Consider the following 72,089-nt stretch of genomic DNA (forward strand, 5'->3'; position numbering starts at 1 on the left):
TTTCTACTCCTTTATCCCACGTATTTGCTACTTTATATCCTTTCATCTACTTCCCTTATTTTCTCTCTTCACCCTGATAACAATTGCTGTACTCTCTCTGTATATATTTGACCTTTATTTTTAGGTTGCATGCAACCTGAAGTGCCAGCATGTAATATTTTATTTCTGTGTCTGGCATGTGATTTATTTTACTTGGCATAATGTCCTCTAGGTTCATCTATACTTTAATAAATGGCAGTGTCTCTTCCTTTTTTAAGGCTGAATAATATTCCATTGCATTTTTACTACTATTTCTTTATCTATTAGTCCATTGATGGACACCTAGGTTGTTTCTATAGCTCGGCTATTGTGAATAATGCTACAGTGCACATGAGAGTGCAGGTATGTTTATGAGGTGTTGATTTTATTTCCCTTGGGTATATACACAGGGGAGGGATTGTTGTATTACATAGCAGTTCTTTTAGTAGGTTCTTTAGGAAGTGCCATACTGTTTTCCATAATGACTGCATCAATCTACATTCCCACCAACAGCATACTCGGGTTCCCTTTCCTCTACACTCTCTCCAACACCCCTTATTTCTGTTTTCTTTTCTTTTATTTATTTATTTATTTATTTTGAGATGGAGTCTCACTCTGTTGCCAGGATGGAGTGCAGTGGTGCGATCTCGGCTCACTGTAAGCTCCGCCTCCCAGGTTCAAGTAATTCTCCTGCCTCAGCCTCCCAAGTAGCTGGGGCTATGGCACACACCACCACATCCAGCTAATTTTTGTATTTTTAGTAGAGACGGGGTTTCACAATGTTGGCCAGGATGGTCTCAATCTCTTGACCTTGTGATCCGCCTGCCTCGGCTTACCAATTCTTTTTAATAACAGCTAATTTAACAGGTGTAAAGTCATATCTCATAGTGGTTTTAATTTGAATTTCCCTGATGATTAGTGATATTGAGCATCTTTTCATATTACCTCTTGGCCATTTTTGTGACATCTTTGGAGAAATTTTTATACAAGTCTTTTGCCTATTTTTAAATCAGGCTATATGTTTTCTTGCTATTGAGTTGCATGAATTCTTTTATAACTCTTGGATATTAACCCCTTATCTAATATTTTTCCAAATTATAGGTTGCCTTTTTATTTTCTTGACTGTTTATTTTGCTGTGCAGGAGCTTTTTAGTTTGATGTAGTCCAGTTTATTTATTTTTGCTTTGGATGCCTGAGCTTTTGATGTGATATCCAATAAATTATTGCAAGGCAAATGTCAAAGAACTCTTCATCTATGTTTTCTTCTAGGATTTTTATGGTTTCAGGTCTTACATTTATATTTTTTATACATTTTTTTTTTTTTTTGAGACAGTCTGGCTCTGTTGCCCAAACTGGAGTGCAATGGCTCAAGCTCTGCTCACTGCAAGCTCTGCCTCCCGGGTTCACACCATTCTCCTGCCTCAGCCTCCCGAGTAGCTGGGACTACAGGCGCCTGCCACCACGCCCGGCTAATTTTTTGTATTTTTAGTGGAGATGGGGTTTCACCGTGTTAGTCAGGATGGTCTCGATTTCCTGACCTCGTGATCCGCACACCTCGGCCTCCCGAAGTGCTGGGATTTCAGGTGTGAGCCACCGTGCCCGGCCACCTTTTATATATTTTTTAGTTGATTTATGTGTATGGTGTAAGATAAAGGTCTAATTCCATGCTTTTGCAAATGAAGACACGGTTTTCTTAAAATAATTTATGGAAGGATTAACCTTTCACCATTATGTCTTTTTGGTGCCCTAGTCACAAATTAATTGACCATGTATGTTTCAATTTATTTTTGGGCTCTATATTTTGTTCCCCTCATCTATGTGTCTGCTTTTATGTTGGAACCATGCTATTTTGATTACTATAGCATTGTAATATGATTTTAAATCAAGAAATGTGATGCTTCCAACTTTGTTTCCCCACTCCTCTGCCTCAGGATTACTTTGGCAATTTAGGGGTTTTTGGGGGGTCCAATTTTAGCATTAGTTTTTCTATTTCTGTGAAGAATGCCATTGGGATATTAATAGGAACTGCATTAAATCTATATATTGCTTTAGGTAGTATGGACTTTTTAACAACATTAATTCTTTTAATCCATGACCATGGAATATATTTTATTTATTGGCTTTTTCTTTAATTTCTGATATTGTTTGGCTGTGTCCCCACCCAAATCTCATCTTAAATTGTAGATCCCATAATCCCCACGTGTTGTGGGAGGGACCCAGTGGGCAGCGGCAGGTAGTTTAATTATGGGGACAGTTACCCACATGCTGTTCTCATGATAGTGAGTGAGTTCTCACAAGATCTGATGGTTTTATAAGGGGCATTTCCCCCTTTTTGCTCAGCACTTCTCCTTGCTGCCACCATGTGAAGAAGGATGTGCTTGCTTTACCTTCTGCCATGATTATAAGTTTCCTGAGGCCCCCCTCAGCCATGCTTAACTGTGAGTCAATTAAACCTCTTTCCTTTATAAATTACCATGTCTCAGGTATGTCTTTATTAGCAGCATGAGAATGGACTAATACAATTTCTTTCATCAATGTTCTATAGTTTTCAGTGGACAATCTTTCACCTCTTGGTTAAATTGATTCCTAAGTATTTTATTTTATTATTTAATATTATCATAAATGGGATTCTTTTCTTGATTTTTTTTTTTTGGGTAGGCAATTCTCTGTGTATAAAAATGCCATGGGTTTTTTATATTGATTTTATATTCTGCAATTTTACTGAACTCATTAATTAAAGCTAACAGTTTTTCAATGGAATCTTTGGCATTTTCTACATATAGGATTATGTATTCTGCAAATAGAGACAATTTTACGTCTTCTTTTCTGGTTTGGATACTTTTTATTTATTTTTATTTGTCTAATTGTTCTTGACAGCACTACCAGTACTATGTTGAAAAGAAGGAGCTAGAGTGTGCATATTTGCCTTGTGCCAGATCTTAAAGAAAAAGTCTCAGTTTCTCCTCATTAGCTATGATGTTAGCTATGGGTTTTTCATAAATGGCCTTTATTATGTTAAGGAACTTTCCTTGTATACCTAAATTCTTAGAAGTTTTTTATCAAGAAATGATGTTGAAATTTGTTGAATGCTTTTGCTGAATCAATTGTTATGATCAGGTAGTTTTTGCCTTTTATTCTATTAATATGATGTAACACATTTGTTGATTTGCATTTGGTAAACCAGTTTTGCATACCAGGAATAAATTCCACTTTATCATGATGCATAATTTATTTTATGTGCTGTTGAATTTGATTTGCTAATATTTTTTGAGGAATTTTGCATTAATATGCATAAGAGATATTGGTCTGTAGTTTTATTTTCTTGTGGTATCTTTGGCTCACATATGATAGTCATGCTGGCCTTGTAAAATGTGCTAAGAAGTATTCTACTGTTTGGAAGAGTTTTAAAACTATTGGTATTAATTCTTCTTTGAAAGCTTTGTAGAATTCAAATGTAAAGCCATCTGGTCCTGGGCATTTTGTGGGGGAAAGGTGGGGAGGCTTTTAATTACAGCTTTAATTTATTCTTTTGTTATTGGTCTCTTCAGGCTTTATATTTCTTTTTGATTCAATCCTGTTAGGTTGTAATTTTCTAGGAATTTATCTATTTTTTGAGGCTATCAAACTTATTGGCATATAATTTTTCTAATAGTCCAACATCCTTTTTGTTTCTGAGGAGTCTGTTGTAATACATCCAATTTTACTTCTGATTTTACATACTTGAATCTTCTCTCATTGTTTCTTAGGTAATTTAGCTAAGATTTTGTTAAATTTTGTGTGTTTTTAAAAAATAACCATTAGTTTTATAGCTATTTTTGTATAGGTTTTCTATTATTTATTTATTTATTTTCTATTCTTTACTATTTTATTCCTTTTGCTAACTTTTGATTTAGTTTGTTCTTTTTTTCCTAGATCCTTGAGGCATAATGTTAGGCCATTCATTTGAGAAACATTTTTTTTCACTTTTTTCTTCATTTCTGAAGGACAGATACAATGGGTATAGTATTCTTGGTTGACAGTTTTTGTTCTGTTTTGTTTTCTCACACTTTGAATAAAACATCTCATTGTCTCCTGGCCTGTAAGGTTTCTGCTGAGAAATATGCTGATAGTCTACATGATTTTCTGCTATGTCACTTGACACTTTTCTCTTGCCACTTGTAAAATTCTCTTTGTCTTTGACTTTTGATAGTTTAATAATAATGTGCCTCAGAGAGGACCTTTTTGGGTTGAATCTGTTTGAGAATATTTGAGCTCCATGGATCTGGATGTTTATATTTCTTCCAAGACTTGGGTTTTTTTCAGCAATTATTTCACTAAATAAGCTTATTGACCTTATCTTCATCTCTCTTCTTTCTAGAACTCCGATGCTGTGAATATTTAATTTACTTAATTGTGTCCCAGGAGTCTCATATGCTATTTTTATTATTTTTTATTATTCTTTCTTTTTATCCTGTCACTTGGTAATTTCAAAAGACCTATCTTTAAGTTCACAGGTACTTTCTTCTGCTAGATCTAGTCTATTGATGAGGCTCTTGATTATATTTTACATTACATTCATTGAATTCTTCAGCTTCAAGATTTGTGTTTGGTTCTCTTTTATGATATTTATCTCTTTGTTAAATTTCTCATTTAAAGCATGAACTGTTTTTTTCTGATTTTTTTAAATTACCTTTATGTATTCTCTTTTATCTTGTTGAGTTTTCTTAGGATTATTATTTTGAGTTTTTTGGGGGGAATTTGTAAATTTTCTTTACTTTAAGAAAGCTACTGGAGAATTATTGTGTTCCTTTGAGGGTGTATACTTCTTTGCTTTTTCATGTGGTTTGTGCCCCTGTGTTGATGTCTGCACATCCAGTAGAAAAATCACCTCTCCAAATTTTAGATTGGCTTTCATAGAAAAAGATTTTTACCTTCAGATGGACCTTAGAGTACCAGAGGGAAAGGGTATGTTGACTGTTTCTGAGTGGATGCGATAGTATAGCATCTATGCCATACCATCATCTCCTTCATTTACACTCAAAATCAGAGATGACTCTGGATGCCTCAGAGGCCTAGGCTGTAGGAGTCTATGGAAATGGCTATGGAAGTGTAGGTTGTTAAGACCCTTGGTGGCAAGGGCTTTTGGGATTCTTCTCTCCTCATTTTTCCTTACAATAGACAGTCTTGGTTCCTTCTTGGGGTCCAAGGGGGATATCTCTTCAATATACAAAGGGGATCCCTCTTCATGTTGAATATGATACAGCCCACAATCAGCTTCAGAAGTTATGGGTTCTAGACTGCAAGTGCTCAGAGTGGTTGTGGTGCTGAGGTCCTGGTCTCAGGGTCCAGAGAACCTATTGTGCCACCTGGGTCTCAGGGCATATGTTCAGTTTCTGAGTCAGTGTGGGATGTGGATTGCCTACAAAGCTAGGGTCTGTGACTCTGAGAACCCCCAGCAGCTCAGGCCCTGGGGGACAAGTTTTAGCTGTAATTCTGTCCCTGAAGGGCAGGGTATAGAAATGCCCTGGCTCCAGGGAAAAGAGGATTCTCTGAAGATTTGAGCACACGCAGCAGAGTACAACTGGAATTTGAGAATGAGATCCAAGAGGGCACTATGTCTACTCAGTCACCAGAAGATGCAGCATCACATAGTGGTGACTCTGGATCTAAGATGGTGGTATACAGCAGTGTTTTCAGGTTCAGTGGCAGCAATAAACCCAGAATGGCAGAGCAAGCTATCACTTGAGCCCTGGGGGACAGGGGACAGCTCAGTGATGATTCCATTCCCTGGGTAGGAGGTTGTGTCAACAGCTCAGACTCTAGGGTGTTATTCTAGTTCCAGAGCAGCAGGGTACTACAGTTGTTTGGCCTATATGGGAGTGTGTCTCAGCTCGGTCAATCCTCTGTTTCCCTGGGATGTGGGGTACCATGTCAGTTCAGTTCTGGGATGCACAGATGCTTGACTTGGCCAAAGCACCAATTCCCCATGAGTCAGGGCTCCATTTCAGCTCAAGCACAGGAAAGGTGTGACTGCTCTGGGCAGCTAAAGTACTATTTCTCTGTGAGGTAGCACACTGCTTCAGCTTAGCCCCTGAGGGGCATGGCACAGGAGTAGCTGAGAAAAGCTGATGGAATGGCTTCATGGCAACTTGTCCCCATATGTTAGCATGTAGTATAAGCTTGGCCCAACGGTGATGAGCCATGAGGTGAGAGTGGTTCAGAGGTGACAAAGCCTAACTGATGGAAGGGTATCTTGATTATTTGTCCCCAAGCAATATTTATGGTTCCAAGATGGTGTAGTATGATAGTGGTTTGGGCCATGTTGGGAGGTATGAGTGGGATGGACACAGTGTCGATGCCTTCTCTGGGTCAGGGGGTGGGGTGCAGCTGTGTGCATCCCAGGCAGCTCCCTCAGCTGGGCTTAGTGCTTGTGAGGATTGCAGTAGTCCCTACTGTGAGGACTGTAGGTATTCAAGGTGGTGATGGGGGATGATGGGGAATTTGCTTACCTTTTCCCTATAGGAATAATTTCCCCTTGGTTCTAAGTGGATTCCAACTAGGTGATGGAGTGACAGAGGCAAGATGTTTCCTTCTGTTCTCTATGTGGCTATCCTGGGCTTCTTTGATCTACAAGGTTTCTGTTACTTCTTTTGTGTACTCCAGTGCTCTCCTTCCATTATTTTCATTAGAAAATATTATTGTTTCTGCTGTCTTTGTAGGGGAGATGAGTGCTGGGGGCTTCTAGTTGGCCATCTTGCTCTCAATCATTTTTTTGGAAGTGTTTTACTGGGCTTACTTTTAAAAATTTGTGTTTTATGAATTCCTTTGTTTTCTTTTGAGATAGATAATCATGTTTTCTGCAAGAGTGATATTTTCCTATCATTCTCACATATCCTATATGTATTAGTTTGTATAATCAAATTAACTAGAAGCAGTAGCCACAGTGGCATCCTTGCCTTATTTCTCATTTTAATGGAATCTCCATTAATGTTTTATCAGCACATATATTGTGTTTTGGTTCTTATTAGATATGCTTAGCTAAATTTTCTTTCTATTCTCAGGATATTAAGTACTTTTTATAAAGAAACTTTAATCTGAAGACAAGTGTTTCAGCTTTGAGGAAAACACTTTTGCAATGATTATTGCTTAATTTGTTTAGGATAAGATAAAAAGTGGGAGATACTTAATTGACCAAGTTGTTACAGTGACAGTTTAAAAAGTGCTTACAGTAAGAGTTGCACAAATGCTCCTTCTCTTTGTACTCATACATTTTTAATTATGTTTTCCTCAAACTTGAAGTGACTCTAATGTTGCTATTACTTCAATAGTACCACAAATAGTTAACTAACACCTATAAAGTGTATACTATGTGCTGGGCAGTATTCCATGTGATATATATATATATATATATATATATATATATATATATATATACCAATTTTTCCTCAAGGTGTATCATTTGGTAGAGATATTATTGTCTTTATTGTAGAAACATTGAACCAGTTATAGTAAAGAAAAAGTGATATTTTCAAAGCCATCCAGCTGATTATTGGCCATAATGCAAAGTATCGGGTGATGATGGCACATTACCCAAATGCCTCTCACAACCCCTCCCCATTTAAATCTCAAATAATGATTTCCTCTGTTATATTTCTGTATATCACCAAGAGATGAACTTCTGTTTCTCTCCTGTTTGTTTTGCATTCTTTCTCATGCATAATAATGATCTGTGTTTGGATTTGTGTCTTTTGGATCCACCATTTATTATTTTCTGCTGTATGTAGCAGTGGTAGTATCCAGCAACAGATCTTGTTGATGGCACTGGTAGTACCTCTGGGGAATCCAAACAAGAGTATTTCTTCATCATACTCTTGGCCGTGGTTCCCTCTACAAAGCTTCTGTTGTTTTCTGCCCATTTTCTTAGCAGGTACCCCATCATGCCAGCTAATTCTGTGAGCTACCCAACATTCTTTCAACAAATTTATATTATCCTTTTATTAGCTAGAACTGCTTTTTCTGCTCACATCCAAAATTTCTAACTGAGAGAGAAATTGGTACCTGGGAATGGGGTGCATCAGATACTTTCAAGGAAATGTGGAAACTAGTAATTGTTCATCTGGCATAGCTGGGGCAGAAACCAGTCAAAATCTTGCTTAAATGCCAAGACAGGTATTCAGTAATAGTGAAAAAGCTAATCAAATTGTTGTCTGTAGTCACCTGGCATCAAGTGCTCATTGCAGTGATGGCTTTGGGAATTGAGTTGCCCCCACCACAGAATAGTGGGGTGTACGTGAGGAATTTATGGACTTAGAGAAGGGGCAGCTGTTTTGAACATCAATGGACAGCTTAAAGAAACAGAATGACAAGTTAAAATCCTTGAATTCTAGGCTCATAGCACAGACTGAAATCCATGGAGTTTCTAGGATCAAGATAAAAGAATCTCTTATCTTTTGTTGCTGCAGGGACTGAGCTGGCAAAAAACAAAATGTGGTATTAGAGATAGTAAAATTAGACTATCAGTTGAATTCAGAGCTTTTCCTCGTCTCTTATGTAAAAATTAGAGAATTGGTAGGGAAAGATATTTTGGCACCTCGAACACTAACTCCCATTGATAGTCCATTGACACTGAAGAATACACTATGAAAATTCCTTGTACCTCTTCTTAAAGACACCCATCGTGACTTACCAAGGTAAGGATGCCCTGGGAAAATGGAACTGCTAAGATCTTTTGGAGATGCTTAGACACAAGCATTAAACACATTAATCTATTTTGCCAATTGGGAGGATTTTCTCTCTAAAACCTACTGGATGACTTGTGGAGCTCATGGGCAAACTAATGCCACAAGAAGTCCAGTTTTCTCTTGTGCTTTTATAATAGTTTCAAATTGCCTTAAATATCAACTTACCAGAATTTACGGCAAATGGCTGCCAGTTTGCCTAGAAACTAGATAAGGGATCTCAAAGGAACTGACCTGGGGGACTAATGACAGATTTTTTTTTTTTTTTTTTTGGTGGGAGTGGGGCATTGGGGAAGAGAATCATGGAAGAATTTTTTAAAATGGGCTCAGAACATAAAGAATATTCATGCTACATATTAATGCAAAGGACATTTCTAGCCAAACAGCTCATACATTTAGATGGACAAGATAACCTAATCTCCCAATGTAGGTCATCCTCCTTCTATAGCAACTTTAGAATTTAATGAACAAAGTGGCCATGATTGAAAAGATAGTGGCTACTCACAAACACAACAACACAGGTTTCCCCTTAGCAGTGTACCAAGATATTTTACCAAAAGTAGTAAATACAAACCTACAATACTATAAGATAACTGTTTGGACAAGTGTTTGTTTGAAGTCAGTTGATGATTGTTTTACTGCTTTTGTCGTGAAGGATTCATGTAGTGCCTCAAGTCAGCATCGTTATACCTTACACAACTGAATGCTTAATTCAATGTCATTATATTTCTCATAATTTCTTCCAAGCAAGGAACTCAATTTCCTATGAACAAAGCAGGAAAATGGGGTAATGCCCTTAGGTTACTTTAGTCTTATATACTTTATTGAAGAATAAGTTAGGTATCATGTCATAGGATACTACCTATGATTTGAAACATTTGAAACATATATATTGCTATTTATTTCACAGTCAGTACACAATAGAATTGAAATTAGTACATCTTCCAATTAAACCTAATTAGTTATTCACAATATCTTTATTCCTATCTCTGAAATAATGGGAATACTGGTTTAGAAACTAGTAATATTCAAGGGAGAAATGTTACACCAGGGTATTCAGTAATGGTTGCATGGGAGTAAACATTGCCAGCTGGCCAATTCAGAATCTCATGACCTGAGTCAGCAAACAATCAGGTGGGTTAGTGTGTTGTATAGGGTAATTGATATTGAAAGTCAAGAGGAAAGATAATTGATGATACATAATACATCAGGAAGGGTGGGTCCCCAGTTGGTCCCATGGGGAATTTTTATGTGACCATATTTATTTGTAAAAGACTGAGCTGTACATATAAAACTGGCAAGAGTTCAGAACCCCTAAGAATGAAAGATTTACATAAATCTACTTTTCCTTTCTTTCAGTCACTACTATGGCAAGATCAAGACTGGATCTAGGAGATCTCGGTTCAATATGGAGATTATCCAGAGATTCTACTGTTGAAGCCAGATGCTATAACTGAAGAGGGTTAAAACTGTCTCCTTTTGGGACACCGGTAAACTGGATTTTTGCTATGAGAGGAAGTTTCATAGTACAAGACAGGAAGTTTTTTTGATTAGAATGGGCAAAAGATTTTATATGAATTCTAGGTTGCCAAAGAGATAATTGCTAGTGGGAATGTTGTGAACCTATCATGCACATGTTTACCTTATTTGGGATTAAAATCCATACTATGGGCTGGGCGTGGTGGCTCACGCCTGTAATTCCAGTACTTTGGGAGGCCGAGGCGGATGGATCATGAGGTCAGGAGTTTGAGAAGATCCTGACTAACATGGTGAAACCCTGTCTCTACTAAAAATACAAAAATTAGCCGGGCATGGTAGCATGCATCTGTAGTCCCAGCTACTCCATTCCACTCCAGTCTGGGTGACAGAGCAAGACTCTGTCAAAAAAAAAAAAAAAAAAAAATCCTTAGTATGTAAATCTTGGAGGAAGCCAGAATTTAAGGTCAGACTGAAAAGGTCATATATTCTTCTTTCTTTCCCCTGGCACCTAGAGCAGGGCAACTGACTAGGTTCAACCTACTGGATGGCCTACTTTGAATTTTCAGGAAGTAATACAAAATTTAAAAAGGTCTGTGAAAAATTATTGACCATCGCTGTGTTCACGGCAGCTGTGCCCAGTGACAGTAGGTCTGGTTCAGTGGTATTCAGGAACAACAGAGTGAGTGGTTCTTGTGTTCCAACCAGGAAATTCCTCCAGTGGAAATTACCTGTATTTTCTGATGTTTGACCTTCCTGTTTTCCCAAATATGGTTATCAAGCTTTTGAGTTAATTCTAATATCTACTCAGTAGGCTCCTGTCTATTGAATCTTCTCAGGATTCAAATCCAACTTCAACATTACCTCCAATCAAATGCTCTCCCTGGACCCTACATTGCTAATTGAAATGCCATTCTGAAAGCTTCATATTATAGCTCCTGTCATGGCACTTCTCATATTTTGTTATAATTGTTTTCTTTGTCATATTAACTTCCCAAGTAGAAAGTCGAAAGGACTAAAACTTTCCTGTGGTTAAGAAAATCTAGCCTCATATAAGGTTTGATAAAGTAGGAATCCTGCAACTGTGTTTCTAATCAATGAGTATAGTTGACCTCTGGTTGTTACCTTACATAGTTACTAAGTTATTGCCTCTCAGCTCACGCTGTTTCTTCTACACTCTGCGCTGTGAAGCTGGACTGGAAATCTGCAAGCTTCATGTCTGCTTTGCCAGCTGCCTTCCTCTTAGCCTTGGCTAGTAGAAAGCACTAGAGGGAGCTGTAAGGATGGAAGAGGGAAAAGAGACTTGCTCCATTTTGTTTGTTTGGTGCTGGCTTCCCATTTGCTTCCTGTCATTGAGCATCACCTTAGCCTCATCTCACCTCTTCCTGCTGGTAGCAGCAGTTTGTCTCTGTAGAATGTTTAATTGACTTTGCAGTTCTTCAACATTTGCAGAATCACTCTCAATGTGCTCCTGCAAAAACAGCAGCCCCTGATGCTGTCAATCAGCATTCCTCTTCAGAGGCCTGGGTCCTAGTCCCATAAGATATTTCCCTCAAGCAAAGAGACACAGGCATGGGTGAAGCAGCACACTTTATCTGAGGTCTGAGTTTCAGCTCTGCACAGATCTTCCTCCAAGACTGTGTTTGCATACCCGGTCATAGTAGGGTAGCTGCAGCCTATAGAAACTCCTTCCATAACAATGCAATTCTTTTTCTTTTTGCCATTTTAAGTCTTTAGTACCTAATTAACAATTGTTTATATAAAACCATTTCTGTTAAAATAACTGACTTGATTTTGTCTTCTGAATGGACCCTAACTGATAACACAATCATTCTAGAGTAGTATATGCAAAAGCATGCTTGATGGTACCCTGAACTGTTCTGGCCCATTTAAACCACAAGTAGCCAGAAAAGTGCATCCTTCTACATGTGATATATTGACTCAGAGAACTAGAACAATCCAGGTGCTTAGGCCAATTTGAATTGTATTTTCAGTATTCAAAATCAAAAGATGTAATGAGGATGTTCATGTTTTACTCTATTTTTGTATTGTTTATTTACAAAATTAATCATGTCAGGGTATTGCATATAACAGATTATGTCCTCAAATTGGATAATTTGAGATGAAATTAATAAAATGATGACCTACAAACCTGGAACAGGGTATAGAGAAATCAAAAGAGATTTCTGTACCCCAGGGCCAGTTATAGTGGAGAGAACTGTTATCACCCTTATATCTGAAAGGACTAAAACCCGTAGAGCGATTTGTGTAGCAAGCATCACCCGTCAAGAGCTGTGACCTTTGGCAGAGTTATACAATCAACCTGCAGAAAAGAAGCGAGGAAAATAAATTTTCCTACCTACCTCTGATCTCCTGCCAGGAATATCCATTAGCCAAACTCAACTAGAAACTGCAGGGCAAGGGAAACACTTGATGCAGTTCATAGAGATCATTGTCCTGTGGGTCTACCAGGGAGCAGTGGAGGGCAGAAGATCTGATGGAGTGAATGGAATACAGCTTCAAAAAATGGGTTAATTATAAGCATAATTGAGATATTTTTAATAATGGAACATTTTCAGGAAGAAATCTTTTTGAATAAATGAGGAATATATTCTGAGGGCAGGGAGAGAATGGGATGGGAAGAGAGGAGAACGTTTACAAAGCATTTCTGGAAGCATAGAAGTTAAATATCAAAGAAAAACACTCTGTCATCAGAAAACATGAGAGGAATTGGAAATATAAGTGTTCTAAATAACTTTTTTACTTTTAACAATAAATACAGACTTTTAACACACTTTCATCTTGATTCTGGGAAGCATTTTAGTGCTCAGTAGCATTAAGAAACACTGAAACAGATTGACAAATACCTCCAAACATATATAACATGTGTATGTATGTATGCTTTAACATTTCAAAATATAATGTGCTAAGTTTCAAAGCATTTATAATTAATTAAGCTGTTTTCACAGCCCTTTAGAAGAATATTTTTCCAGGATAGCTGACTGCATAATGCTTTGCATGATTTATTTATAGACTACTAATGAAGACATATCTAATCATCATAATTAATTGGTATTTTTGTGCTTTGGGGCCTAATCACAAAATCTTTTACATGCTGGCTCAAAGTAAACCTGGCTATGGGGCAAACATTTAGGACAAAACCTGCTTGTTGTTTTTAATATACAGCTCCATTTTATTGATTTGTTTATTCAACATTTCTGACTCTGATTATACAATGCCAGTATAAGTAGCCCATTTTGGTCAATTTAACTTTTTAAAATACTTTCTTAAACAAACAAAAAGAAACCAGAGGAATCATATTTGGCATAGTAGATAAAAACTTCAGTTTTTACATTATTTATTGTGTTGTGTTACTATCAGATAGTGATACTGTTTATAAGAATTTTGATTACCTTGAAGTGAAAGCAGAATTATTCTCTTCTAATTTACTTGTTAATTTTCCTTTTTCTTTTACTCATATGAAAAGTAATTTGAACTCACTGTTACGAGACAAATTAAGATTTTGTTCTGTGTATTTTTTATAGCTATTGAGAGTTCCTGAGGAAAACTCTGAGAACACCCACTTTCATGTTTAGATAATGAAATAGTGAGAAATTACACCAAGAGCAAAGGTGAATATCAAATATCTCTTTTATTTTGAAGAGAGGCCAGTTTAGTATGTGGCTTTTATGCTTTTATTTGTAGCAAGCACTAAAATTACGCTGGTGTTTACCCTTTGTCCACAAACAGAAACATATAGAAGCCTGCCCGGGAAGAGCATGGTAGAACTTATATTCTCTTTGGTCAGCTTCCCAGAGGAAGAAGAAGGCCAGAGTGAAGCCGGGTATGTCCAGCTATTCTTTCTCAAATTTATAAATTTCTTAAATCACTCCACCTACCATGGACAGAATGAGCTAAGAGAGAGGGGACTAGAATTTTACTAATTAATCTCCTCTCAAAGAAGAGTTTCAGATTAAAGATTTCCATCTATTAAAAAGAAAGAAGGAAAAACAATTATTTTGTAGTTTCCAATGGCTATATTCAGTTTAAATGATCCTTTGAATATTTTAGCATTAAAATATTCTAAACATTTTATCTGATATGTTGAATCCTATCATGAATCCCAAATATCACATCAGTGTTTGCTTCAGGTAAACCAGCCTGTGACAGGTGCCCATTGTTTTATGAATATGAGCATGTTCCTCTTAAAAAGAGATAATAATTCAAACAGATTATAAGACAATGATTGAATATTAATAATGATAGTGAGAAATTAGAATATAACATAATGTATTTAGTTTTTAGTTGAAACTTATCCATAGTTCTAAACCTTCCTTTGCTTTTTAACTAAAACACCATTTATTTGATCTCCTGCAAAGGGTAGTGAGTTTTCTGGATGGTGACTTCTACTGAAGTTTCTGGAATTGGAATAACTTTCCTAACTAAATTAGTATATTAACTGATTTTATTTTTTGTGATTCTTCTGTATCTATGAATTTCATTTAAACTGACTACCTAGTGACCCAACGTAATATACTTGCTTCTGCAAACATTCTGATTAAATCAGTCATTATTAAGCCCTTCTGAGAAGCCACGAAGAAGACAAGAAAAAGTGAATATTCCATCAATAAAAGGGAATCAAAGTGAGAGACAGATAAACATCATTAGCATTAATTAGTCTAATAAAATTGTTTAAAAATTTAAGCAAGAGAAAAATATGGGGCCCAAAAAGGTTATATTTCTAAGTTAATGAATTTATGACGATGAGAATTGTATAACTGTTTATATTAGCTTGGGCTTCTATTAAAAAAATCACAGACTGGTAACTTTAGAGCAGACATTTATTTCTCAAATTTGGAAACTGGAAAGTCTAAATTCAAGGTGCCACTCAATACAATTTCTGGTAGAAGTCTTCTTTCTGGCTTGTAGACAGCCATCTTCATCCTGTGTCATAATATGTTGGAGAGAAAGCAATTTTTGCTCTTCTTCTTCTTATAACAACAATAATTCCATCATGAGGGCCCCACCCTCATAACCACATGTAGCCCTGATTAGCTCTCATTGTCTCCATCTCCAAATACCATCACATTGTGCATTAGGACTTCAACATATGAGTCAAGTCTTGGGGGGACCCAATTCAGTCCATAGCACTAGTCGCAAAAAAAAAATATATTTGAGATGAGAGCAGAAAACTTGGCTTTTCAGATTATGGAGAAATACTTGGATTCCAGCAGGTATCACCTTAGGAATGCTGAACTTAAGATAAAGAGACAGGGGGCTGAGTTCCATTGTGGGGCTGAATGCCTAAAAGGCTTGAGATGGCTTAAAAAATGTCTGTAACTTTACCTTCCTCAGGATTAAGATGGGGCTACCGAAAGATCTTTCATAGGGTTGTGTGTATTTCTAAATGAGATAAGATATATACTCTATGTGTCGAAACAATAATAGAAAATTAAAGGTAAGATATCACAACGTAATTTCTTCATTTCAGATACTGACACTATATATATATATATATATATATATATATATATATATACCCGCACACTACATTTTAAAGGAATTATGAGAAAGATGGAGTATTTGAGAAATGAGCAATTTTGAGAAAAGAAGAGCTAGTCTATATGAAAGATGTTTAGGGAACTATATTTTAAGCCTTCCACCACTGACTGTCTTATGAAACTTTCCACACTCCTTATTGGATATTGTTCTTCCTGAGGAAGTTTGCTTTCCCTCTTTAAAATAGAGCCTGTGAAATTTTAAACTGTACTTTTGCATCCAATTGCTTGAACCATTTAAGTAGAGTTGACTGATTTCAGAAGCAGTGCTGTTAAAAATGGTGGGTAATTTGTTAAAAAAGGAAAACAAAACAGGGAGAAAAAACACAGGGTGAGACTGGGAAGAGAAATACCGGATATTGAGACCCCTGTGATGGCTTTAAAACGTTGGGTTAATTATTCCTTCCCGGAAGTTAATGATGAGAGCTACTGGCTCAAACGTGTGAGTGAGTGAGGACAAGGAACACAAATAAACCTAACAGTAATTTATCTTACAAGTGTGAGAAAATGCTGTCTCCTTAGAATGTGTGTATTTCTTATTAAGGATTGGTAAGTAAGCTTTAGAAACTGACTGTGCCCAATTAGCATTAGAAATTGGTAGTGTGGGTCAGGTGGGGTGACTCACACCTGTAATCCCAGCACTTTGGTTGGCTGAGGCGGGAGGATTACCTGTGTTTAGGAGTTTGAGACCAGCCTGTCCAACATGGTGAAACCCCGTCTCTACTAAAAACTACAAAAATTAGCTGGGCGTGGTGGTGGGTCCCTGTAATCTCAGCTACCTGGGAGACGGAGGCAGGAGAGTCGCTGGAACCTGGGAGGCGGAGGTTTCAGTGAGCCGAGATCACACCATTGCACTCCAGCATGGGTGACAGAGTGAAACTCCGTCTTAAAAAAACAAAAAGAAAAGGAAATTGATAGTGTGGGCTGGTTATGGTGGCTCAGGCCTGTAATCCTAGCACTTTGGGAGGCTGAAGAAGGCCAATCACATGAAGTCAGGAGTTCGAGAGCAGCCTGGCCAACATGCTGAAATTCCGTCTCTACTAAAAATACAAAAAAAAAAAAAAAAAAAATTAGCTGGGCGTGGTTGCACATACCTGTAATCCCAACTACTTGGTAGGCTGAGGTAGGAGAATCACTTGAACCCAGGAGTCAGAGGTTGCAGTGAGTGGAGATCATGCCATTGCACTCCAGCCTGTGTGATGAGAGTGAAACTTCGTCTGAAAAAAAAAAAAAAAAAGAAGAAAGAAATTGATAGTGTGCTGCAGCACATTCTTGATTAATACTAAAAGTGTATATTTTCTAAATAAATACTTCCCTTAATTTTTATTAAATATAAGCACAAATTTTCTCCATTTCCACACTGTTTAGTTTACTGTGTTAAACATTTGCCCACCATTTTTTTAAAGGATGTAGAATATACAAAAAACTCTTCATAGCTTGAAATGTGCATAGGAGATAGACGAGTTTAGGTACTGCAGGACGAAAAGACTTGATGTGTTTTATGCCATGCTTATTTATTCCAACTATAAAAACAGAAATGATCCACGAAGTAGTTTGATGGATAATGAGTGAGGTTGTAAAAGTTATTGTGACTAATGGTATTTACCCTGTTTGGTTAATTGAAAATCAAGGTGAAATTACCCTCTAGATAGATCCTATATTTTATAACGTTTGTAAAATCATAAAATGGTTATGTCATCCTCAATTCTCAAAAAAATTATATTGTTTTTGAGACTGTCAGAACATGTTTTCCAACAGTATTACACAAACAGGTAAACAATCTGATATGATGACCTAATCGTTTTTATGTTTGGCCATTACAAGTGTTGGCAGTTCCCTGGCTTCTGTTTGGAAGTAGTGTGTCAGTTGCATCTTATAATATGTTTGCCTTTGGTGAGGCATCAGAAAACATGTCACATATTGGAGATTTATGTACTATAAAATGTCTCAGGAGCTTAACTTCACCATTAGGGTTACTCTTGTGTAAACTTTGATAAAAGTAATATCTTTGCTCCCTCCCAAGATAAATGAAAGAATTTAAGCCCACTTCGAGAATTCTAAACTTTTGTGGTCAGTCTTCTTTTGTCCTCCAAGTTTGTAATTAATAAGGTTTAAACAAAGCTTCAATCTGGTGGATAGTCTGAGCTTTTGACTTAATCGATCAGTTTGAAAATTATTAGCTAATTCCTTTACTTCTACCCCAACCCAGGATTTAGCTGTCTATCTGAGTAATGTATTTGCCTGGTTTTATGTATTAGCATACTCTCAGTTGAAAAAGCAAATCCGAATATTCACATTGATAGAGCACTTGCACAATAAAAGGGGCCATAAAAGTATTTATCATGCTTCTGAGATGTATTAGTCAATAAAATGGGTTATTCATTGAAATTTAATAGGGTGCAATCTCAGATGGAGTGCAAGCTCCGATTGAAAAATTGAGACATTTTCTTGCTGGAAGGAAGGATACATGCACGTCTAGCACTATGCAAGTTGTAAGGATGCTGGGAAGCAGGCAACTGGATGGAATCCTGAATCACATCTCACACAGCTGCTGCTGCTTCACTTTCTCTAAGAGCAGGGCTATGCTGATTAAGCCATAAGCATTTGCAAAGATTTTTTTATTTTCTTTTATTATTTTCTGGCCATCTGTAAATCAAAGAAGAACAGGAATAGGTGGCTTTCTTCCTTCAGCAACAGATCACCAATCCTCTTCTCTCACATAAAATTTTGCCCTGATCAAACTATTTTCTATTCCTTAATCAAATTCTGCAGTTTCTTTGTTTCTTCTACCTAAAGTGATTTTTATCAAATATTCATTTATCAAAAGGCATCAATAACCATTTTTTCATTTAAACCTTTACTTATCACTTTAACTTGTTCTTATATATTTATAAATTCTTAGAATGCTCTGCCTATATTAATGAAATTTTTCAATGTAACCTTGGTAACTTATTGTAGTCATTTAAAAGATACATCTCTAAATTCTTTGATACTCCTCATTGCAAAATACAGAGCTTAATTCATCTCCTTTTGAGTGAGGACTAGACTTGTTATTCTTTTCTATTGAATAGCATATGGCAGAAGTAATAAGATTTCACTTGCAAGATTAGGTTATAAAAATCTGAGGTTTCCTTCCAGAATTTTATTTCTTTCTTGCTCTTCTCACTCTCTTTTTCTTCCTCTCTTCCCTGAATTACTCACTCTGGGGAAGCCAATATTGTGGCTGCTCAGGCAACCTTTGGAGAGGCCCACATCGTGAGGAACTGAAACCCACCAATATCAGTTATCTTGGAAATGAATGATATTCATATTCACTTCTCCCCATTGAACCTTGAGATAATAACTATAGCTCCAGCCAGTATGTGGCTGAAACTTTGTGAGTGATCCCAAGACAGAACTACCCAACTAAGACACCTAGATTCCTGACCCTCAGACACTGTGAGATAATAAATGTTTATTGTTTTATGCTATTGAGTTTGCGGTAATTGGCTTTGCAGCAATAGACAGCTAATACACTTGTATATCTTTACTTTCTCTTTTACTAGATTGTGAACTTTATGAAGAAAAGGATACATACTATTGATGTTCTATTTTCAGTCTAGATAATACATGCCTGCAGATGTGAAAAATATAATCTCAAAAGGTTAAGCCAACAAAAGTTTATTTGTACTAATATAAAGTCTAATATGGGTAAGGAGATGTAATAAAAATAAACAAATACATATATAATTTTTGATGGTAATTAATTGTCTGAAAAATATAAAACATCTGTAGTAACTTAACAGAGTTACTGAGAAAGGGAAGATAGAAGGTACATTTGGACAGAGTGGTGAAAAAGTCCCCACTACTAGAAGTTTATATTGGAGCTGAAACCTGAACATGACCAACTGGCTCTACAAATATTAGGGGAAGAGCATTCTGGACTGAAGAGCAAATGCCCCAGGTAAGGACTTTTCCTAGCTTGCTGACAGGAAACAAAGTCAGCTGGTGGGCAGGAACCTGTTAAGGCAGTATTTTGTAGGTAATAATGAAGAAGTTGGAATTTATCAAAAAGTTTCATTGGAACTTGCATTTGCTGTAAGTCAATACTCCAGAGAAGACCATGGTCAGCTGTGAGTTATTATCATCTGACACAACAGCTGGGCAATGAGTGCCCCAGCTGGAAAAGGACATCAGAGTGGATCACCAAGAGCGTCTATGACAATCACATTGGCCACTGAATGAGAATTAATGTGGTGGTGGTGGTGTGATCGGGCAAGTGAAGAGTAGGACAACCAATTAGTAGACTGCTGTAATACCACAAAAAAGGGGAAATCATTGATTAAACTGGCATTAGATGTAGAAAAGAGGAGTTGATTGATAAAAAAAAGATTTAGGATGTATTTTGGAAGAAGAGTCATGAGATGAGATATTTGGATTGATATCTCCTCCCAGAATACATCCTAAATCTCTTTTCTTTCAACTCTTTTCTACATCCAGCCCCAGTTTAATGGAAAGTGGATAATAAAACATTATCCCCTTCACCATCTTTTTTTTTTTTTTTTTTTTTTTTTTTTTGGTTTGGTCTGTATTACTGGATAGTGCTCTTTACAGAAAAAAAATTTAGGGAGATACAAAAAATACCATATCTTCTCAATATCTCTCAAGATAATTCCGTGTTTAGAAAGACACTTCAGTTTTGTATATCACTTGAAGAGAACAGGGTAGAAAGGGTTTCAAGGGGAGGAAGGAAAAGTGGAGAAGGGAGCTAGAGGTCAGCAAGGGAAGGAGTAATTAAAAAGACAATAAGGTAAAGAACAATACAAAAGGAAAGGAAAACGAAATAAAATATGTAAGGCATTAAAGGAAAAAAGAAAACAAAGTCCAAGGGTAATCAGTGTAAAGTGGTTAAAAAAGAAAAGTGAAAATGAAAGCAATGAAAGGAATAGAATTACATGTCTCTGAGACCCTTCAGGGATCTGTAAGGTCCCATTCCATGTCTGTGTGAGATCAGAATTTCTTCGTATAGTTCAACCAAATAACATATTGCAACAGACCGAATGTAGAAGCAGGTATGAAAATCTAGCTATTTTCTAATAAGTGAGGCAATGCAGAGATTTACAAAAATGAAAAATGATGCTACTCTTGTCATTAATATTCTAAACATAGTTATTTTAATAAAACACATTATATTGATTTTAACATGTAATGAGTTTATGTTATGTATAAGAATATTTTAAAACTGAATTCAATATATTTTCTAATAAGCAATATATATATTTATATATCTCCTACAGAAATAAAAGCTCTTTGGGATCTAGTTTTTAAGGGAAAAAGTGGTTCTACGACCAAAACATTTGAGGATTATTGCTGTGAAAGTTACCGAGGTTTTGTGGCAAATGTTAATTAATATACTCTTCTACCAAGCTGCTCTTCCTCTGGAAAAACAATGTGTTATCACCTGGTTATTTAGTAATCATAACTCAGAGATTTTACTCTGAAAAGAATAGCCAAAATTGCCAGACAAGATGTAAAATAAGTATATGTCATTTAATGACAGGAATATGCTCTGAGAAATGTGTCATTATATGATTTAGTCATTGCAGAACATCACAGCATATACTTACACAAAGTAGATGGTACAACCTAGTACACACCCAGCCTATATGGTGTAGCCTATTGTTCCAAGGCTATAAAACTGTACAGCATGTTACTGTACTGAATTTTATGGCCAATTTAACTCAATGGTAAGAAATTGTGTACAATTATGTGCAATTATGTACAGACATTAAAAAAGTTACAGTAAAAATACAGTATTAAAGTCTTTTAACATATTACACTTGTGTAGGGTACTTACGATGAGTAAAGAAAGCTTGCAGTCCTAGAAGTTACTCTAGTGAGTCATTGAGTGAGTGAGTGGTAAGTGAATGTGAAGGTCCAGGACATTAATGTACACTTTGTAGACTTTATAAATATTGCAAACTTTGGCTACACTAAATTTATAAAGACATTTCTTTCTTCAATTATATATTAATCTTAATGTACTGTAACTTCCTTTCTTTATAAACTTCATAAAATTTTAACTTTTTGACTCTTGTAATAACACTTAGTTTAAAACCAAAGCACATTGCACAGCTGTACTAAAATATTTTCTTTCTTTCTATCCAAAAGAAGGTAGAAGAATTTGGAAGAACCCTTGGAAGTAGATGCTGTGATAATTAAATGTAAATATCAATATTAGGTATAACAAATTATTTTTAAAAATCAACAAAAACGCCTTCCGTTCTGTGTTTAAAAACAGTTACTATAAATCTGAAGAAAAATCTTTTCCCATATATCAGGTACTGTAATAAATTTTGGCAAAAAAAAATTTTGATGAATGTAAAAGGGAATATTAGTCATGTAGTCATTGTCACCATGATCCCTGATAAGTGAAGACATGCAAACCATAAATGCACACATACAGAGACACCAGAATGTCATTAATTTGGATTTGCAAAAGCAGGCACCTTCTTATTCTATTGTACTAATGAAAGGGTTAGCTTCTATCTAGTGCAGATGTGTGCTGTGAGTGCACAATTAACTTCTACTGAGATCCATATTCATGGATTGTTTCCCATTTTAAATACTGTTTGTCAGATGATGCTTTTTGTATACAATTTTAAGCCATGAGAACTGATTCTTTTGGAGGGAAAGGGTAAAAATCATTTAGAAATTAGATTTAGATTTTATTTTTACAAAAATTTCTTAGACATTTTAACATTTTAACATATTCAGATAATTTTGATTTACAACTTTTAAGCTTTGGACAAAAAAACTCATTAAAGTGGCAAATAAATTATAGGAAGCAAATTCAATTAGACAAATTCAAATAACATAAAGAGTTACTCAATGTAAGGTCAGATACACAAATATTTATGACAATATTTAATAAAAATTTAGTAGGTATAGATCTTTTAATCTAAGGATAATTTATAGTAAATAATATCTTATTACAATAAAATGTTTTTAAATATGTTAAATTTCTTCTGGATATCTTCTCTTCTCTTTTAGTATGCATAGCTTATTCTTTTTTCCCTCTTTAATTTCAGATCTCATTCTATTTAAATCATCCTAAATTTTCAGTTAGTGAAAAATTGCATTGCAAAGGTTTTACTGAATTGCTGGGGGATATTAGTCCACTTTAACTTTGAAATTAAATTATAAACTGTTTTGTTACATAATAAAGACAGCTTACAGAATTTGGACAGTGATTAAAGTAATTTTAAAGTATGTATTCAGTAATCATCTCATTAATTTCCAACTCTGAAATACCACTGTCCTCTCTCTCTCTCTCTCTCTCCCCCCACCACCCAGGCGCGCACACACACACGTGCATGCCAAATATGGAAATGTGAAGATAGAGGTTCAGTTAGGTTAGATAACTTTGCTAAAATCACACAACTAATCTTACTTTGAACTCTGCTTTACAGTGAACAAATTAAATTTCTTATTGCTTTGAGAAATTGAGCTGAGTGCAGTGGCTCAAACCTGTAATCCCAGCACTTTAGGAGGCCGAGGCAGGTGGATCATGAGGTCAGGAGTTCGAGACCAGCCTGGCCAACATGGTGAAATCCCATCTCTACTAAAAATACAAAAATTAGCCGGGCATGATGGTGCACGCCTGTAATCCCAGCTACTCGGGAGGCTGAGGCAGAAGAATTGCTTGAACCCAAGAGGCAGAGGTTGCAGTGAATCGAGATCAAGCAACTGCAAGCCAGCTTGGGCTGTCGACAGAGTAAGACTCTGTCTCAAAAAAAAAAAAAAAAAAAAAAAGAGAAATTGAATGAGAAAATAATAATTTTAGAGAGACTGTAAGACTTAGTTATAGCAGCTATGTGTTCCAAAAAAATAAAAAATAAAAAAAAAATTCCCTGAACCCCTCTGAATTCTAGCTTTCTCACTGCAAAGCAGGTTAATATTATTTACTTTACAAATATGTGAGGATTATATTCCAAAAGCTCCTTCTTACCCAGGTGTATTTTTCCCTGTGCTTTTCACAAGGATTAGGGCATATAATGAAAAGTCAGGAGGGGAAAGACACTCATTTGACATGCACTAGTGTGAAGCGAACTACTAATTATAGATCTGGCTGCAGAAACTCAATTGGATAGTAAAAACAAATGTTGTCTCTCCCAGTAGTGATCAATTAGGGCTTTGTGACAAAGGGATACCATACTTCTAGAATCTAGATAGACAACTATATTTGTTTTCTATTGCTGTATAGCAAATTTTCATAAATTTAGTAACTTACTACTCATGTATTACCTCAGGATTTTTTTTTCCCCCTGAAGTTTGACCACACCTTAACTGGTTCCTCTGTTCTGTGTCTCACAAGGCTGACATCAAGGTGTCAGCTGCGAGACTGCAATCTTATCTGAAGTTAAAAATCCCCTTTCAGCTCCTTGGTTGTTGCTACAATTCATTTCCTTGTAGTAGCAGGATAGAAGCTCTTGATTTCTAGAACTCATCCACTATTCCCTGCCACATGACCCTCTCCACATGGCAATTTGATATTCAAAGGCCAAGGAAAGCAAATCTACTACTGCTTCTTCTCTTTTACCTCTAGATCCTTTTTTAAAAGGCTCATGTCATTATGTCAGACCCACCTAGGATAATCTTTCTTTTGATTAACACAAATACAACTCAATAGAAATCTTAATTATATTTGCAAAATCCATTCATCTTTGCATTATAAAGTAACCTAATCTCGGCTGGGCGCGGTGGGTCATGCCTGTAATCCCAGCACTTTGGGAGGCCAAGACGGGCGGATCGCGAGGTCAGGAGGTCGAGACCATCCTGGCTAACACGGTGAAACCCCGTCTCTACTAAAAACACAAAAAAATTAGCTGGGCGTGATGGCAGGCACCTGTAGTCCCAGCTACTCGGGAGGCTGAGGCAGGAGAATGGCGTGAACCCGGGAGGCGGAGCTTGCAGTGAGCCGAAATCGCGCCACTGCACTCCAGCCTGGGCGACAGAGCGAGACTCTGTCTCAAAAAAAAAGTAACCTAATCTCAGGAGTAATCTCATCATATCCATAGATCTTATCTGCAATTTAAGGGGAGAGGTTAAAAATTGGGGTCATGTTACAATTTCATCATTGTAGGCATTGGAGTTGTCTTCTCATTATCCATTTCACTTCTCTTACATATCAGTCATGCAGTTTGGCTATAATACCTTGTCTCCTGGAGTGAGTCCTGATTAGAAAAAGCAAGTGACTTTCAAATGTTTTTAACTTGGCAACCCACAATGATAAATACATGCAAAAATACATGTTGCATTACAATCTAATGCAGATACACACACATCTATATAACTGAAAAACACTTAGCTTTACTATGTGCAATTCACTCTATTCTGTTCTATTCTATTCTGGTCTACTTTAGTCTACTCCATTCCATTCCATAAGTAAACAAATGCTAGTTACACTTCAACAAATTGTTATAAAAAACCCATCAGTGCGTCACCCTAGAAGCTGAAAAACACTGGAGTAAGCCATTCATTGTGAGTGTATTATCTGGCCAGTGACTATTTTAAGAAAGCTGAGCATTTTATCCCCCAAACAAAGGCGGAATAAAAATTCAGAGGTAATGAGTCCTCCAGTGGGAAATTACTCGGTAAATTTGAGCAGATAAAAGCAAATACCTCAACCAGAATCTAGAATAAATGAGAATGCATGTAAAAACATATGCAAATATAATGGAAGACATTTTATAAATTATTATTTTGTCATCCCACCATGGCTGCCCTGGATTTTTAGTAAACCTTAGCAGAGTTGATGGTGTCCCTACTCATTCTATATACTCATCTCAAGTGAGTAAAGCAAGATTGTGTCTGAAGCCTTGTCTAGCTTCATTTATTTTATGCTGCCATGCTTAGGAATATAATGGGAGACTTAGAAGCCAAGTCGGTGTCAGAATTGTATGTGCACAGCGGCAGTACCCGTTGTCTGAAATTCTGATTCAGAGGATCAGGTTTGTGTGCCAGGTGAAGATTAATTGTACAAATGTCAATCTTCTTGGGGGTTCATTAAATTATGATACTTAATTAACATCAATGTCAGTGAAAAAAAAATACCCAAAGCTTCCCTAAAAGCTGTTCATATTCAAATATATGTTGATTGATGGAAGCCTATTGTTTCCCAGTGCCTAGTAATATTCTTCACTGCATATATTACCTGGAGACTTCCCCAAACACTGAGATATTTGGAACTCTAATGAAAAAATAGCTTCTATTGTCAGATGGAAAGTGTAATTTTATGAGCAGACCTAGTGCCTCTCTTTATCCATCCATTGAGTGTGTATCTACAACTTGATTGATTTCGACATATTCTTTACCAGCCAGTTATTGATTACAGAATCCCATGAATAAAAATAAGAACCTATTTGTTGGTTGGAATATCGTAACATGTTAGCAAGACATGGTTTCAATTTATGAAGTATAATATTGACTTCATTTCTAGGTAATATAAAATAATAATAAAATGCAATTATGTGATTTATTTATTTAAATAGTCTCATCCAGTATAATTTAGAGTAACTTTGTAAAGTACTTAGCAAGGGATTACTAAATAGTGAAAACGATTAGGTCAGGTATAGTGTTAGATGTTACAGAAATCATGCTGCTGTCAAGTAAGGATGTTAATGGAAACATGAATCTAGTCTCATCTTTCTTGAGACTTATTATTGGTTACATAAAAGGCATTAGTTCTATGATATTTGTAAATAAAGGAATGACTGTAAATTATTTTGCAGGATAGGAAGAAACATGAAGCGATGAAACATACTGAACAATTCCATGTTTATGGTGAATATCCATGATTATTTCAATGTATATTTGTGTGACTTGAGGTGGGTAGGCTTTAGGAATTATGATCCTGTAGCAGAATAGGTAGGTAGCAGGGTAAAGACGAAGACAAGCTAAACAAAAATCAAATGTATTCATTAGGAATCACAAAATATACAGCATGTTTTCATTTAGCATAAAAATACATTGTTTATCAAGACTTCAGCATACAGCAAAAATGAATTATTGCTTTTCTTCTAACCGTAAATGACTTAAAAGTCATCAAGAATAATGCACTAGAGAATAGGCCTAGAAATAGAAAACAGAAATAGAGAAAATCATAAGCAAGAGATCCTACAAACCAGCAATCTAAGTCCTAATGAGAAAGAAAAACTATAAGAATAGATTGAAATAAAAGCTACAGTTGTAATATGTTAACCTCCAAACAAAATGTAATTAAGTGTAGATGCAAGAACCGGTTCCATAAATAGCTATTCATAATCATATACAATTGCCATGCCATTATTTTCTATTAGAAAAATATGAGAATAAAATACAATATTAAATGTCTGATAGAATTGAGTTCCTAATTAAGTCTTCAACTGAATTAAGTCAGCATCTTCCTTTCACTTTTTCTTTATGTCTTGTGTATAGGCTGTTAAAGATGCTTGGCATAATTATGATCAAAATAGATGTATTTTTGCCTGTTCTGAACAACAAGAAGTTTGGCAGGAAATCAAGAACCTAAACCACAGCCAAATTACTGAATCCTTGAATTGTTTAAGGATTCAAGCAAGAAAAACCTATGGCCTAAACTGGAAAAAAAAAAAAAAGTGCATTTGTGACCTCTTCTCTCTCCAGCACTTAGTTTAAAACAACAAATTCCTGCGACATAAAAAATAATCTATTTACTGGCATAATTTTAAGCAGTTTAGCCTGCTGAATATGTATTGTAGGATTCTTATTAACATTCTTTATGTTCCTAAATTTTAAATAAATTATTAAATCCTTCACCATTTGTAAAGGGTGACTCTTTCCCTCCAAACTGGTCACATTTCATTGGATCATCACACTTTGGCCTTCCTTAATAAGCATGAAATCTCTATACTGCAGTTTCTAAAAAGTCTCAGTTTCATGACTGAGGGAACACATAATGGGATATGAAGCCTTTTGCCTCTAAGTTTTACATGTAAATTCAGTGTCTATTGTCAGTGACCAAGTATTATGATATCTCATGAGGATTCTAGAACTGACACAAAATATTTAGTTGCCTCAATTTAATTTTTAGGAAGATGTTATTTTTATTACTTTAAATTAAAACCATAATTGATTGAAAGCTTCAACTGGGTCTACAGTTAAATGAGTCAAGGAATAAGTTTTGTTCAGAGTCTTTATTGTTTACGGAAATTCTAGCTCATTTGGGAAGCTTATGCTCCCTTCAACAGTTTCTAAGAATTGTAGGAAAAATAAAAATATATCAGAACTGAAAGTTTTCAAATGAGATATTACAATTATAAAAACGTTAGAAATTGTTTAAGCTATACACTTTTGAAGAAAGTTATGATTTGCCTGTACTTGGGACTTCTGGTTCTGGCCATAATGAAGTAGCTGATATTCTTATGATAGGAGCCTTATCATCCTATCAACAACTATAAATATTAAAATTTTACATGAAGTAACTTTTTCAAGCATTAGCAAAAACAGAGGGTAATATTACTTCAGAGAAGGTGAAAACATGCTTATGAGATATTGTCCTGTGTTAAATATTCAAAAGCCCAGCATCTAAAAATATTTTTCTTAATTTAGATTTTTTTTTAATTTTTAAGTTCAGGGGCACGTGTGCAGGTTTGTTGCATAGGTGAACTTGTGTCATGGCAATTTGTTTTACAGAATTTTTCATCATTCAGGTATTAGCTGGAAGCCATTATCATTAACAAATTAACACAAGAACAGAAAACCAAATACTGCATGTTTTCGCTTATAAGCAGGAGCTTAATGACAACATCTATATATTTTAGTTTAGAAACATTCTCAAATCATTCCAGAAATGTAAACTCACTTTTGATAACTACATTTATAAAATTTTTATTGTTTAATGACAACTTTAATTATTGAATTGCAAATACAATTATATTTTTCCTCAGTAGAGAAATATTAAGAGCAAAATGAAAAATAATTATACAAAAATAAGGGAAGTAGGACTTTGCAATGTTTAGAGGCAAAATTTTTCTCAGCTTTTTTTTTTTTTTTTTTTTTTAGCTTGGTAAACCAACTTCTCATCTGATAGTATTACTTCTCATTGCCTCAGCAAAACTATTTTTGAATCTACAAAGCCTTTGCCACCATCCTATTCAGGGAAATCTATCACAGTTTTGCAAATCACTCAAATTTTGCAGAAAATTATAATGCTGAAAATGATCACACAAGGCTTCATTTTAGCTTCAGCCTAGTTCTGTTCTTGGATATCAGAATATATTGCAGGTGCTTAATCCTAAAATGACTCTACACAATTTACTTCTTTCTATCAATGAAATGGTAGTTTCCTTTTAAAAATAATCAATCTCATATCAATCATATGATTATATTTTATATACTCTTTACTGTTATATGAAAACATTCATTTAATTATTTAAAAAGTTGATATATATGATACTAATATAATATTTTAATAGTAAAATATTACATTATGAGGATACACTAATTCTAACTCTATCTGCCTTAAAATTAACAATATTATCACAATTTGCTAGAAGGTAATGTAAGTAAGCAGTTTGAAAGTAAGGAAAAATTTATTGAATGAAGTTAGAAATTGATCCATAAAAGATAAATGATTGACTTGGAAAATAAGGCACATTTTGTGCAGGTAACAGCTAATATTATTGTCCATGGCTTTACATATAATTCTGGAATTGTCATAGAAAGAAAGTCACTTTTTGGCCACTAACTACTTGCTTCTATCAAAACTTGAAGCTTATTTTAAAGATATCATTTATCATGTACTTTTAAATTGCTTTTCAGCAATGTATATTTTAAAATATTCTAAAAAATAGTTCTTCAAATACAAGTCTAAAATAGTCCAAAAACTTTATAAAACTGCATACAAATGAGGAAATGGTCCTAGTAGGGCACTGAAGTAAAATTAACAATTAGAAGTTAACATGTGAGGTACTAAAAGTTACTGAAAATAGATTTGTGTTGTGTGGATTATTTGACTCCTAAAATATTAATGTCATGATTACCATAAAAGTTCTAGACAAACTGCACGTAAAATTTATAAATCACCAACTAATTAATTTTTGCTATAATTATACATATTCTTATATAGATTCCCACTTATCTACCACAAACAGATTTCTGTTTTTATAATCCAGAGAGAAAACTTTGCTAAAATTCTCATATGAGATAGGCATAAAGTAAAGCAAATGTAGGAAAGCTTTGGTTCTTCCTTCTTTTCACTTTGGCTGACATGAAAAACTTAATGCTGAGAGAGTTCTACTCTTCTGAAAACAGTAAAAAGCAAAAAATTTCTTGTTATTTTCCAATGACTCCTGCTGCTAAGTTGGTATCACTAGAAACAGACCTATTTTGATGCTCATGCCTGTAGTGATTCTTGCATATTTAGTTCTTAATTATTTGGATTAACTGTAAGAGGTCAAATGCATTTGAGCTATAGTTTTTCACAATTGCATAGTTTCCAAAATATTCTCCTCTGCTCATAAGATATATTCTCAATGGTCAAATCTTTTGCAGGAAAAAAATTCTGGTAATGAACTTACTTCACACCAAAGAGCCAAGGTAAGCCTTGAAAATAAGTTCTTGGATCATCTGGGAAAATAGGAAATGTCTAATATTTTAAAGGATAATATCAGTATAGTGTTAAACAAACCTAGTACTCATTTATCCTAGTTGTGAGCCTTTGTGCTAGTTTTGTCATAGCCCCAATTATTAGATTTATCAACTTTTAAATGAATTTTTTTTATTTTTCAAGGTATTAATTACTTCCAAGAAACAAACAAACAACATGCAAAGAAAAAAAAAAGAAACTATGGTCATGGTGGAATATTAACATTTTTATTATTAAATATTTATTCTTAAAATATTTAATATATTAAAATATATGTCATAATAACCAAAGATGAATCAAGCAATAGGTCTCAGGGTATCCTGAAACAAAGACTTAGAAAGACATCAATCAAAAATGAACCAAGGATATTCTCTGTGATACCTAGGGATACATGGTCTCACATCTTCACTTCTCTTTTAAATTGTCTTTTTATTTGTTCTCTCTGCAGATTGTTTTTCTGTGCTCACTTGCATGAGGCAGATTTTTATCAAACAAATTCTGATATTAGTAACATAGTACATTTAATAATCTGCAAAATAATCTTACACTTACTTATTAGGTTACTGTTCATACTTATGTTGATAATACAATTTGAAATAATTGTATAAATATAGGATAAAGCAAACAAGTAATTATATTAATATTGTTAGGAATTAAAGTTTAAATGTAATTGAAAAGAGATACAAATATAAGTTCAAGAAAATTAACTAACAACTTGTAATAACTAATTTAATTTGGATACTTTCATATGAACTCATAATATTTATAAAATATGTCAAAGAGTAACTACACTCCCATGTTAATTATGAAATTGTTTACCAACAGCCAAGATATGGAATTAACATTAGTGTCCATCAATCAATGAATGTAAAAAGAAAGTATGGTATACATTTCTATATGTATACACATGAACACAAAAATGGCACATTATTTAGCCTTAAAAAAGAAAATCCTGCAATTTGCAACAGCATGGATAAACATGAGGAACATTATGCTAAGTGAAATAAGCTAGGATAGTAATGTATGGCTTCACTTATATATGGAATCTAAAAACTTTGAACTCATAGAAACAGAGAGTGTCATGGTGGTTACCAGGGATTGGGAGAAGGTGGAAGATTGAGATGAAAGATATTGGTCAAAGGATACAAGATTTTAGTTAGACAGGAGAATCAATATCATTCAAAAGGCTGTATTGCCCAAAGGAATTTATAGATTCAATGTTATTTCTATTACGCTACCACTGACATTCTTCCCAGAACTAGAAAAAACTATTTTAAAATTCATATGGGACAAAAAAAGATCCTGAAGAACCAAAGCAATCCTATGTAAAATGAATAATGCTGGAGGCATCACACTACTCAACTTCAAACTATACTACAGAACTGCAGTAACCAAAACAACATAGTACTGGTACAAAAACAGACACATAGACCAATGAAACAGAACAGAGAACCCAGAAATAAGACCACACACCTACAACTATCTGATCTTCAACAAACCTGACAAGAACAAACAATGGGGAAAGAATTCCCTATTCAATAATTGGTGCTGGAATAACCGGCTAGTCATATGCAGAAGATTGAAACTGGATCTCTTCCTTACACCATATACAAAAATTAACTCAAGATGGATTGAAGACTTAAATGTAAAACCACAAACTATGAAAACTCTGAAAAGCAATACCTTTAAGGACATAGGCGCAGGCAAAAGATTCATGAGGAAAATGCCAAAAGCAATTTCAACAAAAGCAAAAATTGACAAATGTGATGTAATTAAACTAAAGAGCTTCTGCAAAACAAAAGAAAGTATCAACCTAGCAAACAGACAGCCTATAAAATGGGAGAAAATTTTTGCAAACTATGCATCTGACAAAGGTCTGACATTCAGCATCTACAAGGAACTCAAATTTACAAGAAAAAAAAAAACCAAAATGTGGACAAAGGACATGAACAGACATTTTCCAAAGAATGTACACATATAGCCAACTCTTATGAAAAAATGCTCAGTATCACTGATGATTAGAGAAAGGCAAACCAGAGCCACAATTGGATACCATTTCACAACAGTCAGAATGGCTACCATTAAGAAGTAAAAAGAAAAAATAAACAGATGCTGGCGAGGTTGTGGAGGAAAATAAAAACACTTATACAATGTTGGTGGGAGTGTAAATTAGTTCAACCATTGTGGAAGACAGTGTGGTGATTTCCCAAAGACCTAAAGGCAGAAATACTATTTGACTCAACAATTCTATTACTGGGTATATATCTAAAGGAATATAAAGGAATATAAATAATTCTATTATACTATAAAGACACATGCACAATTATGTTCATTGCAGCAATATTCACAAAAGCAAATAAATGGAATCAACATAAATGCCCATCAAGGATAGACTGAATAAAGAAAATATGGTACATACACACCAAGGAACACTATGCAACCCTAAAAAAGAATGAGATCATGTCTTTTGCAGGGACATGGATTGAGCTGGATTCTGTTATCCCTAGCAAACAAACATAGGAACAGAAAACCAAATACTGCATGTCTTCACTTACAAGTGGTAGCTAAATGATGAGAACACATGGACACATAGAAGGGAACAACACACACTGAGGCCTATTAGAGGGTGGAGGGTGGGAGGAGTGAGAAGATCAGGAAAAATCACTAATTGTTAGTAGGCTTAATACCTGGGTGATAAAATAATCTCTAAAACTCACCTCCATGACAAGTTTACCTATGTAACAAAACTGCACATGTACCCCTGAACTTAAAAGTCAAAAAAAAAAAAAAAAAAGAATCAAGTGAATAAAAGAAGGACAGAATGGAGGGAGAGAGAGAGAAGGAAAGGATGAAGAAATAAAAAGTCACAAGCGCTTCAGGAACCTCAGGTGGAAGGACTGCTTGAGTTCAGGCGTTCAATGCTGCAGTGAGCTGTGATCTGCACTCTATCCTGTGCAATAGAGTGAGACCCTGCCCCTCAAAGAATAAGAAAAAGAAAGCCATGATTTTCTACAAAAAAAAAAAAGAGGCAAGAATAATAAAACCAAATTAATATAACAAGTATTCTATCTTCAAAAGTAGTTACAACACCAATTTCTTACGCTAAAAATTGATAATTAAATGGAAACCAGACATTTACTTTGTGTAATGAGGAGATACAGTGAATCCCAAGTGGTGAGGAAAATATTTTTACAGAACAACATAAGGTAATAACTTTTTAAAAAAATTAACATTTTTCAACTGTTAATGAAATGATTGACTCAGGCAAAAATTATCATTCACCTAAAATTAAAAGGGAATTATTTTGGAGAGGAGGATTCATGTGATCATAAAATGTCACTTCCAGATTATTTGCAATTTGAAAAACATTTTTAAAAAATAATGGAGAACATTTGGTGGTCACTGCCTTAATGAAGTATTCAAATTTATCATCACTAACAGTGGGGAAAGTTAACAATATCTGCTTTCTGCAGAATTCAATAAAAAGTATATTTCCTAAGAAGTATAGTGTGTTCCGCTACAATACACATCTTTATGAGGCTAATTAGCTTATACTGATTGGGAAAATTGGAAAATAATACCAGTAAAACATAAATGGTGTGCTGATTCAGATATTATTGTTCCTAGCAGGAGTAGCATCATTACCTCAACCAATATTGCCAGAGAAAATCTTGACACAGAGAAGGTAAGCTCAGTGCTTAATGTGAAAATTTATCTGCACGTACAGAACCAGTCCATAATACAGGTAGGTGTATTCAGAGGAGGGCTGGGGGATACAAATGGTACACCATCAAAATTTGCTGTGATCTTTTGAGAAGTGTCTGTTCATGTCTTTTGCCCACTTTTTAGTGAGGTTATTGGTTTTTTGCTTGTTGAATTGTTTAAGTTTCTAAACATATAAAAAAATGGTCAGCATCACTAATCATCAGAGAAATGCAAATAAAAGCCAAAGTGAGATAACATCTCACACCACTGAGAATGATTATTATTAAAAAGTCAAAAAACAACAGGTGTGCTGGTGAGGCTACAGAGGAAAGGGAATGCTTATATACTGTTAATGGGAATGTAATTTAGTTTAGCACCTGTGGAAATCAGTTTGGAGATTTCTCAAAGAACATAAAAGAGAAATACCATTCTACCCAGCAATTCTATTACTGGTTATATATACAAAAGAAAATAAATTCTTATCAAAAGGACACATGTACTTGTGTGTTTATCACAGCACTGTTCACCATGGTGAAGACATGGAATCAACCAAGGTGATTATCAAAAGGGAAGAGGAATGGATTAAAAAATATATGGTAGATATAGACCATGGAATCCTATGCTGCCGTAAAAGAGAACAAAATCATGTCCTTTGAGGCAACAGCATGGATGCAGCTGGAAGCCGTTATCCTAAGTGAATTAACAGAGGAACAGTAAACCAAACACCACATGGTCTTACTTAAAAGTGGGAGCTAAACATTGGGTACTCATGGACATAAAGATGCATCAATAGATTACGAGGACTAACAGGATTAAAAAACGGATGCGTACTATCTTCACCATGTGGGATACAGGATCATTTTTACCCCAAACCTCAACATCATGCAATATACACATGTAACAAGCCTGTACATGTACCTCCTGAATATATTAAAAAATTGACTTTTTTTTTAAGAATTTACTGCAATCTTGGAAAAATTCTTCTTCAAAGTCTTCTAAAAGCATTTTAACTTTTTATTTACATTTGGAAATTCAAGCCATCTAAAATGAAATGTAACATATGGTCTGACATAGGTGCCAACATTATTTTTATATACATATCCAGTTTAGGCGGCATTATTTATTTAGAAGATGAAGCTTCCTCTATGGCCCTACAGTTTCTCCTTTGTCATAGATTAGGTTTCTCCATTTTTGTGGGTTTGTTTGTAAACCCTGTATTCTGTTCCACTGGTGTATTTATCAATCCTTGTTTCAATCCACACTGTTTATAGCAAAGTGTTATAAGATGATTTTTAGCTATTAGTATAAAATTGCTGATTTGTAATTATTCGAGACTGACTTTATTATTTCCTGCTTTGCATTTCTACATATCTTTTAGAATCAGCTTGTCATTTCCCATCCCTTTCAAAAAACACTACCATTTTTATTGGGATTATGTTGAATCTATATATAACAGAGAATTGTCTTCTAATTCATAAATATAGTATATCCCAATTTATTTTATCTGTTCTAATATCTCTTAACAATGGTTTATTTTCTACTTGAAGTTTCCACTTAGCCTTCATTAGATCCATGCCATTATAAATGATATCATTAAAAACAAACAAAAAATTTACTTTCTAATTGTTTGTTGCTAGTATATGTAACTACAATTTATTTTTATACTAGCTTCATGTCCAGTTCAGTGATCATCTCAATTAACTAATTCCAATAACTTGAGGTATATTTTTTTGAATTTTCTATGAAAAAAATCATGTCCGCACATAAGTTGATTTTTATTTCTGCAATATAATTATTTGGCTTATTGCACTGGCTAGGCTTTGCCAGATAGTTATTAATGGGTCATAGGAGATATCCTTATCTCATTACAGAAGTCATACATCTTTCATTATTTCACCATTAAATCTGATAATTCTTTTCTTTTTAAAATAAATGCCTTGTTTCAGACTAAGAAAATTCTATTTTATTTCTAGTTTTCTGTTATTTAATATTACAAATGGGACTTGAGATGATTATTATAATTCTTTTTTTCATTAATTTAGAAAATTGTATTAATTGATCTAAAAATTTTAAGCCACCCCTGAAGTCCTGAAATAAATTCATTTTTTAAATTTATACATTGTGTTTTTATTAATTGATAATTTTTCTTGATAATATTTTGTTTATCATTGTACTTAATCATGAAATATATTATATTTTTAGGATGTTGGTATCAAGGTTATGCTGGACTCAATAAAAAGAATGTGGCATATTCTCAGTTTATAAAAGTGGCTATTTAGGACTGGTATAATTTATTATTTGTTTAAAGGTTTGCATACGGAGTTTCTTCTGGATATGGAGTTTTATCCAGATAATTATTTTAATTAGATTCAATTCTAATAGGTTTCTAAATTCAGTTCTAATTAGGTTTTTTATTTCTTCTATCAGTTTTGAAAATCTGTGTTTTTCTAAGAGTTTTATTTATTTTTTTCTATTTATTGGCATAAATTTGTTTATAATATTCTGATTTTTTTGATTATGTATTCCCACAATCACCCTGTGAAATAAACTACCTTAAGATTTACTGGCTTAAAACAATATATACTGCTTTGTGTGGATGGATTTGATTTTTTTGTTTTGTTTTGTTTTGTGGTCTAGTGAGCTACATAAATTCATTAATTTTAGTTTAAATGTAGATTTGTTTGGGATTTTCTGTGTGAAGACATCATGTTATGTGCAAATAGTGAGAATTTTGGTTCTGCCTTTTCACTATTACATGTTTACTTATTTGTTTATTTAATTTGTTTTTATTGGAATTGCACTTTCTGCTTGGCAACATGGCACAGTTCTTGTAGTCTGAGCTGGGCTTGGAGGGATCACTTACACAGCAGCAGTCAATTGTGTTAAGCTGAGCAGCTCTGCTTTTCTTGGCTGGGCCCTCTTACATGTCTGGAGCCTCAGCTATGCCTTTATGGCTCAAATGATTTTGCTTCACATGGTTTCTCATCCATTTGGACCAACTTGAGCTTGTTCGTAAGGAGAAAGTAGGGGCCTAACAGAAAGAGGAAGAGAGATTAGAAGCATGGAAGGCCTTTTGAGACCTTTGCTTAGAACTCACACATCAACATTTTACACCACATTTTGTCGGTCAAGAAAACTACAAGACCTACTTCAAAGGATGTGGAAGTAGAATCAACCTCTCTATAGGAGGACCTGCAAAGTCACATTGTGAAAGAAAAGACAGAGGGAAAAAGCACAGAAGCCATTTTTGCAGTCAATCTACCATACTCATTTTCTTTTCACCAATTTTATTGATGTAATGTTTTTATCCTTTTCATTGTTACTATTAACATTTGGGCCCTTTTAATACCTATTTTTAGTCCAGTTTTATGGGATTGTTAATGTTATTAATTTTTTTAAAAAAGAAAAATTGGACTTGTAAATTATATTTTCTCATTTGTTGGTTTTCTAGTTCATGAAATTCTGCTCTTTTTAAAATAATATTTGGTATTTCCTTTTTCAATTTTTTAATCTTTTTTGTTTTTATTATTTCCATTTTCAATTTGGGGGAACATTAATTAGCTGTTTTAACTTTTTACAGAAATTTTTAAGTAATTGATTAAATGTACTTTTTTGCAATATATACATTTCAAAATATTTTCTACTTTCCAATGTTTTCTACCTTGACAAATAAGCTACTTATGTGAGTCTCTTTTTCTACCATAGTTATGAATTTTATTATTTGTTTTTCTTAGTTCTATCAGTTTCATGCTAAATTGTTAGGTTTGAAAAATTTTGAGTAAGAACTGGATATTAGAGGATTTTAGGAAATTACTGCTAATTTTATTAAGTATGCAAATGACATTTATATAGGCAAATATCTTATTCTTAGAAAATGCATGATGAAGGATTTAGAGAAAAAGAAATCAGACATCTGAAACCTATGAGCAATGTAGAAAACAAGTTTTGCTAAAACAATTGAGTACATAGCATGTATATAATATAGTTAAAATTTAACAATTACTGAATCTAGACATCAGGTGTACAGGTATTATAGTATAATTCCTATAATACTCCTGTATGTTTAAAGTTATCATAATAGAAAATGTTGGGAAAAATTTAGAAATGATGTGAACCTCCTTCTGTATTTGTTTTTTAGAGACCTCAGCATGTTGACTATAGGTAGTAAAGGCTTCTTACTGCAAGATGGGTGTGTTTCTTTTTGTGTGTTAATACTGCCAATCCAGCAATTAAGTTAATTATTTTCTCAAAATCTTGCCTAGTATTTTGATAAGTAATTATCTATCTCACATATCTCTGTATTACTAATCCATTTGGACTATCCTATGGAAGAAAGTATTTGGTTTCCCCAATGTTACCACCTTAGTGGACATGTAATGTCAAGTGACTACAGATGAAAACTTCTTATTTCCCAATTTAAGACATAAGGCCAACTTGACCCAAAAGTAGTTCTACATTCTCTAGGTTTTCTCTGAGAATGTACCGCAATTCCAACACAAGTAATAAATACTAATATTTGGGTCTTGTTTAATTTCAATGACCATAAGCCTGCTCAATGTTGCCCAAGTAAAGTGAGATTTATTATGCAAATATTAATAGAATAAAAGCCGATTATGGCATCAGAAAGAAAAAAAAGTGGACTATCATATTTTGATAATGGATTGGTTTTAGCTTTTTTCTCTGTCTTAAGTGTCTTCTTATCTTTTGAGAATCTTTGTCTCCAGTTTGTCAGAAGAGACTGTCTGATTGATTCAGTCGATTAATGGATTGGTCATCATTGGAAGAGTGGTCTTCCTCATCCATTCAGATATACTTATGTGAGAGAGAGGACATATATTATGTATTCAAATAGGAAAACCATAGTGGTTTTCAATTTTAAACTGGAAAAGCAAAATAATTATGTCTGTATTATATGAATTTAGCTATTGTTTTATAATACATGAGAGGAGAATTTTTATCTTATCTTGTTTGTGTCATGATCAGCTGTCTGGAATAGGAGGCTTCCCTGTATACATTAGTTCATTGGTATTATAAGAAATGCCTCAGAACTTCATCAAGATGTAGCAAAGTGTTTAGATAAAATAGAACTACAGCAATAATAGAATTGTAATTACAGCAATCATAGAATCTTCTCTGTTATCTGATCCATGAGTTTGCCACAGGAATTTCCTTGAAGTTATGCAAAAGATGAGAGAAAAGATTTGCATTCACATCTATCATTCTACAATAACATGAGTCATGAGAACTTGCTTTATCTTAAGGGAGGTTTGAATGGATGCACTCTGGCTGGACCCACCTATCTCATGGAGGCAATTTATTCAATTTAGTAAACATATATTATCTATTATAACCTAAAAATGTTATGTTTTGTGGTAGGATTAATTTAAAAATCAATATCCTCATAGAACTTAAAGTTTTATGATTATAAAATACACATTAATTTGTGAACAATGGTGTTAATATGTGAAAAATTGTTAATATTGGTGATATAAAATGTAAAAGGGTAGTTCTTAGCATGAATTATTAAGTAACTTTTCCAGGCATGGTAAATAATGGACTTGACAAATGGGTAAGTTTTGGATAAATAGAGAGGAAGAGGGAGGCACAAAAAGAATGGAGGAATGCCATAGTGAAGTGCAATGAATTGAAGATAGGGTACTATGAGACTATAGGCTAAAACTGTATTATTTTACAATAACTTTTTGGAGAAAAGTAAATTAAACATATCCTCTCCACCATAACTTTATTGAGAATGCTGTTGTGCTTTGTGGACTCAGAATTGAAAAATTATGCTGAAAAATTCTGATGAATCTGAAAGAGATGTTTTATTTCTTTGCTAGTCTAACTGAAAACTTAATGACTCAGTCAAGCTGTATGTGTCATTTTGTGATTTAATATTATTTATTTTCTCAAATACAATCCAAACACTGAAACAAGCACAAAGACATACCATGGATTATGTTCACTGCTTCTTGGCAAAAGTACAGTGAATGGTTTTACTTAATTATATGTTCATTGTTTTTCAAATGTTATAATTAAAATCTAATAAAAACCCTATTAAATAATGTGTTTTCATTAAAAATATCACCTTTTATAGGGCTCTTTTTATTTAAAGCGTTAAGAGAACTTTTGACTATTTTTCCTAGGAAACTTGATAACCCTGAAAATTCCTTTTCATAGAAGATCATAAGTTCATGTTAAGCAGTAAAATGTATAATTTATAGTGAAAGCCTATGCATTGTAAAATAATTCTTATATTTACCTCCTACTCGTGCTCTAGAATTGGCAGATATTTTTATCACTATTCTTCACATTTGTATCTATCAAATGGGGATGGTGATATCATTCTTATGGAGTGTAGTGAAGATTGAATGAGATACTTGCATAGATTTAAATGTGTGAACCAGTGTAAGCAGTTAACACATAGAAACTGCTGTAATAATCCAAATCAAAATCTAATAACAAAGTGGATGCCTAGGGTACAATTTTAACACTATTAATGTTATGACAAAGATATAACACAGTATTATTACATTATAATCCTGCCACATTCCTGCTCTGCTCTTTAGACATTATTTTACATCTATCCTTTTTCCCTATAAATAATCATCTAGTTCTGTGTTCTTTTTTGAAATCTCTTTTTTCTCTAGTGAAATTATTACTCATCAAAAAGTTTTCATTCAATACTTAAAATGTGAGCATATAAATACAAGTTTTAAGTGGTTCAAAGTACATATACATTTTCTGTTGGAATTTGAAGATGTGACTTGACTTCTAAGTTGACCTTTAAGGATTCTGAACAAATTGAGATAAGATAGGTTCAGCAATGGTCCAAATGTTAGCTTTTTTATGGATTAAAGAATAAGTCACTACTGTATTATGGGGAGGGGTTAAAGCCTGAAAGAGCTGCAGGAATGAGAGGAAATTTTTACTTGTACTCTCTTGGAACAGCAGAGATTATAGTGAGAGATTTCTTTATCATAGATGCAGAAAACAGAAAGGGCATATTCTCCTATACCATGATGCCTGCTTATAGTTGGGAGATAAGATATATATCCCAGTTTCTTAGTGATCAGGAGACCATTTATACCAAAGGGGATGCTAAATATACTTCTGAGGCTTAAACATGCATGATTCTTCTTACGTGACTGTCATAATTTACTCTGACCTGTCTCATTTCAGTTTTAGTAATTTCAGCAAAATTTAAATCTATATACTATTTTAATCTATTTCTACTTCTGAAACTCTAAGAGACTATTGTTTTGAGTGAATCTGTATTTTCTTCTTTTGTTCCAAGGCCAGGCAACCCTTTCTTTGAGAAGTGTCTAAGGAGTCCCATTATAGTAAGACCCATTTTGAGTGTCCTTAGACATTACGACTAGTCCTTAAATTAGAATAATTACATGATCAGTTGAAGTAAGCTGTTCTTTCTCTTTAAATACATAGATGCTTCCTGAGGATTTAACATAGAAATATTATTAATAAATCCATATTATTTGAAACCTGTGTGAACACAACACAATGAACATTTCAAAAAAATAAATTCCTCTTCTCCTCAACTTTCTGGTTAATTAGATTTAACTATTTTTTTTTCTTTTGTTGATACACTTTAAATTTTGTTTTAATATCAATAATATATCATTCATTTAAAGGTTATTCTTTAAACACTGGAGGTAAAGATTCTAGTAACATAATATGCTTAATTTACTAATGGTGATTGTATCTCAGAAAATGAATTCAGCTACATGTTATGGAAAATCTGACTCAGACTGCTCCAACAACAGAGAATTTGTTGGCTCGTCAATGGAAGTTGAAAGATAGAGTACATTTCAGGGACAGTTTATAGTTTATTTCAGTGTCCTGGTCTATGTGGGCTTGTTTGTGTGTGTGTGTGTGTGTGTGTGTGTGTGTGTGTAATCTTAATTGTGCATGTTGGTTTAAACTTCAGGCAGCATTCCTCAAGGTGGCTCCAGTTTTCACATTTTGCACACTACAGCATGCAGAGGAAGAGAGAATGCTTTGTCTTAACATTCCAAGAAAACTCTGAGATTCCTCATGATTGGAAGGTTTACAACATATGTCTGCCTCTATGCTGCTCATGAGTGTAGAATATACTGATTAACTTAAGTCAAATATTGCCTATCTTAGGAAATGGGGGTATGGGCAGCTATATGCAAGGCTTGGCTGTGTGCTAAAACTTAGATACCTTAAATAAGCTGAAATTTTTATTATTAAATGGGAAAGGGGTGCAAAAGTGATCAACCTGCTCACCACAACCAATCTTCTTTTGAAACATAATCTTTTGTCCAGTGTCTTTTCTTTATGATAAAAAGCAGCTTTATTCCACATTGCGCAAAGAACAAGAGCTGCTATGTCAGTGTGGATAATGTTTTGCTTTACAAATCTTACAAGTACATATTTAATTAATATCATGATCCTTCACATTCAACTTAAACTCTTGGGCTAATTATCTCAAGAGTGATCCATTAGATGATTGGGGACAACATTTAAGGTATCAAGATCTATTTATAATTTGTCCAAACATCACAGTGGTGGTGTTTTTAATTTCAATTAGAATGTGGTATCTCATGCTTTCTAAAATTGTGTTTTAAAAGTAATATTTTATAACTATATTTCAAATATTCTTATGTTTCCATTCCTGGAAAAGGCATTATAGGTTGAAATGGTGGATCTGAGTTCTGATATCCCCTTGGAAACAATATTATAACAGGAAGTTATGTTCCACAACAAGGGCCTGATGAATTTTTTTGTTTTATTTTATAAATGGCTAGAAATAAACTATCTTATCAACTCTTAAATAACATATAAACATATAAGAGCAATAGTATGACATTTTTCAGTGTGTTTATTGAATTGGACAATATAGTATCCACATACATAAAATTTTATAAATTCTGATACAGAATTCTATAATTTTTTTTAAGAAATGAGATAAAGGAAACATTAATTGGGAACAGAATTTAAATGAATCATTTGGAGCAATTTTTTCAGGAAATTTCAAGATATTTTAGGACTCTCAGGGATAGCTGCTGGACTTTGAGTATTTGTTTCTTTAGTTGTTTGTTTGTTTATTTATTTGGAAGCTGGTTTATGGATGCTTATTTTTACAGCTTCTACTGATAATTGAGATATCCTCCATAGCAAGCAAAAGCTTAGGTTCCTCTGTGTTTGACATTGTATCCTCTTCTTCAACAGTGACTTTGTAGCATAACTGTGTTATACATACCACGTTTCAGAAAAGTCATACAAAGTGCAGTGTTGTAACTGACAATATTTTGATTTTTTTTATTTTACCCAGGTTTTTTAAAGCATATTTGGAAGCAAGAGGTTGTAGAGTTTGAAGGGAATTTTGAGATCTTCCTGTCCAATCGTACATTCATTGTGAATTGCTTCCCCCACAGAATAAACAGTTTTGTTCAGGTGTTAGAAATCCAGCTCAGCCTAACTGAAGTCAAAAACAGGGTTTTAATTCCCTCACAGAACTAAAGAAGTCAGAAATGGAACTGACTTGAGGCAAAAGTTGATGCCAAGAGGACTCTTTTCATTCTGATTCTTTGGGGTGTTTTTCTCTCTTTTTTTTTCTTTTTCTTTTTTCTTTTCTTTTTTTTTTTTTTTTTTTTTTGAGAAGGAGTCTCGCTCTGTCGCCCAGGCTGGAGTGCGGTGGCACGATCTCGGCTCATTGCAACCTCCACCTCCTGGGTTCACGCCATTCTCCTGCCTCAGCCTCCCGAGTAGCTGGGACTACAGGCGCCCGCCACTACGCCCGGCTAATTTTTTCGTATATTTTTTTAGTAGACACGGGGTTTCACCGTGTTAGCCAGGATGATCTCGATCTCCTGATCTCGTGATCCGCCCGCCTTGGCCTCCCAAAGTGTTGGGATTACAGGCGTGAGCCACCGCGCCCGGCCTTTTTTTTTACTCTCATTCTTTTCTCCTCTCACTATGCTTCCTCCCTGTGATAGTGAACCAGACTACTACCAGCTTTAAAGTTTAATCAGATTAGCTATAGATTCCAGGAAAAGAGAGTCTTTCTCATATATGGTTGCGTATTACAGTAGATAATAAAGTCCAATTAGTCAGACATGGGCCATGAGTCCACACACTGGTGTATGAATCTTCACCTCTAAAATGTGATTCAAACCCACACCATGTGCGCAATCCTAGAGAAGTGGAGAGCTATAGACTCCTCTCATCAGATCTATATGGAGTTTGGGAGAAGTGTTTCACAACATTGGGGTGCCCATAATCAGAAAAAGGGTGAAGAGATGGTGGACAATTAGAAAGATTAGGAGTCCATAATAGTTTGTGAAAATGTCGCTTCATACCTGTGGTAGGCTGAATAATGGTCCTTCAAGGATGTCCACATCTTAATCCACGGAATTTATGAATTTTATCTAAAATGGCGAAGAGGATTTGGGAGAATATCCCCCATCATCAGAGTAGTCCCTAAATGCAATCACATGTATCCTTTTTGAGGGAGGCAGAAAGAAAGAGAGAAATTTGACACGTTATGAAAGAGGGAGAGCCATTGTGACCATAGAGGCAGAGATTGGAGGGATACGACCAGTAGAACCCCCGCGAATGCAAGAAGTTGATTCTCCTTTAGAGTCTCAGGAGGGATCACAGTCCTGCCAACACCTTGATTTTGGTCCTACGATACTGATTTTGGGTTTCTGGCCTTCACAACTGTAAGAGAATAAATTTCCTTTGTTTTAAGCCACCACATTTGTGATAACTTGTTACAGCAGCCACTGGAAACTAGAACAATACCTAGTGAATTGATATTTTCCTCATTCTAATTGTTACTCACAGATTAATCCTATCTGGATGTCTCAACAACCAAAAATACGTTAAACTGTTTTCCTTTCCTATTGCTCCTTGTGGAAGTTTTTCAAAATAACTCTCAAGATTTTCTTGTTAAGGCGACATGTATTCAGTTTTGCATGGTTGCCGGTCCTTCAGGGTAATTCCACGGTACCATCCTGCCTCACATCCTTTCAGGAAGGAAGTATGAATTACAGAAAATACCATGGATATTTTCATCAAGATAAGTAGGTTTAACACTGGCTTCAGCAATTCTAGTTGTTTCATTTTCTACATATTGACTTATTTGATTTATACATATACACACATTAATTACACACTCATATAGGAAATCTGGAATACAGTAGATACTAAAATACTGTTAGGTACCTATCTCAATTAATCATTATCTTACTCTTCAAGTACATGTCGAGGTACTTCTTTTGTCAATGGTCAACATCTCTCTTAAAATATTACACTCAAATCAGTGTACAATAGCTAGGCATAATAAACTATATGTGGAATAATCAGCAAACAATTCAGTGGAGTTCATACTTTCCTTTGTCTGAAATATACACACACAGGGACACACAAACACATACATGTACACCAAATTTTTATTACAAAATATTTCAAATAACCATGAAACAATTAAATGGATAGCAATATACCCCCAACTATCACCAAAAAGATGTTTACATTTTGTTATTTTTGATTCATGCAAAGATGTGAAATGTGACAGGTATACTAAAGTTCACTTTCACCTTCCCTACCCATTTCCTAAATCCCTACAAAGGAACACTCACCTGAAATTGGTGAATGTCAATCTGCTATATGCTTTGGTCGCTTGGTAGATATACATGCATCCATAAACATTGTTCTATTGTATGGTTTAAACATACAAAAAAAGTATTATATACATACTGCTTTGTAATTTCCTTTTTATTTTATTTATTTATTTTTTTGAGATGGAGTCTTACTCTGTCACCCAGGCTGGAGTGCAGTGGCGGGATCTCGGCTCACTGCAACCTCCCCCTCCTGGGTTCAAGCAATTCTCCTACCTCAGCCTCCCAAGTAGCTGGGACTACAGGCAAGTGCCACCACACCCAGCTAATTTTTTTATTTTTAATAAAGACAGGGTTTCACCATATTGGCCAGGCTGGTCTCAAACTCCTGACCTCGTGATTCAGCTGCCACAGCCTCCCAAAGTGCTGGGATTACAGGTGTGAGCCACCATGCTTGGCCTGTAATTTCCTTTTTACAACTCAAGAATATTTTTAAGGTTTATCCACACTTCATAAAATAGAATTAGTTTGTTCATTTTAATTATTCTTTACTATTCACCTATGTTGAATGCATGTACTTAAGCCACTTATTTATCTATTGCTCTGCAGAGGAATAATTAGGTTGCTTCCTTCTCTTTTCTATTACACATAGTCATGCAATTAACATGCTTAACTCTATTCCCTTGTGAACTCATGGATGTAAATTACTAAATAATAAAGTTCATGCAAGTTTACAACTTTATTAGATATTGTCATATTGCTTTCAAAATTTATTGTGTCTCATTGCTCTACCTCCAGGAAAGCATAAAAGATTCTATTTCCCCACAGCTTTGTCAACACTTAGTGTTTTCAAACTTATTAACGATTTCAAACTTATTAATCCTCACATGGTTTTAAGGGTACCTTGAAATTTAAATTTGCACTTTCTAATTAATAACGAAGTTGAAGATATTTTCAGTTTGATTTTCCTATTTTATAAATTGTCTTTTCCTAACTTTGTTCATTTTTTTTTAATTGAGGAAGGGTGTTTTTCCCTTTTCATTTAATAGATTTATAGGACTTTCATAGTCTCTCAATTTTGTATTTTTGTTAATTTTATGTGTTACAAACACTTTCCCTAGGCTTTCTCTTTTTTTCATTTGGTTGATCAATTTTGTTTGATTGCTCATTGATATAAAATCTTAAGTGTAAATGTCATTTAATTATATAGATATCTTCCAAAGTATATTATAATAATTTTAACACTTACATTTTAAATCCATTTGGAATTTAATACATTTGGTGTTTTAGAATTCAATTTTAATTTTTTCTATAGATTGCCAATATTCTATTATTTCTCAGGGGTTTAAAATGCCATCTCTCATAAGTATAAAGTAATGTACCACATGCACCAGTCAATCATGGGCTTCTTAGACAAGATAGTAGAATAAGATTATACCATATCTTTACTGTACATTTTCTGTATTTAGATATGTTTAGATACACATATACTTTCAATTCTGTTACAATTGCCTACAGAATTCAGTACATTACCATGTTATAGAGTTTTGAAGCCTAGAAGCAAAACAGTCATATAGCCTTGGTGTTTAGTAGGCTACACCATCTAGGTTTGCATAAGTACACTCAATGATGTTTGCACAATGACAATATTGCCTAATGATACACTTCTCAGAATCTATCCTGTCATTAAGTAACACATGACTCTGTAATCGTTCTTAGATTTATTACATTGCCTCCTTTCTATAGGATTCTTAAAAGTGGTCTAGTTTTGTAGTAAATTTTTGATATTTTGTTGGGAAAATATCCAAATTTGGCTGGGTGTTCTTGGCCCTTAGTATTTACATACACATTTTAGCATAGTTTTTCAAGTTCATAAAATATCCTGATGAGATTTTGATTGAAATTGTATTTAATTTCTTATTTTACTTGGGGAGAATGCAATCTTTATGATTTCAAATTTTCTAATTTATCAATAAGTTATAATATGTCCATTTATTTGCCTTCTTTTATGTCCTTTAATAAAGTTTTATACTTTTTTTCATAAAGAACATGTACTCTGGGTACATGTAATCTTGGGTTAATTTCCATAAATCTTATGACTTGGGATTGTATTGAGAATGGTATTTTTATTACTTCAATTTCCTAATGGTTTTATTGTGGTAAAGTGTGCTATTGATTTCAGAAATTTTTCTTAGATTCTTCAAACCGAATATATCTCTTATTATTTCTAATAGATTATCTAGAAACTGTAAATAATGCTATTTTATTTTCCACATGAAGATTTTTATTATTCTCTTATACTTACTAGAATTTCCAGTGTCACATAAATAGATACAAGGATCATGAACTTTCTTGTATTGCTTCTGATTTTAAAAATAATGTTTCCAGAAATCCAGCAGTAAGTATATTCTCTATGTTTTATTGTTAGTTACACATTACCAAGTTAAACAAGTTTATTCTAGGAGTTTTCTATGAGTTTTAATTATAAACGAATGTTGTGTTACTTTTTTTTTCTCCACTCAGTCACATTATCCTATAGTTCTCTCCTTTAGTATATTAATATGGTGAATAATGTTAGTGGATTATCTAAAATTCAATACCTGAATTCAGAAGATACATTTAGAAATCGAGAAACGTGCCTTAAATTTTGCAAATGCATAGGGATCAGTAACATGTTTTCTTTACTGTAATAATTTTGCATATTATTGCATCATGGACAGCTGGGCTGGCCCACTATTCATTTTATGGGGAATCTCTTGATTTTAGCACTGAAAGTTCTACAACCAGGAAATCCCTCCCTGAAACTCAAAAACACCCATTTTTTCAGCAATAGGTATGGAAAGTTGGGAGAAAGGTACAGGAGTTCTAAGACAGACAAAAAATAGGGGCTGAAAGCAGCATTGTTTTACCGTTAAATGGATGCAGCATGGACCATCTGCTTTCTATAGTCCCTATTGCTATTTTTTTCCCTGGCCACCTATGTTGGCAATCATGCTTTGCAGTTTCTAATAATGGATCATCCAGTGTTGTATCACCTGACTGAAGCAAGTTAACTGTATAACTTAAGTGTGTTTTATTTGTGAGCATGCATAATTTGTCCTTGATTTTGGTGATGGATTAACTATCATGATTTGTATCAAGATAATACTAGTTTAGTTGTTAACATTGTGAATATTGTGACTAGGTTTTCTAACAATTCCCATAATGGAAACGAGAACAAATATAATATCAACATCAAAATGACCTAGCCTTCAATGGAAAAGAAGCTTAAATGACTGTACAATTTAATGGCAGATGGAAGAATATCTAAAAGAGGATTCAGAAGGTAAATAACCAAAACAGAGCTTACTATAAAATATACAGAAAATAATCTGGGTTTGAGGAGGTGAAGAAAGCATATGTGAAGACTGAATCTCACAAGCCAACACCAGGAAGTAATTTTAAATCAATCAAAATGTTTTTCATCTCACCAAAAGACACAGATAGTCTATTGAAAATAGTGGCTGCCGCATTAGCGTGGACATACCACATACACAATGCATAATATCACATCTATCCCTTGACTGCTCTATGAAAATGAGTAAAGTTACATTTCCTGATACAGAGGTTGCAACTAAAATGTGTGACATCAGCCTCTTATAGTGTAGAGCTGATTCTGTCAGATTTTATTAATATTAATGATCATGCCTTCTTACAGTATATCAAGTGATATGTCAGATCATTAGAACAAAAACAACAGGGTACTCTTAAGTAGTTCAGTTTGTAAAATCAAATACAGAGCTTAATTTCTACAAAAAAATTAATAAAACCACAGAAACCAGAAAAGAATAGATTGCTGATATTTTGTTTAAATACAAACTAGGCCATGCTCATCTACCTGCATATTCAGCAAAAATTACAAATACAAGTTTTGGCAAATTCCATTCCTCCATAAATTTCAACCACAGAAAATGAACACCTCTTACTTAGCTAAATATCCTGCATGCTTTCTATGCAAAATTACAAAAAGAGGTGTAATTTGCTTATCTGTGATATTGAGGCTTTCATAATGAATGTATTTTGTCATTTTTCATTTCTTCAAAATGTGCATAACCACACAATAAAATTTTCAGTTCATAGAAGTAAAAGTAGAAAATGTCCTAAACATGTGGCCTACATGTTGCCCACCATAGAAACAATTTTAAAATCTCCTGTAAAAGCATATTTTCAAAGTATGAGAAAAATAGTGTCCATTTCTAATTTGGAAATACATTGACAACGAAAACAAAAGAAAATGATTAGAGTAAAACAGAAGTTCATGTTCTGTTCCCCCCAAATTCTATGATGGTCTTTTGCAGAAGCCATGAGCAGTCTAAAAAAAGATGAACTAACTGCATCTGAAGTATTTGCTGTTGTTATGTGTAGATTGTGATAAAAATACATATTGGGAAAACATGACCTTTTAAAATAGAAATAAGACTGCTTTAGAGCCCCAAAATATATGACTAGAAAATGGTAAAGGTAAAGATAAGCAGGACTTTTCTCAATTTTTTTTTCACTAAAACTGTTACTTAACTGGCTTTTACTTTAAACTTCACAAGTTCTAATTACCTCCCTGCTTTAAATCCACTTTTCCTGAAAAAAAAAAAAAAAAGAAGTTTAAATTCTGATGACATTCAATGTGAGTTTTAAAATTATGGGTATTTTAGAGATGGTTATCCTATATGATGAATTTATAGATGCAAAGGACTTGATTGCAAAAGCTGGCCTACCAAAACAGGCCTGTAGATACAGAGTATATGGATGTTTTTGAGAATAATTCCCATAAGTTTTAAAATTTGCTGTTGCAGGAAGGTAAAATGCTAAGTATTTCATGCTCAAATGCTTTTGCATAGAGGCTGCTTAGCTTGATGTTATCAATCAGACTGACACAAGAAATCAGCATAATGGGGACTTGTTAAAAACAGAGCTGGAAATCACAATGAATCTTAGGATTGATTGTATTTAGTTTTACCTCTAAATAAAAATAAAGAATGATGTCCTAAATGCTGAAGGCAGTTAAGGCAAATACAGTGGCTCCCTCTTATTTGTGATTTTGCTTGGCTGTCTGTGATTTTAGTTATCACAGTCAATTGTGATCTAAAAGTGTGAGTACAGTACAATAAGATGTTTTGAGAGACAGAGACTGCATGCACATAACTTTTATGACATTATATTGTTACAATTGTTTTATTTTATTTTGTTATTGTTCTTAATCTCCTAGCTGTGCCTAATTTATACATTAAATTGCATCATTCTATATCATGTATAGAAAAAAACAGTACAGTCTTCCCTTGATATCTGTGTGGGATGTTTCAGGACCTCCAACTGATACCAAATTTCTCAATGCTCAAGTCCCTCAATTGGCACTGTGGTACCTCAGATATGAAAAGTCAGCCCTGCATGTCTGTGGGTTTTGCTTTCTGTGAATACTGTATTTTTGATCCATGGTTGTTTGAATCCACAAATGTAGAACGTGCACATATGAATGGCTGACTATAGAGAGAGTTTGATACCATTCACAGTTTTGGGCATCCACTGGAAGTCTTAGAACTTAACTCTCGTGGGTAAGGGGAGACTACTATATTATTGGAAAAGGTAACAGAAAGGATAAAATTTCTTACCTTATCATGGATTAGAAGACAGTATGACATTATTTATTATTAAATATGGCTAATTTTTCCTTAGTCCTACTTATGCTTTCCTTTTAAAAAGTTTACATTTATGAATCTTAAAGAAATAATAATAAATCATATAACATTTATCATCCAATTAGAAGTAAAAAAAGGGCTGTTCCAGAAAATGGAAACAAGATTTCAGATAAATACCAATTTGTCATATTTTGTGTTAAAGTGATAACATGTATGTGTGTAATTAGTATACAGCATTTACTATAATTATTTGCTGTTATAATTATTATTATTGTTTGGCATGGCTATGTCTTAGTTTACTTTCTAAAGTATTGCCTATAGTAGGTACAGTCCCTACATGCTATTTGGTATTTACTGTATTATAGTTTAATATATGGTTAACTTTAATAAATGCTTGCTTGAATGCAATGTATATTCACTAATCATAAAGGTGAAAGAGTTATATATACATGCCAATATGTAGGGACTAAACTTGTTATTTGTTTTGTTTAAATCATTTATATTCTGATTTTTGTTTTGCTTGATGAATTAGTTTCTGAAAGAGTGGTATTATAATCTCCCGTACTAATTTAAGATATGTCCAGTTTTCTCACAATACAGACAAATTTTGAATGATATGTTTTGAGGCTCTCTTTGAAGCTCATACTTGTTCTGAATTATAGTATCTTGTCAAATTGTTCCTTTAATCAGGTGTACAGTATTGACTTTATCTATAATAATGGTCCTGTCTTAAATTCAAAACTGTCTGCTTAATATCATTATGTTAACTCCTCTCTTGAGTATTTGCCTACTTCATTTTATATCTTTTCATATAAAATCTTTCCCTGTCATTTTGTTTTATGCGTAATTCTAGTGTACATCATATTACAGATTTCTATTTTTTAGTTCATTTTGAGAGTTTTTGTCAACTGATGACATTGGCTTGTGTCTACTTATTGTTATTACTGATGTATTTGGATTTATTTCTGCTGTCATATTTTGTAGATAATAAATATGCAATGTTTTTGTTTCCTTTCTTACTTTTTAAAAATTAATAAACATTATTTTTCAGAAAGTTTTAGGTTCAAAGTAAAATTGAGCAAATTACAGAGAATTTCCATGTACCGTCCCTCGGTCCCCAGTTTGTGGATTGTCTTCTCTTTCTCTTGACATTGTCTTTAGCAGAATGGAAGTTTTCTATCTGAATGAAGTCTTATTTACCAATTATTTCTTTCATGGATTGTATTTTTGGTATTGTAGCTAAAAAAGTCATCACCAAACCCAAGATCATCTAGATTTTCTACTGTGTTATCTTCCTACAGTTTTATTTTGTATTGTATTTTTTTTAGTTTTGTGGGTTGCATTTAGTTCTATAATGCATTTTCAGTTAATGTTTGTGAATGGTGTAAAAGTTTGTTTCTAGGTCCATGTTTTTTTAATGTAAATGTCTGGTTGACCAGGTCTTGTCTTTGGCCCTTTGTCAAAGACCAGTTGACTAGAATCACATGGTCTATTACCGGGCTCTCTATTTTGTTCCACTGATTTATTCATCTATATTTTCAACAACACTGTCTTGATTACTATAGCTTTATACTAGATCTTGAAGTGCAGTAGTGTTAGTCCTCTGACTTTGCTCTTTTTCTTCACTATTGATTTGGCTAATCCGGACCTTTTACCCTTCATAGAAACTTCAGAATAAGTTTGTCCACAAAATAACTTGCTGGGATTTTGATTGGTATTGCAATAAATCTATTACTCAAGTTGGAAGAACTAACATCTTGACAATATTGAGTCTTCTTGTACATGAACATGGAATATCTCACCACTTACTTAGGTCTTCTTTGATATTGTTAATTAGAGTTTTGTCATTTTCCTCATGTAAACATTTAATATATTTTATCAGATTTATACGTAAGTGTTTTATTTGGAGGATTGATGTAAATAGTATTTTTTTAATTTCAAATCCTGCCAGCTCATTGCTTGTATATAAGAAAGTTGTTGACTTTTGTGTATTACTGTCTTTGATATTTTTCACCTCTTTATCACTCTGTGTTTCACCTTGGTAAATTTTCCAGGTTTTTAAAGGTTTACCATTTTCATACTGAATTGTTCCTTAAATGGTGTTTATCCCATCTAATGAGTTTCTCAGGAAACATGAAAATATTGCTCTTTTACAAATGGTCTTATACTTTCTAAATGTCTTTTTTATAGAGATTTTATTAAAACTATTTTATTAACTATTTTAAGCATATTTATTTATTTTGTATTGTTTTTTATTTTTTTGTACTGCATTGAGTTCTTGGGGCTGAGTTTGCCATATTTGTTGAGTCTGTTGATTCAGGGGCTAAGTAGATTGTTCTCTTTTACATTTTGTAAATTTTGTCATTATATTTTAACTGAACTTTATTTCTTGGTATATGTGTGTGTTGGTATCCCTATAGTATTGGTTGTGGAAATTATCTCCTGAGTGCCTTTTCTATGCTTCTGCCAAATATCCCAGATTTATCACTAGAGGGTACACATTTTTATCGTTAATTTTTTATTGGAGTTATGCAGACCTCATGGATAATTCTGAACCTAAATCTATTCAAGATAAAGTTTTTGGATTTTGATTTCTCAGAAGAGACATATTTTTGTTTTACCCAGGGACAAGGCAAAAGAAAATAATATTATTATCTTTTATTTGAGCCAATTGTTGTGTATATTTTCCTACTTTCCTACAAATGTTTATTTACTTATTTATTTATTTTGAGCACTGACTATTTAGGAGCTAATAAACACCCAGACATTAGCTCCCATATGAACAATAAACAGAGTCCCTATGTTTTGGACACCAAATTTTTCTGAAACCATGGACAGTTTAGAAATTGTATTTCATTTTTTCCTACATTTTTCTCTTCAATTCCCTTCCATTTTTAGCAACTCACACTTGCATTCAAAATTATTTTAATTAATTATTTTCTTTCAAGGATTTCTAGTTATTCAAGCAGATGGATTTTACATTTTGTCCATCTGCTATTTTGATGGAAAGAGATATAATACTCAAAATTAGTGGACATCCTAACTAGAGGAAGAACCAAGATGATCACATAAAACAATGCTCCCAAACATCTATTATAGCCCACCTACCTATAAGGTAATAATAAATCTATAGCTTACTGACGTGGACCATATAAGCTTCTTTTTACTTTGTGGCAACCAGCTTAGGCATCTGGCCACCCAATCTCCACTCAGCTATGAGGGAGGCTGGTATCATAACTCTGCACTCCTCTAACCTATTTGTAAGCACATTGTGTTCCTCAGCACACAGGTTAGGAAACCCTGATCAATAAAATTAATGTCTTATTGTCTTCATTTTTTATAATTTTAACAGTATAATATCTTAGCATACTTGTTAAAACTAAAAATTTTATACCTATATACATTTATACACACTAGAAGCATAGTGTAGCAAAAATTATATTTTCCCGCATTCTCTACTATGAATATTTTCTTAAAAATACCAATTTATTTTATAACATTTTGAAAGAAAAACAAGACATACAAAATTAACAATAATCCTAATTCCAAAAGACAAAAATTACTTGTAACTTCAGTTTCTGACATGCATATCTGGTACAGAGTATGTGCTCAATAATATTTATTTACTTGAATGAGTTCAAAATTTTTGTAGAATTTTAAACAACATTTTACTTTGTATATTTAATTACATATAATTACTGTCTTTGTACATGTAAGTACAGTTTTATGTCCAGCTGTATTTTCTTTTTCACCCAACATTCTAATGTGATTATATCAAGATACATTTGTATGCACGTGACAGAACAGGAAATCAAACTGGTTGAGGGGGGAAAAAGTTAGTTGTTAGAAAGATAAAAGCTTATATCAAACAACTGAAGGAAATTTTAACCTTCGGTCTCTGAAAAGATGAATGCTCTTACTTAGTTTTAAGAACTACCAGACACTCAAACCGTCGCTGGAATCTCTCTGACATGTTTTTGATTCCTCTTTGTATATCTAGCTCAGGCTGAACATCCTATCTTATAGCTTTTATCGGCAAAAAGAACTATTTATGATTTCTCTGATCCCACATTTAAAAAAATAAGTCAGAACAGAATTATGATAGATCATTTCCCAGAACAAAGTAGACATAATTCTATAAGAAAAGGATAGTATTTGAAAGGAACAGCAATATATGTGTTATCGAGTGTAACTTTAATTGCCAATTTAAGCTTTTTATTTTTATTATTATTATTTTTTTTTACATAATGGGCATTGTAGTGGATGCCCCAGAATTTGCTTACCTATTCTGTTTCCAAGTAGTACATTGTTCTTATATTCAATGTTGTAATAGAGTTTTTTTGGTTGTTTGTCATTATCTTGTACAATTCCCTTAGAACATATTTTCAAAATTAATTTCTGGGAAATACACAGAGAATATACAATAAATAATGTATTTGAGTTTATGTACATCTTAGCCTTGATTATTATATTTTAAATTTTCACTTGAGTGTTGATATTGACTTTCTCTCCCTCTTTCCCTATCTCTCTTTGTTTATGTTTTTTAGGAGAATGTTTTATCCAGTGTTTCATATCATTGGCACAACGAACATCAGTAAAGATGGAAATTGGTTTACTATGAATTGTAAAGAAATACTTTTATATACTGAAACTCGTATTTATATTTAGCTTTGTGATACCAGATGGAAGTCTTGCTCAATGACATATATTGAAAACAAATGAAATAAGTTATATTACATTGACCATATGAAATTTATTATTGTTATAACTTAAATGTGGTTAACATCAGCAATTCTATGTGGCTAAACCTAGTATATCAGTTAGGAACTTTTTTAAACCTGAAAATAGAAGAATAACTGGACAATAGTAACATAAAACAAATATAAGCAAATGTTTTTCTTACATAACAAGAAGTCTGGAAGTGGTTGCAGATGTTGGTTTTAGCAGAACAATGTCTGCAGAGATACAAGTTCCTTCTATTCCTTTTACTCACTGTCTTATGTATTTCATTTGTATGCTTGTTCGCCTCACATTCACCAAATTGCTGTTATGACTGTAGACAACATATTTGTATAATGGGAGAAGATAGGGTCAGAAGAAGACCATGGTACCAGCTCTGTCTATTCCTTTCTACCAGGAAAGAAAATATCTTTTTCTCAAAATTCCCAGTATACCACTGTTGACAACTCATTGAATAAAACAGTGTTGTGGTCACATTTGTCTGCAAAGAAAGCAGGTATAATAAGTATTTAGCTGGGCACATTGTAGTCCTGAGCTTTAGTAATTCTCTTGGTAAAGTATATAAAAGAGAAATAGGGATTGGGAATGTAATTCACAGGGTCTTCCACAGGGTATTTTCTTACTAAATTCAGTACTATGTAAAGACAGAACAATTTCAAAATCTCTACATTATAAGAAGTATTAAAAAGGACTTTAAACATCGTAAGCATGATCTTTGGTCTTAATAAGCATATTAATAAAATAAGTATAAGCATAAGTTTAAATATTAATAAGCATAGGCTTTATTATCTTAAACGTTGTGTATGACAGAAGAGAAGTTTATGCAATTGTTTCCAGAGTTGGTACACTTAATGGTACCAACTTTTTTTTCCTTATTGAAACTCTGTTATGACTACTTTAAAGAGAATCCTGCATAGCGGGCATCTAGAATCCGCTAATAGCTGGGTGACCACTGTGGTTCATACCTGACCAAACATCCCTGAAGAAATTATGGAGCTGACTCACCAGAAGTCAATTTGCATTAGGAACTTTGAAGCCTCCTGAGAAATGAATACTATCCTCAGGGTAGAAATATTCAGATATGAGAAGCTTGGCCTTAAAACAAAGCCTTTGTATTGGGATGGAGTGGTGAATCAGATTCTAGCACTGTTCTGAAACATGGATTTGTTCCTCCATCCAACATGACTCCTTTCCACAATTAGAGTCATTCATGTCGGATCTTGGGGTAGAGAGGGCAGGGCATGATTTATACATGAGAAATGATTTGTAAACAGTTTGCAGTCATACTCACTAAATTCAGTTATTGGAAACCAAGTAGCTTTGTTAGTAGAATGTAGCATAAAAATGAGAGACAAACATTCTTCTCCACTCAGCAGCACAATATTTATGAAGAAACATATTGCTTCTAATGTAGCAGGCAGTGGCAGTGACTGGTGCACATATAGATCCACAAGGTAAGCTGCTGTTCCTGGCGTGAGTAGATACGCATCAGTCTAGGCAAGAATGCCAAGTGTAAGAGGAAGGCTCAGAAACCACAGCTGTACCCAACACAAGTGACACTGGTCAAAAGCAGAGCCCAGCATGAGAAACTGTGAGAATCAGCAGAGATGGGACTTCTAAGTGGTCATGGTGCCCTCCAGGAGATTGAGCTACAGTTAAAAAGTAAGAAGTAGAGAATGCAGTGTGATAGCTGATTAGTAAACTTATCATATTTGTTTGTGTGTGGGTAGTATGCTCTCGAGAAATTCTTATGAGCACTTTTTCAGTAGTTATGACTTATCTTTAGTACCTGTGGGCAAGAGTCATTGGAATATACGTTACACCTACAAATGAATATTTATCTCTGAGATGAGCTGGTCACAGTTTAATAAAAGTAGGAAAGAATAACAGCAAATATTTGGCCTTGCGTATATGTCTGTGGATCTATTGCAAGGTCTTGAACATTTCCCATTCTTGGTCCTGGAGCCCTTTTTGCTCTCAGATGGATTCTCAAACAAGAAATGAAAAAGGTAAGGGAGCTAAAAGCATTTTAGAGTATTTAAAAAAATACCCATTATCATTCTAGAACAGGAGTCAGCAAACTTTGTTTGTAAAGGTCAATGTAGGAAATACTTTGGCTTTGTGGGCCATGTGGTGTCTGCTGCAACTACTCAACTCTGCCATTATAGCACAAAAACAGCCATAGTCAATACCTAAACAAAAGCGTGTGGCTGTGTTCCAATAAAACCTTATGAATATTGAAATTTATATATCATGTAATTCTCACATGCCACAAATATTCTTATTTTGATTTCTTTCAACCATTTTAAAATATGAAAACCATTCTGAAGCTCTTTAGTTATACAGAAACAAATGGCAGGACATAGGCTCTAGCCTGTAGGCTCTAGTTTGCTGACCCTTGTTCTAGGAGCATAAATTAACTCATTTGATATCTGTAAGAACATAACAGAGTGGAATAGTTACAATTCCTATTATGTATATAAAGTATATATTATATATATACTGTTTATATATAATATATGTATATATGTATGTATTATATATTATACATACATATATACATATATATTATATATATACTGTTTATTCATATATAATATACATATTACACGTATTATTATATGTACATTATACATATTATTATATGTATTACTATTATATATTATATGTATTATTATATGTATTACATATATTTAATATAATATGTATATGTATTATATATTATATGTATTAAAACTATATATGTATTATTATATGTATATACAATATACATATTATATATGCATATATAATATATAAATAAGCTATATAAAAATATATATTTATATATTATATATAAATATATTATATATAAATATAAATAAAATATAAATAAAAATATATATAAATAAATAATTATATATATAAACTATATATATAAATTAAAAAATTGTATATATATTATATATATATATAAATAAACTGAGGCCAAGAAAGATTTGCTGTCTGACTTAAGGACACACAGTAAGTGGTAAAACCAGTATTCATACCAAGGTAAGTCTGATAAATTTAATATTCTTTTGATATATGGAAATTTCTATTAAGTGGCAGCGGTTTTCTAGAGGGCTGTGCTGAGATGGACAGCAAGGTCTTGCTATGGCTCAGCAGCAAGAAGTATAGCGATGAATTTGCAATATCTTCTGTGAGTAGGAGAGGTAAGGGTGGCAGCAGCTGCTGTAAATAATTATTTCTCCATCTCTAACAGGTGAAAACAGAACTAATGATGTTTTCTGATTTTGAGAATTCCAGAATGATTAGGGTTTCATCTGCACTACTAACAACTTCAGCTCCAAAGAGGACTTTCACAAATGAGCTGGTTTGTGTTGAGATTTCCAAGTGCCTGCATTTTGATCATTTTATCACACAATAGTGGCTCATGCTGTCCCCACTATGACTTCTGTGTCCCCACACCTCTTCTCTGGCTGCCGCTGCCATTTTGGTCTGCTTACAGGTGTGAGATTTGATAATATTCTACTGCTTCTGAAACTATATTTCTATCTTGTACATAGTTTAGTCCCAGGCTAACTTTTTTTTTTTTTAATTATACTTTAAGTTTTAGGGTACATGTGCACATTGTGCAGGTTAGATACATATGTATACATGTGCCATGCTGGTGCACTGCACCCACTAACTCGTCATCTAGCATTAGGTATATCTCCCAATGCTATCCCTTCCCCCTCCCCCTACCCCACCACAAGGGGAATATCACACTCCAGGCTAACTTTTAAAGGCTGGCTGGAGACAATCTTCCAGGATGCTGCAGACTATTTACCTAGAAAGTCCTCACTCTTTAATGGTTCCATTCAATGCTGATGTCAAGAAATTCTGTGTCACATCAAGACTGTCAAGACTGAAAGTAAGGGGCAGCGTGGAGGAAAGTGTTGAAGGAAGGGCTTCTCAACTTTCTTTTTTGTCAAACTCATCCCTATTCTTCTTTTTCTAGGCTTATGTAATTTTTGAATTGGCTTTTTTGTTGTTGCTCAATATAATTGTTAATCTTTGGTTTATAACAACTGGTAGGAGTCCTCATGTGTGCTGGGCTTTAGCTTTTAAAATTCATGTGATCATATAGGGCCCACTGAATAATCCAGAATAATCTTACTACCTTGTGGTCAACAGATCTTTCATCTTAACAACATCTGCAAAGTTCCATTTGCCATGTCACTTAACATGTTAATAGGTATAACACAGGGGTCAAAGGCCATTGGGGACAAAGTTCTCCCACCACACAAGTGTTTATACAATATGACAATAACACAGATTAATATGTAGCATAGTAAATTCTCAACATATGTGCAGAATAATCTTGCCTTGAACATGTACATCTGGTCAGTAGGAGAAGTAGAAAAGCCTCTTTAGACCTTGCTTAGACAGTGTCTGACTTTAAGTTACATGATTTAATCTCTCAGTGCCTCTGTATTTTTATCTTGAAGCAAGAATGATACATTTTATCATACCTAACTCACTGGACTGATGTAAACATTACAGGAAGTAAATGAATAGTAAACTTACTATCTCAAGAATTTAGTATCCGTCTTTTATTTTTCATCACTGAGAACAGATCTTAATTAGAATCACAAATCTTCATTATAAAGAGGAAAGAAAAAAGTAAATGTCTAGAATAGTATATATTTAAAATTATTTAACTCTAATGAACTTTCAAAATCTTATGGAAAAACCCATATGGTGTGTGTAAGTGCAAATACATGGAAAAATTCGGATGAGGAATCTATTTCTTTTCATGTTTTATTATGCCAAGAGATAATGTAGTGCCTCATTCTGAAATCTCATCTATCATACTGTGTTCTGTAAAGTGACAGAACATGATATGACATATTGATGAGCCCCAATGTGACACAAGGCATGGTTTGTGGTCTGCGTGTAGGTATAGATAATTAGAAAAACCCTGGAAAAGAGCAGTTTTGGAAGGATTTAATGAAGAATTATTACAATAGATAAATAAGAGGTAAGACTGAGCATACCTTTTTAAATAAAATAAAACATACAGGATATCAGATGCTATCATCCTGACCCCCAAATTTTATAATTATGTTTGGCATTTAACCTTTACATATGATTAAGATAGCAAACCTTATACCCGCAGCATTCCCTTGTAAGAGGAGAATATGGTGATAGGAGGTAATTGAATTTTGTTCTGACCTGGTTTGGCCTCTGTGCGGAAGCAATTTGTGAATTATTTAGGAAAAAAGGAAAAGTATATTGCCTCAAGAGAGAATGCTGGGTGCAAAGAAGAATTTAGTTCAGTTGTGCTGTCTCTTAGAATACATCTGCTTTCCTAGCTTGAAATGAAAAACGAAATGGAAATTTCCATTCATCCTTATGCATTAACAAGATCCCTTCCTTTCACTGCCATGCTTCATATGTCCCAAACTAGACCAATGGTGGATCTAAAACTTTGCAAATCATGCTGGAACCTTTGTTATTAGGATGGCAATCTATGACTGAACCAATAAAGGGAAGTAACTCCACTGTAAATAAATTTGGCATGAACATTTGGGCTTCACAAACCAAGACTAAGGTACATTAAGAACAACATTAAGTGCAGTTGTTAATCTTAGCAGTTCTATTGAGTTATATCTCCTTATATTTATACAATTTTAAAAAGGAACTATGGATTATTGGCATTAGAATAGTGATGAAATGAGAAAAATAATTGCTTTTTTCATTCTTGCCCCTTTCTTTGGTTTTTAAAGTCCTATTTTATGTTGCGATTACATAACTTACTGTCTGTGAAAATTTTTAAAATGCCAATATTATCATTGTGCTTTAATACAAGTCACAAATATATTTAAAGAACACCATTCTCCAAAGATTATAAATATTTTACTTTTTATTGCCATCAATGGTATTGGCATGTATGTGACAGCCAAAGGATCGGAATGAAAATGATTTAATAAAGAAATTCAAAACTAATGTAAAAAATGAAATTGCAACTGGGCTGTCACGGCCTTAGAGAGTTGAGGGGTCGGTATGAAACATTTTGTTTTATTTCTAAAGCTTTGATTGGCCTGCCAACATGCATTTGTGCTGTCACTCTGAGGGCCCTTCTAGTAGCACTGAAGTGGCAGGCAGCTCTTGATTGATGAGTGTTTGCATCCATTTTATTATTTGTTTTATATTTCTTCCCTGACATGTTTAACTGAAAAAAATTCACACAAGAACCTTTGCAATTATGTGAGTCAACCCACATCAGAATTCCATTTTGGTGTATTTAGGAAATTGCAGCAAAAACAAACATACATACAAACACCACAGGTTACTTGGAGATAAGAAGATGATGTCAGTTCTGTAACATTATTAATATATTCCTGTTCAAGTAAGAGGCAACAAAAAATCACATGCCAACAATTTTTTAAAAAGTTATAAGTTAGGCTAAAACTTTCTGAAATGGTTTCAAACATAAAACGATGTCTTTAGTAGTGAGCCATTTTACTATTTCCCCACTGCAATTTTCACATGCAAAGGGGAAAAGACCCCAAGACTGAGACTTTAAATTTCAGCATTTGATTGCATAAATATTGGTAAGCAGTGTTTAAAGGCTAAAGTGGCCCTGTAATCAAAGACTCAGCATTCTCATTTCATGAAGTAATACAGGCTTGTACAGTGTTAATGTCATAAGTCTGAGATTGGCTCAATATACAGATTTGAGCATACATATTGGCATTAACTTGGTCCTTTAATTTGTGCCACCTGGCTGAATAAAAGGCATGAAAAATATATTCACCCTTTGATTTTTTTCTATCCCACAACAATGGAGCCAGTTTTTTTTTTTTTTTTTAATCTGTTAGGGCTCTGTGTTTCACTTAAAAGAAAAGCAACTCAAACTGACTTAAAAGATACATGACAAAAAAGTGGGTTTTATTTTTCTGCATTTGGCTGATTGCTTTCGGCTTTTATAACTGGAAGATCCAGGGATAGGGTGGAAATCAAGATTGACTTGCCTTAACTGCTCACGGAGTCATCACTCTGCAGGCCTTGTGCAGGGTCAGCTTATCGTCAGACTGACTTCTCTCATAGTGGTAAAATGACAGTATAGATTTAGACTTTATATTCAACCACCCCACTGTCAAGAATTACTCACAAGATGTCTTCTTTCTCAGAATCCATTAAAAAATGTAAATGTCCTATTTGGGTCAGATATTCTTTCTTGAACCAATATAAAAGGGAGGTTGACAATGACCAAATTCCAAATACAAATCAAAATCAATTTAAGAAAATTTTAAGACCCGTGAGTCAAGAATTAGTACTTGAGGCCGGGCGTGGTGGCTCACGCCTGTAATCCCAGCACTTTGGGAGGCCGAGGCGGGTGGAACTCAAGGGGAGATTGAGACCATCCTGGCTAACACGGTGAAACCCCGTCTCTACTAAAAACATAAAAAATTAGCCGGGCGTGGTGGCGGGCGCCTGTAGTCCCAGCTACTCGGGTGGCTGAGGCAGGAGAAAACCCGGGAGGCGGAGCTTGCAGTGAGCCGAGATCGCGCCACTGCACTCCAGCCTGGGCGACAGAGCGAGACTCCGTCTCAAAAAAAAAAAACCAAAAAAAAAAAAAACAAAAAAGAGAATTAGTACTTGATTATGTTGGTGAAGAAATCTTTGTGTGAGCTGAATTAATCTTTAAAGGCTTCCAGGAGCAAATTTTGTTTTTAAGATATATTTAAATTACGGGCAAAAAGAGTGTGATGAACAGGAAGGGGCAAATTGGAGTAATGCCCCCTACGTCAATTTTTGTACTTACATTTGAGATATATTTAAAAATAGATACCCCACTGAGCACTTATTTAAAGCCCTATGCTAAGCTCTTTATATATATTATTCATATCACACAAAGACCTTTTCTAGAATTAGATACTATTATCCCTATTTAGCAGATGAGAAAACTGGGTTTCAGAGAGGTTCAGTAACTTTTCCAAGATCATTGTTAGAAAGTGACGAAAAGTAATTTGAATTTATAACTTCTAATTTGATAGTTCATGATCATAACCATTACATTATTATTATGCTCACATTTTTTGGTTTATAGGTCAATCTCTTATTTTGTGATCTTTAATATGTTTATTATTTATAGATCAATCTCTTTATTTTTGTGAAATCCCTAAGGGCAGAAAAAGCAGGGAATCTTTACTGCTCAATTCACTAACCTCTCTGTAGTATCTAAAATAGTGTCTGGCTTATAGTAAATGCTTAATTAATATTTAAAAATTGTTGAATAAAGGATATATCTTTTGGGCTAGAAAATGACATTATCGATTACCTTAGGCCAATTCTGGAACTGGTTGCTACACAAAAGGGGAGAGATAAAAAAATATATAACAACAATGTCCACTACAATTCTTGGAAGAAAATTCCAAATTTGGAGTCTGGCACCACATTTTATTAACTACCTAACTAAAGTGTGGTTTTCTGTACCTCTGTTTTCTTTTATAAAATTATGGAAATGTATAGTGCACATCTCACTCTCTTATTGTGAATACTGTGAAGATTAAAAAAGGTAATATATGTCAGTTATCATGCAATATGCCCAGCATAAGAACTCACTGAATATTAAATACTATAATTCTTATTGTTACTAACTGTCTTTTCCACTTCATTATCATTCTTATTAGCATCATCTCCATGAGATCAAAGTGTCCCAATTATATCCTGAGGAGGCTGTTGTTTGATCTATTTTTTAACTGTAAGATGGTCCTTAATAACATCAATAATATGTATTAATTGGTAAGTATGGCCAAGAAGACTATTTGGGCTGATTTGTCCTAAATCAGTTACTTTCCAGGGACTTTCCTCATCAAAAGTCATGTAAAATTCAATCTAATGAGAGGTTTGCCAAAGAATTTACAGGATGCCTTTGGTATTCAAACAGAATATTCTTGAATCTGTTATAGCAAAACCAGGGAACTGAAACAAATTACTTAATTTTTCAGTTTCTGGAAATTTAGAACTTAGGAATTCTCTGAAATACATTTTGATTTTGAAGATTTAATAAAATTGTATTCCTTTGTAAGACTGAGCTTACATTCATCTCTATCTTAGAAATTGTTCTTAAACACTTTTCAACCACCGAAATGTTAATACTTATACCTTACATTTGTGACCACTTATATAGAATCTGATAGTATTAGTTGTTTCATGTGAATGAGTCTTATTTTTCTAAAAATTTTTTCCAAAAGTTTTTAACCGTTATATATTCCTATAGTGACAGCATCTTCCACACTTAAAAACTTATAATACGGTTAATTAATGTTCATACACTTACAGAGTACTTGGGAATGCTTTTTAAATATCTACCTCTGACATAGTTAGGGCAAGTAATTTTATTTAACAAGGGAGAAAATTTAAATTTCAGAGCATTAAGTCATTTATTCAAAGTCATTTATCTAGTAAGTGACAGACCCCAAATTTCAACTCAAGTAGGTCTTTATATGTCAAATCTGGTCCTTGGGAGTATTTTTGTTCTAACAAACATTGCTTCTTCAAGTGCATATTCTTTCACTAGACTGGGAATATATGAAAGCCAGTACTTTCGTGACTTCTTTGTACACTCAGGTGGTTCAGTGTTTTTCTCGCAAGAAACCAAGTGAATATTAAAAATATTCCTAATTGACAAGGAAGTACAGGAGCTGACTTGCTAGGATCACAGAACCAACAACGAGAGTGCGTCTGCATGTCAAGACTCTGACCTACTGTGTGGGACTCTTTTCATTACTCCATCCTCATCCTCCACCAGCCATAGCCACCGAAGAACACTCACTTATTTAAGCAAACTCTGTTTCTAGAATTGAAGATGATAATTATTTATTGCTTTTTTCAGAGTTTTTATTTTTTAACATTTATTACAACAAATTAGAATATAAGATGATGTGTCACGCCACCTTCCCCCAGAACTGATTCTGCTTATTTGACGGTTTGGATAGAGGGCGGCTTTCCCTATTACATGCTTTCTCATATTGCATCTTTAGACAAAGGTGACCATCCCATAGAGATAGCGATGCAGATCTTGCTAGAGCTTCTAAACAACTAAATAACCAACTCATGATCAAACATTCATCCATCCCTTTATAAGTTCATTTATTTAATAAATATTTATTCACCTTATTGAATTAGTGGGAAGATAATGATGAATAAGCTATAGTATAGTGGATGCAGTAGAGAAGGAACTTTATAAATCCACAGAAATATATACTTGATCTTTGGGGTGAACTATTGGGTATCATAAAAGCACTTAGTGTGCACCAGTCTGTGTTCTAAATAGTTCACATTTAGGAACTCAATTAATATTCACTTATATCTGAGAGAGAACTATTATTTACCCCAACCTACAGATAATATAATGGACACCCAAATGAATTAAGTAACTTTCTCAAGGTGGATATAGAGTAACTAAATTAAGGCTTGAAATTCCGCTATCTGACTAAATTCCTCCATGCAACCAAAGTACCTTGTGTGTGCTATTTTGTCATTCTCAAGATTCTACAATATACGTGGTCATTTGTGTGCATGTTTCATTTTTTTTTTGCTAGATTCTTTAACCTCTGAGAGATAAATCATATTTCATGTATTTGGGCCTTACCCATGGTATCTAGCATCATGTTTTGGAAATAGTTGCTTTACAAACAAATTAAAATAATTGTTCTTTATAAACTCGTAACTAAATAAAAAGTAGCAATAATATTAAACATAAGGAATGAGACAAGCACAATGGGCAAAGATAGCAAAATGTAGGCTCTTGTAGTAATGAAGGAAGATCTCAACACTCAAAGAATAATCCTGCTCTATTGTTAAATCAAATAGGATGTCTAATTAGCTAAGCAAGGATTTTTCTTTCTTTTTTCCTCCCCCAGAAACCCATTCAATTTTTAAAATATTCAAAATTCCTAAATGAAACAATTTTAATCATCTATCTGTAAGTTGGTAGCACTATAGGAAATTGACAGCCTGGCATCAGAGTTAAACACCCTTTTAATTCTTTTTGCTTCTAATTTGTATCATTAGTGCATCTTAGTCTGTCAAAGTAATCAAAGCCATCAGTGTGGGAGAAAAGGTGACTTGTGCGTACGAGTATCATGTATTTATTAATATGATTATTTTAGTCATTTAGTTGAAAAGAACTTATTTGTAATGACTACAGTCACTGACCATGTTTATATTAGCATACTTCCACTATGGTGAAGGTCCTGTCTACGAGTAAGAAAGCTATAGCTAGCATCAAGAAATGTTAAAACAGCTCTGTATTCATGCAGTATGAGGACACACATGTGTGTCCTCTGTGTAAGGAAAAGCAGGGTAGTAAAGTCAAATCAAAATATTTGGGATTATATTTCTTCTTTGGCTATTCTCCAATTAGAATAATATGAGACTTTGTGGGCACATTACCTAGAATGAAATATGAACTTTCACCCTGAGCATACACACGTGGCACACCTTAACTGTTCACATGAAATGTTTGTCTCCTCTTCAATCTACTACTTTCCAAGGGCTACCATGTGGGGCTAGGGAGAAAGCATACTCTATAGCACAAGGTGAAGATACAAATATCTATCTGCCTTACCTTCCTCTGCTTCTCGTGGTATGTGTGCAATTTTATGCCACCACTGTAAATCTTCTGATACTCCTCACTATGTTTGGTCATTAGAATATTTTTTTGGAGACGGAGTTTCGCCCTATTGCCAGTGCTGGAGTGCAGTGGTACGATCTCGGCTCACCACAACCTCCGCCTCCCGAGTTCCAGCAATTCTACCTCAGCCTCCCAAGTAGCTGGGATTACAGGCATGTGCCACCAAGCCTGGCCAAGTTTTTGTATTTTTAGTAGAGACGGGGTTTCTCCATGTTGATCAGGCTGGTCTCGAACTCCCGACCTCAGGTGATCCACCTGCCTCAGACTCCAAGAGTGTTGGGATTACAGGTGTGAGCCACCTCGCCCAGCGGTCATTAGCAGTTTAAAGAAACTAACATTTACTTGTTGAGTTTCTAGCATGGACTCTTTTTCCCTTTTTCTCTTGACCACTCTCTGGCTCCCAGAAGAAGAAAAATATACATATGCAAGTATATATGTATGAAATTATATACATATATATATAAAAAATGTGAAAATATATAGTCATATTCATGGAAGAGAAACATACACTTACACATTTAGAATTCCCTTAGAGGAAGAGCACAATTTAATAGAATGCAGTGTTTTATTTTTAGTTTTGAGAAAGTATTCATTAAGGGTAAAACAGGAAAGACGATCAAAGCACATGAAAGAGAAACTGTATTCTTTGTACTTTCCTTGTTGTCTTGACTGAAATTTAGTCCTCTTCACCTCTTGCCCCACTGGATTCGCTAACCTCCAATTTTCTTCTCCCTATTGTGCTAAACTCAAAAATGTGCCTAGAAACCAAAGAATAAGGTTGCTTGTGACTTGTGTATGTTTGGAATAGGGAATTACCATATTTAAGTTTCTCAGAGATTTTAGAATTATCTCCCCCACCCCAAAGAAAGGGAATTTTTTTTCTTGTTTCTCCCCCCACCCACTCCACCCTTCACTGTCAATTTAGAAGCTGCCTGAAACAGGCACTGTAAAAACACTGGGTGGCAGTCCCTCTCTCTTCCAGCCACCGATACCAGAATGGACTGTTATCAGGAGCGCTCCAGCTATGAAGCACACATTCTTTCCCTGCATTTGCTGGCTGCGCTGAAACTGTAAACTCCACAGGAGATCAGGCAGTTCAGTGGAGACAGGGCAGTGCGGAACAGCAGAAATAACAAGTTTTCCTAAAAGCACGTGTCACCAAACAAAACCATGAGATTTCCTAGGTCAGCTAAAGCACGAAAACTGGAAGTGAAAAATGCCCTGTTCAGTGATCCAGTCAATGGGATTAAATCATAAAACTCCCAACAGTTGTTTTCAGCAGTCTCACCCGTGATTTTATGAGTACAAAGGCCTATGTCGGGAGCCCATATTTTTTCCCTTCTTCCACGTCTAGTTCTGCGCACTGTTGTCATTTACGTGTTTCCTGTAATCAAAGCATCTGTAAGCTTTAGCATGTAGAGTGTCTTGCCATATTCTGTTTCTTTTCTTTTTCTCTCCAAGCATCCCAGCCCTCCCGGCATCCCCCCATTCAAGGCATGAGTCTGTGTTATGGAGCTCCAAAATACACACAGTACAGCTTGCCCACTGAGAATCAGCAGTGTCCCAGAACATGGCTCATGAGTCAGCTCCTTTCAAAACTCCTGAGCACTGCTGGATAGAAAATACAGATTTTTTTATTCAATTAATTTTAATGATTAAAAATATGACAATGCAGACATTTAGAAAGTATTTAAACGGGCAGTTTGTGGCATTATAAATATTGTAAGCAAAACAAACAAACAAACAGACAAACCCAACAATTCCCATATGGTACCTTTGATAGAAGATATTTAATTAAAATAGCTAAGGCCATTTACAGATCCTGAGTTTTCATAACAAAGAAGAGGGAGTTTGAGCTGAGGGTCATAAATGATTGTATCTAAATGATAGTTATCTATATCTATGTTTTGTTTATTTTTAACCGTTGATGCTATGACACCAATAGTCTAAGACTACAAATAAATACATAAATAAATAAATTCAAAAAAGCAAAGGCCAGTTTTCTTAGCCAAGGGAATTCACCACAGACAGATTCATGTTTCTTAAAATTATTTTTTCTTTATAATCAATAGCCCATAAAAATTAACAGAAACAAGATTTCCTCAGTGTTGTTACTGCAAAATTAAATAAAACAACTAAATTAATGATTTAAGATCCAGGCTCCAAAATCATGGATAACAATCAGAAAGAACCTATGAGAATTAATTTCCAAATAGCAAGATTTAAGCAAGGATTTTTTTTACTAACAAATGTCTTCTTTGTGCTAGATTTTGTTGAGGTTCTTGGAGTTTCAGCAGTGAACAAAATAAATGAAGCTTTGCTCATGGGGACACACCCCACACATAAAACACCTGTCTCTAATTCCAGATTAGATGATGAGATGACCGTTTTGTATACATCATTTATATCCTCAATTAGCTAGTAAGTTATCCTATTCATTGAAGGTGCTCAAAATTTTGCTTTAAAAATGAATTAATTACTGATGTCTTTGACAAAGAGAGTCAGTATACCTGAGTGTAAAGTGATCAGCCAAAAATATTTTTAAATGCATACTTAATTATAAATAAAATACATTAAAATCTATATTGGGACATTAATTATAATATATAACATTTAGATAGGACATCTCTACAGGCATTAATTACTTTGCTTATTTTTCTGCCTACAATTTAAATTAAAGATTTGTAATAATATACACAGAAACACTAATATTGTACTTTTACCAGAAATTTAATATTGAATTTTTTATATATAAAATGGAAAATCTTGCCCATGTGACTCATACATCGTGCCTGTGACTTTAATGCCTTTAACAAGACAGCCTAATGGCCCATTATTGTTTTTAACAGGCCACCTTAAAATAACCTTTCAGCAAATTTTCTGACATATTTTATCTTAGCCTCCATTTATTTCATTTACATTGACCCTAGTCTCTTTAAAATTGCTGGTTTTTGAGAAACATTGGAGTAAGCACAGCATTTCTGCAAAGACTTTCGGATTCTTCCAGTAATGTCACATTGATGCTGCTTAGTTTTATGGCTAGCAATCTACTCTTCTTTTGGAATCTGTCAGGATCAGGAAAATGCACATTAATCATTTACTATAGGAGCATGTACTGCTCCAAATGTCCCCCATTTCAAGATGGCAATTGGGCACTTGTCAGGAATTACCCACAGCCACACAAGTGGGGAATTGGCTGTGTAGTGTTAACCGTGGACAGCACCTTCTCCTGTAGATAATGTTCTTAGAGACCTAAGGATGGACCTCCATAAGTTGTCATAGGAATACAGGGCTGCCATATAAATGTTCTTTGCCATTGACATACTATAGGGACTGTTTAACTTCCAGATTGAGTCTCAGCCATGGGACAGCTCCAAAGGAGCAATATAGCTTTCAAAGAGTCTTTGGGGGTGGGAGTAACACCATCTCTAAAAGACTTTTTCAGATTAGAGTTAGGTCTAGTAGTTGAGAAATCCAGGAAGATTATGATTCCAAACTAGACAAGTGGTGGTGTGGGAATTTGGGAAGACATTTAGTTGGTTTCTCCCTCAAAGATGTAAAAACACCTTTTTGACTGTTTGACATTATGTGAAGATATGTGGTCCCAGGAAGTCATTAAACAGAAGCCTTCTGGAATAATTTTTACTAACTGAGTATCTTTACATTGCTATTACCTTACAGGCTGCAATATCTTCTCTAAGATTCTGGCCTACATTCAACCATTTAATTCATCTTCCTTCTTTTGCAGGCAACTCTTCCTCATTGCTCTAGGAAATGCAAAACCCAGTGTCAGCTATTTAGAAGGCAAATATTATTTTCCTGTAATATATGAAAACTGACTCATTCTTTCTTAGCAAACAAGACAGCCAAACTACCCAGGAAAAATATGCATGATGTTTCTGACTTAATCCTAGATCATTTTGTTGCTGAAAATATATGATTTTTTATTCTTTAAATTTTGACCCATGTTATCCCTTAGATGACTAGGTTATTTATAGCTTAACTGCTATCCACACATCTAGATATGCTTCAGATTGAAGGAGAGAGAAAAAAGAGACTTAACACATCTATTTATTTCATTCTATCTAGTCACATTTCATCCATATCAATTTCATTCTCTTCAGCAGCAAGAGTTTAAAACTGGAATGTAAAGGCTTAATATGTAGTAAAAGATAAATTACAATATGAGGTAGTAATAAGTATCAAATTAAAATATTAAAATCATGAAGGGTTTTGTCATTTGAATTCAGTATTTTAAAATATGCACATGGGTAAAATC

The 72,089-nt window shown here is 34.0% G+C and overlaps 1 long non-coding RNA gene across 2 annotated transcripts; it reads left to right on the plus strand.

Annotated features, from left to right (window-relative positions):
- The first annotated feature begins 26,442 nt into the window (after positions 1-26,442).
- LOC103786824 (uncharacterized) lies at positions 26,443-38,052 on the plus strand. Of its 2 annotated transcripts, none has more exons than XR_004672070.3 (4): positions 26,443-26,593; positions 30,323-30,367; positions 34,044-34,101; positions 34,639-38,052. It is a non-coding gene; the product is annotated as an uncharacterized LOC103786824 (long non-coding RNA). The 2 variants fall into 2 exon arrangements; XR_008625717.2 differs by having other exon boundaries at positions 34,047-34,101.
- The last annotated feature ends 34,037 nt before the right edge of the window (positions 38,053-72,089 follow it).

The sequence above is a fragment of the Pan paniscus genome, chromosome 5, assembly GCF_029289425.2.
Source record: "Pan paniscus chromosome 5, NHGRI_mPanPan1-v2.0_pri, whole genome shotgun sequence".
Classification (NCBI taxonomy): Eukaryota; Metazoa; Chordata; class Mammalia; order Primates; family Hominidae; genus Pan; species Pan paniscus.